The sequence below is a fragment of the Pagrus pagrus genome (assembly GCF_965226575.1).
Source record: "Pagrus pagrus genome assembly, chromosome: 10".
Taxonomy (NCBI): domain Eukaryota; kingdom Metazoa; phylum Chordata; class Actinopteri; order Spariformes; family Sparidae; genus Pagrus; species Pagrus pagrus.
In genome coordinates, this window is record NC_140194.1 from 12,036,025 (window position 1) to 12,106,787 (window position 70,763).

Sequence of the window (70,763 nt, forward strand, 5' to 3'; positions counted from 1 at the left end):
GATCATGTCCTCCTCACTTTTAATACTTTTTATTTAATGCTCCACCCTCGTTCCAAAGCCAAACACAAAAACTGAAATTATATTTGGTCTCGGATGAGATTCAATCCGGTTCTCAAAAATTGTCGTTAAAATTCTGGCTAATCTTGGATGGATCTTTTTGAATCTGGCCCTTGTGGCTCGGTGAGATGTCCTCTGGTCTCTCGAAGCATTAGATCTAATGGTGGACCATTTTGCCCACAATTAATAGAGCTCCCCAAGAGACCAGGAGCCTATAGACTTGTGGAAATACTGTAGCAGCCTTCAGGCAGCTGGCTCGATGTGACTTTCTTCCCCGTCACTCACATTTGTCGTAATGGCACGAGAGCCTCACTGGCTATTCCCCAATGCTGTGTGTATGCATGAGTGTGTGTGAGCCCACTGCCCCAAGCATGTCTCATTTCAAAGTGCTGTCACTCCCTGCTTCCTGGCATCTATTAACACCCACCATTATCATGCTAATCTACATTGTATGATTACATAAAGTAATTTATGCACACTTCTATTCCGCGGCTGCACAGGGATGCGTGCTCCTATTGTTGAATGCTTTAAAAAGAACATTTCATGATCATCAGACTCCTTTTTATGGTCTCTTCCTCTTTGAATCTGTTTTGCCTTCTCGCACTTTTTGCACACTTGTCTTCTTAAACTTTATCAACAAAATCTGTAAAAGCGCTCGCAAAGATTTGAAAGCCTCTGCCTACTGAGAAAATAATAGCTAAAAAACGCCAACTGAGCCATGCTGCTTTGTTCATGAGGAGACGATGAGTTGAGATCACTTTCCTCGCAGTCCTCGTTAGCTCCATATCGGAAATGGTAAGAATGTGTTTTGTGTTGAAAGCAGAGGGCAAGAGATGAGCTCTCTTCCTCATTTATTCACAGCTAGTGGAGTAATTAGGAATGCAGAGGGCTGTTAAATTAAAACTGAATTGCACTTATTAACATTTTAACTACCAACCCCACCCTCTTTAGACACTAAACAAGGACAGTTTCAGCTCTAATATGCCTGAAGAATCCCGCTGAGGGGACTCTTTATGTATCTCTAAAACAAAGACGTTCTTTAAAGTAAGATCTCCCTTTTGTTTAAACAACCAAGCATTTAACATTCAGTGTAATATGCCAAGGCTTCCTCCATGCTGTCAAGAGACGCACCACCAGAGCTTCTCAAACTCTTTGCTTAATGGAACACTATTTGTGGTCAGATTGGAAAGCTAATGGTGGTCCCTTTGAGGGTAACTCTCCAAATTAAATAGCATGGATTCACATCTGTCAGACAAAACCAGGAGGCTCTTTGTAATCAATGACCCAAACCAAGAGAGGCTCCACGGGGGGCGCCTCTGCTATGATGGCAGCGAGCGTAAGGAGCCACCAGGGACGGAGGCGGCTCACCTGCACTAACAGCCACTGTGCTGGGCTTGTGGAGCAGGCTCGAACCTGCACCAGCAGGGTTAATGTACATTTATAGAACAGGTCAAACTACTTAAGCCAGGCACTGATTTATAATGCAGGAGTGCAATGTGACTAAACTGTAAAGGGAATTCTTGTTTTTCTGTGCAAACATTGCCGTCGGTGTTGTGTTAAAATGTTGAACCCCATTAATTTTATCACTCCCCCTCTCTTGTTTCTCTACGTCTTTAAATTTTGTTTGGAGGAGAGACTAGCAAGGCCTCCCGCTGTTCTGGAGAATTTCCTCTCGTTGTTAATTTTCCCTGCTCCATATGGCGCCACAGACACTTCACCTGCAGGCTGTAGCAGGCCGCGCGGCAGCCAGCAGACATCCTCGGGCTCAGGCTGTCATTTACACAGGCCTGTGCATCTGTCTGAGCAGAACAGAACACAACAGAACAGAGACAGCTCTTCCCTTCACCTCACAGCCTGAGTCCGGCACCATCCACCTGACAAAAATCAGACACTATGTCTGAAATACAGTGAAATATAAAAGTGATGGCAGGTTAAGACAAGACTCCCGTCATGCAAGCGGCTCACGTCCTCGCTACCAGTTGGGAAAACTCAAGCTGGAAAATAGCCAGAGAGATTGTTGCCAAATGTGTACGTGTGCATGTGTCTGTCAGTCTGTCGTTGAGCGTGTGCATGCATGTGTGCACACAAGTCTATGTGTGTGTGTGTGTGTGTGTGTGTGTGTGTGTGTGTGTGTGTGTGTGTGTGCTTTCAGGGGGCTTGAAGTTTGCCTATGGCAGAGCCATGGAAGAGAGGGTTTCATCCTGGCTTGTCATTGATTAGAGAAGGGTCTTTAATTCCATCCCACCCCATGTTGTGATTCATTTGCATTCTGTGTCAGGAGGTAATGGAGTTTTGCTCTACGGTTTGCTCTGAAAATCTTGAAGATGTGGTCTAATGTGCATGCAGCCGCTAGCAAAGAGCTTTCTGATTTATTATGTCTCTTGTGTTAGCTCATTTTTCCCCTTCTTCCTTGTCTTCGGGTGGGACTGTGTGCTTTCAAATGGTTTGGGGAGACGAGAGGTGCAAACACTACGTAGACTCCCGAGATATTTGTCATGATTATTATTCCGCAGACGACATTTACATCCAGAACTGAGATATTTGTAATAGAACTGTAGTTCTCTGTTCACTTCTATGTGTTTAGCAAACGTGTCTGCATTATTCAGACAAGTGCAGTTTTTTGTCTTCCGATCATTTTAGAGGCATTTGTCTGTTGCAAGATTTAAGATATTGATACGTTTTAAGTTACCACTTTTACATTTTACTATAATTTCACCATTTTTCAAAACACGGTTACCAAGTTTTTGATAAAGGAGAGTTTGATTTGAACTGCTATTTAAATTATTTCAGAAAAATGTAGAAGTATTGTGTTACCGGGCATAATTTGATAATTACATCCTGAAAAATCGAAGAGACTTTACATTAATTTTCTGCAGCAAACGCTGTGAGCTCTCAATGTCCCTTGTCATTCCCGCACGTGCCCTTATTTTCCATGAATCTTAAGATTCCCGTTCACAGAGGTCTGATTTTCCCATTATGTCTGAGATGAGATATGAGGTTAGGGGAAGCTGCTGGTGGGGTTGGATTGGCTGTGGGTTGGTGAGTCCGGTTGGTTTTCTCAGCAAAGTTGGGAAAATGTGGTGATAAAATTTGTCAACCTCTGGGGGAGGCCGTGTTCAGGGTCACAGCTAAATCTGTGCGCCGCGAGCAAAAGGCTAGCCCATAATTCCAGCACAGACGAGCAGAGAGCTGACCTCAGTGCAGCTGAGGCCGAGCCACACTGATTTCTGCCCACCTGCCGGATCGTCAGTGGGATAACAATGAAGGCGGAGGGACTGACGAGGGTCCCTTTCACTTCTTCTTCACTCCCTCCCTTCTTATCCTGTCTGTGGAGACACCTGAATGTCCTTGCACTGTGGCGGTCTCCTTGCTTTTCTTCATACCTCCTGAAAAGAGTAGAGCTGTTCACATAACGATGTGCAGCTTTAGAAATAGCAAATGGAATTCCAAAACATTCTTACAAATACTTAGACCGCCAGAGAAATAACTCAATAAATATCTGAGACGACAGGAATTGCATTCTTACGGTTGCTATCCATTTTCATCCACGTATTGATTTTCTATTATATCAAAGTGTTGCATCAACATGCAATCATGTTAATACATCTTACCTATTGTGAGTCATGGCTCATTCAACTGATAAATATGTAAATTAAAATGTTTTATAGTTGATAGCCAACATTAATCTCATTTGGATGTCTTAAACCAAATTAAATGAGAAAGTGTAGCACGTAGCAGTTTGCAAAGTGTGCCGTGGATTCATCTCTGAATTAAAAAGGAAATGAGCAGGGGACAGAAGTTGCTTTTTTTATTACAAATGTTAATGAAAAATGTTATTGACTTGAACAAATGGAGAATACACCTGGAAATGTATATTAAAACCCCCTTTCCAATTTCTCTCTCTGTGTAGTTTGCAATTATAGTTATTTCAGCAATAGTGGGGGAATTAATTTTGCGTGCAGACTGATAATGTTACCAGTGTAAGAAGAATGGATATTGTGTTGGATAGGGGGTCTCTAGGTATTTACAAGGAGTGGAGAGAGCAAAGCTTTATTTAATTGAGAGAATGAATCAATAACAGCTGTAGTGCTTTGTCAGAGAAGGCCTCGCGAAATGAGCAAGTAATTTACTGTGGACAATCTGAGGCCCAGTGGAAAGCTGATTGAAGGAGTGTATTCTGGGTGTTAAGACCATCAAGTGTAGCAAGACGCAGGTGGGAATCTTAAAAACTTGTTAAATTAAAAAGATAAACCTTCAACAGTTGCTGCTGAGAAGTAACAGAAATAATTTGAGAATAAGACCTTTAAACATGTCCTACAGACTGTCATCTGATCCATTCTGATGACGCCATTACAACCCAGTCGCCAGAATACATGTACGTTTCTGCAAACCACAGATATGTTGAGACATCTTTAGGTTACAACTTTGTGTTTCTTTATGTTCAGTTTTCAATGATGTTGTACCGATGCTGGTCTGGTTAGGTTTAGGCAGGATAACCACTTGGTTAGAGTTAGGAAAAGATCATGCATTGCCTTACCTGACTGAAAATTGTCCTGGTGTCTCGTCAAACATTTGTAGTAATGATGACGGCAGCAAAGTGGGAAGTCAGGTGAAAGAGTATGGAGAGCAACAAAATCCGTGTAGGGAGGTCGCCCGGGTGGCTCGAACAAACACAGGACTTTCACCCAGCAGACCGCTCTTCGTATCCAGAGTGAAACCAAAAGTCAACTGTGAGTTATTTTAAAGCAGCACTATGTAGAAATTGTCTCTTCTTTGAGATGTTATAGATGGTACAAACACATTTGAACGTATATGTACATGACTGGGTTGGTTAGTAAACGCAAACCAACAATCCAACAATAATGTGTGGGTTTCAAAAGTTTATAACTTGTATTTGTAACTTTGCAGAAACTCTTTTTCCCTCTTAAGTGAAGCCCTCGACTGTGCATCAGTAGAGACAGAATTGGCTTTTCCTCACTAGTTACATCTTACAATCCAGTGTTTCATTGCTGCTGGATGTTGGTAAATGTTTTCTCAGATCTCACTTATGCATCATTGCTCTCACGCCATCACCGAGATCCCTTTCTTTAAAAAAAAAATAAAAAATCAATCTTTAAGGTAAATTAGTCTCCGTGCACACTGGCAGCCTTCCCAGTATGTAAATTCATGTGCTAATTCACAACATGATTTCATTTCAACTTCCAAGCAAATGAGATTTTAATTGAAAATGAGATCTTCCATAGAGTCTCTCACTGGAGATGTGCGGCGGGGGAATGATACTTTTCACAGATTGTTTTAAGAGACAAGGAGACTTTTTTTTTTTTCGTCTTCCAAGCCATTTACAAAAAGATTGTATGTTTTCTCAGCCCGCCGTTTCCCCCACAACCTGCAGGTTAGTGAAAATGCACTGTGAAATTAACATTGTGCTTCAGCTCCTCGTCCGTGTGCAGAGGCGGGCTATTAACATTTGTGTATTTTCATTATGTTAATGGTGTTAACACATGCCCACAGATTGCCACCAGTGGTGCAGTAATTTTGTCTTGCTGATCATAAAGTGTCCGAGTGGGTCATTTTGATTATGACACGCTAATTACATATTGCCGTTCCTCTCTGTGTATCCCCCCCCCCCCAAACTCAGAGAGACCTACAGTCTTTAATGGTAAGCTTTTATGAGTTGGAGGAAAGAGAATAGCAGAAAAAGATCTCTGCCTATGTTCCTGACGGCTATGTTGCACGCATGCTTCACTGCCTCCCTTTAAACTTCCTAAATTGTGTTTCACAATAAATAGATGCCCAAGCCTTTAACTGCCAGTATTAGATTAGATACCATTAGATGTAATAGAAAATTCTCTCCCTGTAATATTTTCATAAGAGTTTGAGGCATTTGATTAATCTGACCACATTTTATTGCATTAATGATTTTTTTTCCTTCCCACTCTGCTGTAAAGACATTGTATACAGGCTAATGCTGTTTTCTCTCTCCCCTCTCTGCTCGCTCTCATTCATCCTCAGCCGTTATTGCAATGCATTGTTGATGAGGTGAGTCGGCGTCTTATGTGCTTTCACTCCTAAAGTCATTCCTAATGGAGTGGAAACCTTATATTTTGTTTCCTAATGAAGCACAGGAGTGGCAGACAGCTCCGCTTGGGCTGTCCTGTGGCTGCCTGCAGGTTGAAGCCACCGGCCCGAGCCAAGCTGCTCTGAGGGAGCCAGCAGGGGATGCTGGGCTGGGACAGCAGACAGCATACACATGAACTTACGCACAGGCCACAGCAGAAATCTAAAAATATGAAGTGATGGGGGAAGTATTCAAATCTGCATATAATACAACAATTTAAAAATACTCAATTACAAGTAAAAGTCCTGCATTTAAGATTTTACTGAAGTAAGAAGAATGAAAGTATCATCAAAATGGTTGTAAAGCATCAAAAGGAAAAACGGTGGTTCCTTGTAAGTGGCATATTATTTTTTAAATGTTGTAGGTGGTTGAAAGGGAGCTCATTTTAGCTACATACGAAGTGTAAAAATGTCAAGTTGCTGTTTTACAGTTGGTTATGAACACTATCAGCCTATTTCTTGGCAGTCTGGCTCTTGCCTTTGGAGACATTTTTCAGTCTTCATGCTATGCTAAGCTAACTGGCTGCCGGATGTAGCTTCTGTTTACATAATGGACCACTATGAGTGGTCTCAATCCTCTCATTTAAGGGTTAGGGTTAGTGTATTTTAGGTAAGTGTATTTTCCAAAATGTCAAATCAAGCCTCTCATCTACAAAGTAGCCGAACTAGCAGATAAATTCAGTCGAGTTGAAAAACATAATATCTTCATCATAAATAAAGTGGATTCAAGTAGAAGTAGCATACGGTGGCAGCTCCTCAAGTAGGCTAATAAGTACAATTATCTCAAAATGTACCCTCTAAAATAACGTTTGTTTAAGCCTACAGTGTATTTTGTGTACTCACATTATTTCAGATGTTTCCTACAATGATCAAACCAGTCATTTTAATCATGGTAACGATGCGTTTCATTTGATTGCCTGTCGCTAAAACTTCCAGGGAGACATCAGATGATGCGTCAGAGAGTGAGGACGGAAGTGGACGAACGTGACTAAACATCATGTGACTGTAACTTTGACACAGTGTCTCATCTGTGAAGTCACATCACATTTTAATCAGCAGTGATGATTGCTAAACATTAAGACAGCAGTTCCAGTGATCCCACGCTACTTCATTATGCCATCAAACTGTCTTTTGTTTCTATTATTTTGACCCCCAGCGGCCACAATTACAGACATACCGTACTTGAGTAAAAGTCCTTAGTTACATTTCACCCCTAAAAAAAGGCCGGCATCTGTACTGTTTTGTTCTACATCGAGCATTAGCTTTCACAGCACATCAAACTGTAAAAAAGTGGCACTGCAGCTGTAACCACAGCGGCTGCATCACGGTATTACAGTGCCATTTCCTGACTAAGATTAAACACTTTTAATTAGCAAAAAGTGTGAGGATTTGATGGCCCCTTTTACCGCTTAAAGCTCCGTTTAAGCAGAACCTGAAGTGATAGGTCTGTGCACTGCGAGTCCATGGAAAACTATCTGAGCTATTCTGAGCTGAGGTTTCACAGCAAGGTCACTTTTAAAACAAAATGTCTCCTCCGCTATCTAGGTCACAGCACATTCTGTTACTTTCTCCGAAAACTTCCTTCTTTCCTTCCTTCCTTGCTGCCTGCCACGGCTTATAATTAAACACACACAATTATCCCAAATTTAATGGGATTTTAGAACCAGGCTTTTATTTAAGAGGTAATGAATAATATTTTAATTGCATATGTAACTGTGAGATCGAAATGTGCTTCTCTCATCACGTGTAATTACTACGCCACATTTTTCTGCTGCGATATTCAGAGAATGTGATCAATAGCTGACGAGTGTCCTTTTTTTTTCTCCGGGATTTTTAAGGTCACTGTGTAACGGTTACTGATTGTGAAATGAGCCAGTTGGGGAAAAGTGGAGGCATAAGCACACTTAAAACATATGGACGGAGTCCTATTGTTTATTGATGTCTGTAATTAATGATATAATGCATGCCACTGAAGTAGTTTGACCTCTGAACCGATCATTATTCAGAGTGTAGCAGCATCAATCAAACCGTGCTTTTCTAAGATCTATTTCTGTACACCCCCTCAGGGACAGACGGGGCACCCACTGTATCCTCATTTGTATTCAGCTGACCAAGGCCTTAGTATGAATGATTCAGAACTCTGAATCAGACATAGACTAGATGAGAGGCAGTAATGTGAGATTTTACAAGCTGCTGCCGAAGTTCATAAAGTCTGCCGCGTTTGCATCGCTGCCTCGAACTCCAAAAAACTAATTTCCTTTATGGGACTTTGGTGTATTTACTGATTCTTTTTCTTTGGGTTCCACCACAGAAACAACATGTATTTACTCATCTTTGGAGAGATGCGTTTTTCGGGGTCCAGTAGCGACGGGCTCTGTGGTGTTATTCACCCTCTCCACATCATAATGAGCATATGAACGTCTGCCTTTTGGATGGAGCGCTGGCCAGATTGTTTGGGCTATCTGGAAGGAGCGACATGCATCGCCGCCCAGCCCGAGGTTTATAGAGGTGCTGGGCGGTGTGGTGTTGATGTCCCACTCCACCAAGCGTCCCAGGCTCTCCTCAGGACGAGCGCATTAGAATAAGTCATTCCATTGTTAATTTAAATGGCTTAATACATCACTCTAAGGTAACAGAGTGATGTGAGCAGCGGAGGGAGAGAGTATGGGAAAGAGAGGGAGAGAGATGCCAAGGGGTGTTTCTTTAATATCAAATGAAATTGAATCCTGCATTACCTCACTTGTGCCGTTTCTCAAGCAGCTCCCAGGCTATTAATGGAAAGCTGTAACAGGATTGGTTCAGTCTTTCGGTTCTTTAATTTCACCGCAGCTCCCAGATGTTAGGTCTTTGTCTCATTGCCGATCCCTGGCTGATCTATGGTGTTGTCTTTATCCTGCCCCCAGTCCATTGTGGCTGTGTGTTGTGTTATTGGGTCAGGTGAATCTATCAAGGACGGAGAGTTGGGCAGTTCACACACCAGGGGGATAATTACAGGGTGATTGGTGTCCTCACGCTCTCTGCTCTCACTATCTTTGTCTCCTCTCTGTTAGCCTCACCCTTACATAAACGCACACAGCAGGTCTGGAGCTGGAAGTCGACCAGAAAAGCTGCTCAGTCCCGAGATCCCGGCCCTCTTACCTGTTCGATCTCCGGGGCCCTGTTTTGAGCAGCTGTGTTTGTTTGATAGAAAACATGTGCACCATTGTTTACAGATGTTTGTGGACTTATTTACACCAGCGGATTGACTGGAACTCAGGAGACGGCAGACTTTAATTCTCCGCCACCACATGTGCGGCTATTATTAACCCAGCCTCCTCCCATAGATAATTCATCACAGTTACCTTCCAATCTCACACTTTCTCTGTCTCACTCAGCCCTGAATCCTCACTTCTACAGTACGTGTCCTTTCTGGGTCATAATGACACACTCTAGCAAGCTGCTCTTCAAGTTCACATGTTCACAGGGAACACTGGTTGAATTAAAGTTGCAGCAGGAATTTGAACATGCACAACGCAAAACCTTCCTCTTCCCTCTGCAGCCTTGTATCACTCCACTGAACTCTTTCCAAGAAACGATGCTCCAAACATGCATTTTAAAGCAGAACTTCAAGAGCACTGCTGAGTAACGTGTGCCTGCTGCCAGCCTATTAGGCTAACCTCCTTTGTGAGCTGGAGAGACACTGGAGGACCCATGGCCCTTGTGTGTACAGCGTCACTGTGAATAGATAGTTTCATGCCCGCTAACTCTGACTGGTTTGTTGATTGAGATCGATTTCAGTGTTTTAAAAAACTAAAGAAAGGAGCCGGGCGCTCACAGAGGCAGAGTTTGGCTTTTTGTTCAGAATCGACAAACAAGGTGCTGCTAGACATTTTGTAGCCTTGTACAGAGCCGAGCTAGCTGTTATCCACTGCTTCCAGTGAGGAGACTCTCAACAGGCCACTGTGACCTACAAGGCCAGGTGACCAACAAAGATTTTATTTAATTAGTGTTAAAACACAGAATAAAACCACCTCTACAAAAGGAAAAATGTTGAAACGCTTCTCAGTGTTCATTCACCTCTAACTATTTTCTAAAAAAAGCAATCTTGTCTCAGCATGTTTTCAATGCAATCTATGCAAAAACGTTCAAATGTAAAGGTGTCGACTCCTCTAGAACACATAACGTTCCAGTTTATCAGATTTCAAGAGCTTTTCTATACGTATTTCATCAAAGTCTTAAATGTGTTTGTCACCCACTTCAACAAAACTTATTCAGAAACAGACAATAATGAAGGAAAACCTCTGTGCCATTGAACAACTTAATTGTTGAATATAAATATATTCATTGTCATTATGCAAAGCTGAGTTAACTGGCTGTTGGCTGTAGATCTGCATTTTCCATACAGACACTAGAGTGGTATCAGTCCTCTTATCCAACCCTCAGCAAGAAAGCAGATAAACTTATTTCCCAAAGTGCTGAATTTCAAACTAAACCTTTAACACCAGTACGTCTTGACTCACGTAGATTTCGGCTACACTTAGCATTTCATATGAAAGTTTGCAACCTTGAAAGAGGGGGGTCTTTTATGTGGTTGTTAGGCAGAGTTTCCCCTCCAATCCCATGTGTTGACAAGTATGTTGCACGCCCTCTCACCTGCATGTGATCTTGATGGAAATCTCTGGTCTTCTCTTCACACACCCAGGCACACACACACACACACACACACACACACACACACACAGAGCCCTAGCTATTTGCACTTCCTGACTTTGAAAGCTGTCAGCAGGGCGACATCGGGCTGTTTCAGTACTCTGGACAGTTCCTCCGCTGAGACCTGCAGAGTGTTCAAACCGGAGGCTCTCACCTCACCCCGAAGTCTGGCTGGGGACACCAAGACCTAGTCCAACGTGCAGACTGTGGTGTGTGCGTGTGTGTGAGACGAGTCCACTGAGTCACCCGGCCCTTCCCCCACACACACGCATCTCATCCACCCAGAGCCATTCTATCTGTATGGAAATTTGGGCTCCACAGCTGGAATCCCACAAAGCACTGTCATCTACTAATAGTTATTATCTCTTTGGCCTGCTCCCTCACAAAAAAGCCTGCAATACAAACACATCACATCTTTATGGTAATGCCCTACAATACAGCCCCAAGCTATGGTGCATAGACCTTTGTTATCATTACGATAATTCCCATTCTCACTTGACTCCTCATTACACCAGTGAAACTGCTCGGGGTTGGATATAGACAAATTCCTGCATCTTTCTTTATTACACTGTAGAATACAGTGTTGATGCACAAAACTTAAACTCCCTAAATACTATGTCAACATAGTTGGTGTAATGACGATTAAGCATTAGCGTTGTCATTGTGAATTAGCAGTAAAGAGGCCTGCGCGCTGTTATATTTGTGCTGGTTTGAGGTAGATAGGGCGCAATAATAATTCGGTATCATGATATATTAACTTTGGTGTAACTGTATCGTGACAATGTCCCTTAACCGTGTTATTTTTACGAAACTCTTTTGTCCTAAATAATATTTACAAGCAAATTTTAATAAAAAAACTAACAAAATGAATTGACAATGGACCATGTGGTGGTGATTTTTATCAACTTTTGTTTCTAAGATCAAAAATGAACTTAAAATCTTGACGAATTGAGATTTTTGTTTTACATGTGTGAAGAGTTTTGTCAGATCCAACGCAGAAATTTGCAATTTTGTACACATTTGCCATATTGTGAAATATTTATATCAAAATCATACAAAAATAATATTGTTGTGATATTGATTTCAGCCACATCACGAGGCCTAGTGGAAAATATAGCTTGATATATGAGACCTCGGATTAAACTTCAGTGTTTTTACAGCACTTTTTTTGTTTCTGTTTTGTTTTTTGTCACCTCTGCCCAGGAGGATATGTCTCCGCCCGTGTCTGTTGGTTGGTTTGATGGCAGTATTACACAGAAACTACTGAACAGATTTCCATGAAACTCAGATGGAGGATGGCTCTCGGCCCAGAACAGAGCACGTCTTCTATATTTTTGTTAATTTCTCAGAGAATAATGTAGGAATCTTGATTGAAAGAAATTATACAACACATTGGATATTTGCATTTGTGACATACTGTATGTACATTTACTTTTTAAAGCATGTATTCATATTTTTCTACCCTGACTTTTGTATATTTGACACCAGCCTTTTAGCACAGCTTCAGGAGTATGCCACGCTGTATTTTTACTGCACATATTACTTGTGTATGTGCAAAATAAACCTTTGAATCCTTGTAAAATCTCATCATCATTTTCTTCTATGATGGGTCCACAGTGGCAAAAAAATTGCCAGAGGTTTTCTTGTCACAGCCAAATCAACACAAGAGCAGGTGATTTACTATATATTTATGCCAGGAGGAGCTTAGGGGTCAGCTCAGAAGCTCGCCGAGGCTGCTCGCGTCCTTGCATCTCTCCATGAATGCCCACACAAGGCCTCCGGATTGCACAAAAAAGTAATTGCGGAGTGATTGGCACAGCTTGTCCCGTGCAGCCTGTGTCCCACACTTGAAGGCTCTCCTCGGAGCACCCTCATTGTCGCACAGCCTTTTAGCACCTTTGTTCCTCCCTTCCCTTAGGACCTCACAGCTCACCATTGGCAGATGAGTCCCTGTCTGTGACAAAAGGGTCCCTGCGCTCAGCCTCATTTGATGCAGTGATGAACTCCCCCATCTCCCCCCTTCCTTCCTCACTCACTCACCCACACACACACACATATTGCACACCACCTCCTGCGAGAAGAAATGTTCCGTTTAGTGGTGGAGGATGTGGGGGTCAGGACCCAGGGGTGGGCTTTTAGGAGACAAATAAACATCAGAGCAGGAGTGGAGTGATGTCTTGTTTACACATTAGCAACCATTTAGCAAGTCTCACTGTTTTCACTGCCTCTCTCCGGTGGCCTCACAAACAGCTGATCTTTCTCTTTTGTTGTCTCTCCAGCTCAGGATCAACACCGTGGTCAACGGGGAACGATTTGACCAATCTGAGCTGATCCTGAAGGGGATGTTTTCTATAAAAAAAACAAGTCACGTATCATATCCGGTTTCTAATAAATGACCGTGACTCATCCAGAGCATTTTAAAATGATCCAGATTAATTAGCCAGCATCAGGTTTTTTTCCTGCGACTGTCTCTCCACATTTTGCTCTTCCAGTGTTAATTTTTGTGACGCCACACACACACACACTCTCTTTCTCTCTCATACACACACACTCACAAACTGCATCTTTTCTAATACCATCTAATGAGGTGATGACCAACCACTTGTTATAATTGCTTCAGTCTCCTTTTAATTTTCAAGCTTATTAATCATATGTAGAGTTATTTAAGAATGCATAAATTAATCTTAGATTAAAAAGCCTATCAAAGCCTCAAAACAATTAAAGAGTAAGGTAAGATTTCCCCTGGGCTGGCACTTTTATTTTAATAGAGTGTTCAGGTGATTATCATACTTTGATGCAGCACTGTGATTAATGCAGACACACTTTTAAATGAGCTGTTCTCTCGTGCACAAAAAAGGTAGAATAAGCAGGAGCCGGATAATGACCTCGCTGACTTTTTGGGTCCTGTTCTCATTTCCTGGGTTTGAAACTGTCTCACACACGTTATTATCTCAGCGAATGAGTCTGTGAACGATGCGCTTAATGTGAAAATGGTGGATTTCACACGAAGCTGGTGAATTTTAAGGGTTTATTTGCATTTTGGAGTTTTGATTTCATCCCACAGCAACAGTGACTTTTAATTACGATGTTTGCGTTGATGACAAGTGAGGTGTTACAGGCCATATCCGTTCAGTGATCGATAGATAAGCAGATGGAGGAGGGAGAGACACTTGATTTGGTCGCTCTTTTGACGCGTGGAGTTGGACCTTCTGTTCACTTTTCTATTATTTGGACTTTTTTCTCGAAGTGAAACGCATTTTGATTTTTTTCCCTTTTTTTGTTGAATCCAGAGTGAAGACAGAAAATTACAATTTTGGATATTTTCTCAGTTTCCAATTTAATTTTTCAACACGACGTCACAAAAAACAATAACAAAAAATAACAGATATTGTTTATTAGCATTTAAATTTTATTTGAGTGTTGTACGATCAAATTATTGTTTTAAGAGACCGGAAGTAGGCCATTTATTATACTGTTATTTAAAAACTACTCTCCAAATAGGCTGTGCATGCTTCCTGTATTGAAATTAATTAAAAGCAGTGAATAATTATGCACAAATTGTCATTATTGCTGCTCAGCTCTGCCTGGCTGGAGCCACCAGGACCAACAGCGACGCGTCCTGTTACCTTCATCAATATTACATCAGTGCTCGGCCGGATGAGAATGATTAACCCAAAGCTTTACTGACTGTAAAAAAAAAAAAAAAGAAAGAAAGAAAAAAGTTAAACGCACGTCGCTTATGGCACAAAAAAGCCCGTCCGCATTGTGGCTCGGTCTGATCTGAGAGTGACCTTTAGAGCAGCTGGTTATTGTCAAAACGCATGTAGGCGACGTGTCGCTTGTAAACGATGAATCCGTGGGAACGCAGCACGTGTTGAGGGCCTGCACGCAGCATTCATCAGCGGGCCTCAGTGTGTCGATGTGTCGGAGGGTCCCTGCTGCTGCTTTTTGTTGGGCTTTTTTTCAGCGGAATGCCAAAATCCCACCGCAGCCCTCCTCCATGCATTTTTTTTTTTCCCCCAACAGGAAATTGCAAAAGAATTAATTAAATGCATTATGTCGGCCACAATGAGCAATGGAAGATTAATGATGTTTCTTTTTCTCTTTTCTTTTTTAAATCTAGGATTTATTTAAACCTACAGATTGATTTTTATCTCATAATTTCACCTCTTTTTTTTTCCCTGCACCCTTTATCCATAATTGTGGACCTGCAGGCTGCTCCGACACCAAACACTCCAACCGTCTCCATTGCTCATGAATTTATAGTTAATGCAGACTGCCTGTGTGAGTGGGAGTGCCTTGCCATAAGTTTTGCCGTCACTTGATTGCTGTCGGTGTCGTAGAGGGGGCTGTACCACAGTCTGCCTGCCATGTGGACGCTGCTGCTGCTGCTGCCGCTGCTGAAGCAACACACACCATCCACACACACATAGAGGGAGAGAGGGAGAGAGAGTCGAGAGAGAGGAGCACAGTGAGCAGTTGGGAGGAGGTGCTGCACGGACAACTGCGTCCCACTCCTAACGCAAACATCTTTACATCCTCCGGCGCAGAGCAGACTTCTCACCGCTCCGACTTGTCACTTGATCACAGCTTTCTCATTCACGACGGAGGGGAGCTGCGCGGACATTAAAGGTGAGTTGTGGATTTCGGATGCAATGATTCAGTGTGTGTGCGCTTGACCTCAATTTGTCCATTTCAGTGTGTTTTTTACGCACGGTATGAAATCAGAATCGAAACCTGCGGGCAGTCGTGTGTTAGTAAAAGTAAAGAAAAGGCTCGATGTTGAATTCGTTTATGCGTAAAGAGTTTGCAGGTCAACATCTCTACTTTCTTGAGGTTTGATCTCTGGACATAAAGAATCTCGTTCATTCAACTTTATCAAAAAAAAATACAGGCCTGTAATTATCTGTCCTCTCTCTGTCTATATTTAGCACTTAGTCCTACTTCTTCTACACTAAAAGGCTAATTATAAAGCTCTACTTGAGGCTGCTATTTCAAATATTAACGCCAAACGTCGTCTCCACAGCTTCCAGGCCTCCAAGGATGGACTCCATACCTGCGGGGCGAGACTCCAGCTCCTCGCCAAGCTCCAAGCAAGAACTTTCCTACGTGAGCACCAAGAACCTGAAGCCCAACCAGGTCGGAGAGACAGTGCTGTACGGAATACCGATCGTGTCTTTGGTGATAGATGGCCAGGAGAGACTTTGCCTTGCGCAGATATCTAACACCCTGTTGAAGAATTACAGCTATAACGAGATCCACAACCGGCGTGTGGCGCTGGGGATCACCTGCGTCCAGTGCACTCCTGTCCAGCTGGAGATCCTGCGGAGAGCCGGGGCGATGCCCATCTCCTCCAGGCGCTGCGGGATGATCACCAAACGCGAGGCCGAGAGACTTTGTAAGTCGTTCCTGGGAGCTCACTCGCCTCCTAAACTTCCAGAAAATTTTGCCTTCGACGTGTCTCACGAGTGCGCCTGGGGGAGTCGAGGCAGCTTCATCCCGGCCAGGTACAACAGCTCCAGGGCCAAGTGCATCAAGTGCTCCTACTGCAACATGTATTTCTCCCCAAATAAATTCATATTTCACTCGCATCGCACGCCAGAGTCCAAGTACACGCAGCCAGATGCGGCTAATTTTAATTCCTGGCGGCGGCATCTCAAATTAACAGATAAAAGCAGCCAGACAGATGTATTACACGCCTGGGAAGACGTGAAGGCCATGTTCAATGGGGGCAGTCGTAAGAGGACGCTGCCATGCGGGGATTCGGGGTCCAGCTCTTCGTTAAAATCGCACGGATCCAACCGTCCCCGAGAATCACCCGAGGTACCCGCAAAAATCCTCAGCTGCGAGGACAACCGGGGCGGCATGGCGAGCACACGCAGCTACCCGGTCATCCCCGTGCCCAGCAAAGGCTTCGGGATGCTGCAGAAGATCCCGCCGCCGCTCTTCCCTCATCCGTACGGGTTCCCAGCTTTCGGCCTGTGCCCGAAGAAAGACGACAGCATGATGGGAGAGCAGAGCAAAGCGGGCCTCCCGGGTGTCCTGTGGCCTGGTACCAAGGACAGCGCCTACCACTCCTTCCCCATGTTCTGGCCCGCGGCGGGCGCGCTGCCCATGCCTCCGTACCCCCAGACTCCGCACAAACCCCCGCCAGAGCTGCTGTGTCCTCCCAGACAGACCGACATGGACATATCTGAGCACAGCGACCGGAGCACCAACACGTCGAAAGACAGCATGGTGGAGAACGAGCGGTGCTCCAGCACTCAGTCCACGCGTAACGACGACGACAAGTCCGGGGACGAGGCGAGGCCGCTGGAGGGGATGACCCTGGCGCCCCGGAAGATCAGCTACGTCTCCGCGTTCAGACCCGTCATTAAAGACGCGGACTGTATCGCCAAGCTGTACGGCAACAGGGGCGCGTACAACGGCTGTCGCACCGGCTATTTATCGCCTGATTTTTTAAGCGAGAGCTCGAGTTACCGGTCCATGTCCCCCTGCGTGGACAGCGAGGGAGAGCCGGACGTGGACGTGGGGACGAATAAAACATCAGAGGAGGAGGAGGAGGAGGAGGAGGACTCCCGGCCTCTGTCCTCCGTGTGTCCTCGGACTCCTCCCGCCTTGGCTCACAGTGTTTCCCCAAACGGTTCAGACTCCAAGGCCATGCAGGAGAGCAGCCTGGTCGATTCCCAGAAAATGAGCCTCCATGCGGCCCAGTCCTCTGACAGAGAGCTGCAGAGCAAGCAGCTGTCAGAGACCCACATAGCTGCGTCTTATACCGAAGTGAGTGACTTCTGAGAAACACTGGCGATAACTCGAGCTGTAATGTTTCACTCTGCAGATGTGTTGTGAGATAAATCTGTGTGCTTGTTGGGGGGGAAACTGTCTTTTTATGTTTAAACAGTGTAACAGCAGCAGCAAACATGTTCAAAACATTTAGAGGAAAGAAGAAGAAAAAAAAACACAAATCATTCCTTTAAATAAAAATATATACACTTCAACTCAAAGCATATTTTTAATTATTAATTTTATTTGAATTCATCATGATTGTTTTTCTTTTGCACGACACCTCTTGTGATTTGAAGAGCTCAAAGAAGTGGTGATTGTTTCTTCTGTAGGTGTACACACCGGAGAGAGCTGAGCTGCAACAAAGGAGCAGTCCGTATCAGTTCAGACCTGCGAATTACCAACCTGGAGTACTTACAACGAATGGTTAGACTTTTTCTTTTTTTCTTTTTTTTTTTTTTGCTTTTGTTAAAACATTCAGTTAACACACACACACAAAAAAAGAAAGAAAAGGAACAGAGGAGATAAATTACATCGGTTTATTTTCTCTTAAGATGAGAGTTCAAGTAAAGAAGAGCCGTCATCCACAGTGGAGGAGATCGAAACCAAATCTTTTAATGAACAAAGCAGCGAGGAGACGCAGCGAGAGCCGGATGAGGGTGAGTTACACTGAGGTCAGCCAGTAGCTTTCTTTTAGTGTTTAAAAGCTCTGCTTTAACAGACACGGGTCCATTTTTTTCTTCTTCTTTTATTTTTTTTTCTTTGTAGAGAGAGGAATATAATTTATTTTCTGTGTATTCAGGCGAGGACGCGCCAACCAGAGCTCTGCCAGCAGGAAGAGCCATGGAAGGTCTGGCAAAAGGTAAGAGGGTGACTGACAGATAATTAGATTATTATTATTATTATCATTATTATTATTATTATTATTATTATTATCATTATCAAATCAAATTAGACAAATTATTTCTATTTTCCCTGGATTTGTCCCAAAAAACATAAGGATGAGCATATAACATCTTTTTTTTTTTTTTTTTTTTAAGGCCTGCTCTCACTTGTCCTCATCACTGTCATTAAAAATAGAAAACTGCCCTACACTGAAGCTGATACAAAAGCCTGCACCTTTCCTCCTCCTCCTCCTCCTCCTCCTCCTCCTCCTCCTCCTCACCCATCTTCCATTTTTTGTCTGCTTTTTTAGAAGACCTGCAGAAGCAGCTGTTAGAGCAAGTTGAGCTGAGGAAAAAGCTGGAACGTGAATTTCAAAATTTAAAAGGTAAGCTCAGTCGTTGCCACGGTGCCTTTCTCTTCTTATTTTTGGCTGTTTTTCCACTGAGACTCAAAAGTCTTTCCTGGTGAATGTTAAAGTGTTCCTCTCCTGTCATGTTTGTGAGTCTGGCCACAACATGACCCCTGTAGCCATGCCATGACCCAGCACATCTCAACAGTGGCATGCATGTCCTCTCCCTGCGAAACAAAAACTCTGTTAAAGGGCACCATTCTCCCAGAAATGCTAAGTGGTTCAGGGACACGCTCTCCAGGGAAGAGATGTTTCAGAACCTCTTCTAACGCTGATGTGAGAGGATTATTATTTTAACCTTCTGTCCAAAAAACGTCCATGTGTCTTTAGAAAATAGCTCTCTGCAGGAAATGAAGTGGAACAGCAGATATTTAAGGGCTCAAATTAATTAGAAAAACACAAATAAAGTGAATGCAAATCATTTGTTTTAAATTTAAATGTGGGCATACAGAAATATAGAAAAGGTTCATGTGGAAAAAATATGTTTTTAACACACTCATGTAATAGATAAGTAGAAGTCAGTTTTATACAATTTAAATATCACACCGGAATTGTTATTAAGCAGAAAATATTGCAAAAAAAACCCCAAAACATCTGCATTACATTCAGAACATCTGTATTTATATACAAAGCCTGCCCCTACATTAACACTCCAGACTTGTTCTAACTGGTAAAAGATCATAATTCCCAACACGTCCAGCAGAAGTGACCTGAATCTCAGGTGAATTGCAGGACAAAACATCATTCACATCCTGACTGCTGCAGTATTTTTTTTTTTTTGACTGACAATAAATCCTAAACACTCTCCGCTTCCCTTCTCCAAAAATGCTTTAAAACGTCTCACCCACTCAACTCTTTTCACACTTTGCTGGAAAGCTATTTGAGAAGTGAGTGTGGATGCGCTGCACAGAACTGCTCGAGAGCAGCACTCAGTGAAAACAACTTTGCACTGTATCCCAAAGATTTCTAGTTTTTAAACTTTGATTTATTTGTGCAATGTGAGATCTCCAGAAAGGGTAAAACAAGGGTCTCAGGTTACATCAGAGCGCGTGTGGTCCAGATCAGTCTTCATCGGTTTTGGGTGTAAATAAACATCATACCGCTAAAGTAATGTGGGTGGGTAACAGACTGTGGATACTGATTTTATTGACACATTATACCTGCAAGAATATCCTAAATTTGAGGAGTTATTAACTAAAAGAAATATATTTATTCTGTCTAACCTTTGCACAATGTCACATAATGTCAGAGTTAGAAGGCGTCTTAGAAATGCATAAATAACTTTAAATTAAACATTAGCAGAACATTATTCAACACTTCAGACTCTAAGATTATTCTGGATATTATTGTCTCATCACTTTCTAACAAATCTGCACTTCCCAGTTATTCATCTAACTTAAAGCGGTGTGATGGACTGAACATGAATCCACAAATTCATGTTTTTCCCTTCATTCATTGGTGGTATCAGGAATACAGCTGCTGGAAATTAGATGAACACAAAGGATTGACAAAACAGCACAACTGGATCATTTGAATCGTTTGATATTTGGTACAAATGCCCTCCATCTACATTTAATCTAGATTTTTATTCTGTTTGATGCACTTTTAATTATCAATAAAGTGGCTTTTTAAAGGATCAGGTCCAATCTTAGTCTGCACATAAAACACAATTAAAATACCGGTGAAAGCTTGGATTACAATTTTTAAAAAATGCCCAGTCTTGACGGGCAAATTATGAAGGTTTTTCTTGCAAATATTTTTTGCATTACATTTTTTTTTTTCACTTACACTTAATAATTTAAACTCTAACCTCTAAATGCTCCATGCACCCAGTTATCTGCAAACAAGTAATGGGATCAAGTTTTATTTTTAAAAAGTAGGCTATAGATCATTTACATTTACAGAATATTTTTTTATGCTTATAATCTCCATTATAAAACATAAATTAAAAGTATTTTTTCATCATAGCATGACACCGTTTTTGCTGCAGGTATGAGCCTTGGTATCTGTGCATGAAGTCGGTCCCTGGTTTGTGGCTTTATCTTGAGAGCAGCGCCCTCTAGAGGCCTGTGACTCTTCGGACCGGACCTGTTTAATGCGTTTAAGTGTTACCACTATTATCAATCTTCCTAAAAGCAATAATTCAAAAGAAAGACTTCATACAGCTAAACTCGCCTTATCCATTTTTTTTTTTTTAAATTTCGCTCGAATATTTACCATAAATATCAGAAAAACAAACCGAGACTATATAAATAGAAAGTATTTAGGTGGTGAAACAGGTTAAAGTGTGAGATAGTTGTTGTGTTTTGTTGACAGAGGCTCGCACAACACTTCACTGACTCACAGATGTTTGTGTTCCCTCAGATAATTTTCAGGATCAGATGAAAAGGGAACTTTCCTACAGGGAGGAGATGGTCCAGCAGCTTCACATCGTCAGAGGTGAGACAAATAACAGCAGCGCTGCCACGTGAGGGCTTAAACACACTCACTGTCGCGTATTTGCAGGAGTGATTGATGATGTGTCTGGATATCGAGGGTTTGTCTGCATCATTTACAGTTTTAGATTCAGGCACGTGGAAAACACTTCAGATCGGACATGATTTCTCTCACCACTTGCATGTAATCAATTTATTAATTTATACATATTAATGAAATACTTAATTAAAATGATTTCTTTCAACGATATTGATTACCATGGCTTTTTCACACTTGATGCAGCGAGTTGGACCAAGACAGAAACTAAACTAAAAACGTATAGCAGCCAGGATGATGTGCAGATTATAGCTATTTACGCACCCATGTGTTCATAATCTGAATTTTGAAACATGGCCTTGAATCAACTGATCCTGTTGTTTAACTCCAACACGCCTGATGCAAATAGCTCCACTGTATGCAACTTGTATTTAATTTTTTCCAAAAGCTTGATTTGCACCCACGTCCACGTACACTATTGATTGTTTCATCTCCTTCTTCATAGAAGCTCACGACGCTTTACACCATTTCTCGTGTAAGATGCTGACTCCTCGCCACTGCACCGGATCCTGCTCCTTCAAATCTCCTCTGCTGCCCCCCTGAACCACATCCCTGCACATTTGTGTGGCAGAGAAAACAAAGGACACATCTACAGCTTCTGTCAGAGCCTCCTGGGACACTGTTGAAATCAAAGCTGAAAGAAGACTAAGTTGTAATTACTTGTAATATTTTAAAAACGTGTATCCCCACCCTCAGCATTTATGTAACCATCTTGCATTATACGGTGAAAGTCGTTTTACTGAAATGATACCATTGATGATATTTATTATTTGTGGCAAAGTGCAATGACAATGTATGTATCTTGTAATAGTTATAGGTTGTTATTTCGGTTTTCTGTTGTCAATAATAGCAGCTTTGACTAGCCAATCCATTGCTCCTTATCCTCTCAGTATTGTGAATTAGCCTACTACTTTCCCTGTGTTTGTCTTTGCAGGCCAGTAGCTTACTTTGGATGTAATATGCACTTTAAACAAGTGATGGGAGTTCAACCATAAACAGCTTGTGCATTGAAAATAGGCCTACAATATAATTATTTGTAGCGGTCAAACCATGCCTATTTGTTTTCTGAAGACTTGAGAGAAACAACACAGAAGTTAGTAGGCTAAATTAGTACACCTGCGACCTTGTAAGCATAGCGACATATTCTATTAAGAGTAGCCTATTTGTTCATGCAATATTTGTTTTCATCGCTAATGAATAAATCATTTTATGAAAATAAATGTGCTGTCAGCATGTATATTTCCCTTCTTATGGATTATATTCACAGAACTCCTAATTTCGCCCGGAGATTTGTGCGAGTGCAACTTTCAACTGTGTGCGCAAGTCACAGCCCCAAAACAAGAAGATATGCACGATAAAGCACCTTCATTTAAGTTGCAAATGAAACTAAAGATTATTTTCCATGGAGAGTATTTCTTTGATTAATTGGTTTTATTGACTGATTGATTGGATTATCGTTTGTCAGTTCCTAAAGTCCAAGGTGTCATCTTCAAATTGAAGTTTTAAGTCGGGGTTCAAAGCCTTTTTTGTAAGTGATATAAAACAGAAAATCAGCAAATCCTTACATTTCACGAACTACCAAATGTTAATCATTTGTTTTCAGTAAATGAATTAAAGAAATTAGTTAACTGATTATCATAGCTGGCTATTAATTTTCTGCAAAGCCACTAATTAATCAAACAGTTAATAGTTGCAGCTCTAGTATGAAATATAAATAAAGAGAAGAAACAACAGGCGCATGTTTAGACCAGTCTAGGTTATTTTTGCGGGCCTGTAAGAGCAGAACAAAATCCCACCAACAGTTTAGACGAGAGGCACAGTTAAGTACCCAGTCACATGAATTTCCACGTTGCAGCAGCGCCCCCTGCTGTCTGCCGAGAGGGAGCGACGGACAATTTTTTGAATCGGCTCTGTCCCTTGAGGACGGCTGTTGCGCATGCGCAGCTAATGTAACAAGATGGCGGAGAGTGCGGAACTGAAGGTAAAGCGAGCCCCTACATTAGCTTGACAAATAGACGTTTCACACAGTGAGATTTAAATTTCGAACCATATCACCATTCTTACTTGACAGCAGAGACCCTCAGGAGTGTTGATATCAAAGCATATAATACAAAAAAAGCATAGCAGCGGAGGCCAGACAAACTGTTAGCTGGCTGGCTAGCTCGCTAGCATTAGCTTTGTTATTGTTGCCGACGTTCCGTTAGGCTGCCTCTGCTGTGCGGCTTACCTGCAGTTAAGGCCAGATATCGCTTTTTGTAGTATATGAAAACCATATTCGTGTCCACGTTTCGAACCGAATGATACTGTGGCGAGAGACACCTGACATTATCAATAGTTCACCAGGAAAAGCGGAATATCTGTTTAAAAAATGGGCTCTGTCTATTCCCTGGAAGGCAAGCGCAGTTTAGCTTCCATGAGTGTTATTTCTGTTTAGATCCGAGGATGATCTGCGTTATATAGTCAATATTCACAGCCTGGTTAGCTGCAATGTAACTCACGTTGGTGATAATTGTTCAAACACACGAGTTAAAGTAAAAACTATAACGTGAAGTTTTGTTTCAGTCAGATTACTCCAGCAGAATACATTCGCTATTAGCTAGCTTATGCTAAATCTACGCTGTGTCCTTCTACTCTCTCAATGTAAACTACTTTTTGTTTGACTGGAAATACCCGATGTAATTGTGACACATTTTCGTTTTGATCTGCTCTCTTCCCAAACGAATCTCAGCACTGTTGGCTTCCCTCTTTTGCCTCATCATAAGAGTCGTATTATTACTTGACAGTGAACACATCTGAGTGTTGTGTAGTATAAAGGGCATTTAGCACATACTCCTCAAAGTTTACCTCCATGTACCAATTACAGCTGGTGGTCCGCGCCACCGCATTGATTTCTCAACCCGATTTCAAGTGTCATCACGATGTTTACATTTTTCAGAGAGATTCATCTTTAGCAGCTCCTCACTGAGTGCTAGTTGGGCTCCATCAATTAACACGCAGATGACCTTGATTGATTATCAAAGTGGATTACCAATTACGTTTTCACATGCGTTTCACAATTGCATGTTGTGTTTTTAATGCTAGGTAAGTGCTTCATTTGTATGTGATGCCACATTGCATCTTTATACTCAGTTATTCACAAGATATGACTATACAGAGGGGGAACATAAAAGCATGCGTATCTTTACAGTATAACTTAACATAATGAAATGGCCTTACAAAAGACTCTACCTTTGTGGACAGGAGTAAATGTTATTTTGCATTGCTTCTGTCTCACAATAGTGTTGATTCAATTCTATGGAAATGTATGAGGTTTGCGGTGTTACTTTATTTGACTGACTGATTTGAATTTACACAGCCCTGACATTATATTGGCTTTCATTGTTTTGTACAGATACTTATAGAGCTGCAGCCAACTATTAATTTCATTATTGATTAAACTGCCAATTATTTTCACAATTTCCCTTCATCAAATGTCAAAAAATTGGGGAAAATCACAATTTCCAGAGCCTAAAGATGCGTCTGTTCTTTTACTATCATTAATGATGAAAAACAAGCTGCAAATCCATACATTTAAGAATCTGGAACCAGCAAATGTTTGACATTTTTGTTTGAAAAATTATAGATTAATCCATCATCAAAATCATTGGTGATACTGTTTTTTTTTTTAATAGACTAATTGACTAATCATTGTGGCTCTAGATGCATAGATGTTGTTATGTTCACGTCTTCTATTATAACTTGCAGCCTGTGGTCACTCTTTGTAGATCAAAGCTTTGAAAACCTAGTCTGAGTATAAGAAATGTGCGGTCTGCTTCCAGCCAAAGGGCTGTCTCTGCCGAAGTCATCTCAGAGTGGCTGTGTTTGTTAAATATACTGTTTGTTGAAGCTCATAATGTTTGGCTTTTATTGAGACACTAGCTGGAACAAAGGCCAAAGAATTGATGTCTTTAATCTTCCAGCTTCAAGCATATCTCAGAAATGAAAATAATATGGGTGTGGACAGGTTGCATGCTCGTGAAGGAGTTAAATGATTTAAAGAAATTGTCAGACATGTTTTTTCAAGGATAAAGCCTAAAGTCAAAGTGAGAAAAGAATATTTTTCTTACATCAGAAAAAAATGTGTTTTACAGGGTGTAATAGTCTCCAACTCTCATTTTTTCACCAGCAAATGGTAATGAGCCTTCGAGTTTCGGAGCTCCAAGTGTTGTTGGGGTATGCAGGACGGAATAAGCACGGGCGCAAACACGAACTTTTGACCAAAGCTCTCCATCTACTCAAGGCTGGTTGCAGTCCTGCAGTGCAAATGAAGATCAAAGAGCTCTACAGACGGCGCTTCCCAATCAAAATGGTTTCGCCGGTGGACCTGGCCCTGCCCGGTGTTCATTCTGCCTCCAGTCTGCCCGCCGGCCTTGCCCAGCTGGGATTTGACAGCCACGGTTCCCCGTCGCCTCTGCTGCCTGTTTCTTTACTTGGCCCTAAGCATGAGCTGAGTTTGCCTCACCTGCCCTCCTCCCTGCATCCTGTACACCCTGATGTCAAGCTCCAGAGATTGCCATTCTATGACGTGCTGGATGAGCTCATTAAGCCAACCAGTCTTGGTAAGTCTACTACTTCCTGCTCAGCCATGTGTGAGTGATAACACTTCTCTCTGGTGCTCACACTGATGGAGCATTGTGTGACTACAGATATCTGAACCATGACTAGTCAAAACCATGCTCTGTTGAAGTGCAACATGAGTCGACACTAGTGCTGAATGATTTCTGTAGGTTGCCCTCTGACTGTCATGTTCTGTTCCTGGTTTCTTTTTCGTAGCCTCAGACAACAGTCAACGGTTCCAGGAAGCATGTTATGCCTTCGCATTAACACCACAGCAAGTTCAACAGATCAGCAGCTCCATGTAAGTGAGAAACTCTCCTCTGCTCACAGTTTCAAGCTGTCAAAGAGATGAGAGGGAAGAAGAAATAATACTGTGAAAGCATTTTAACTACCAGTTCACTGTTGATACAATTAAGAAAGTAGGTGTCATCTGACACAGCCAGCAATTAGAGTAAACTGAGTTTTAATTAAATTATGTGTTGAAATATTTTGATCTGACCAGATTTCACTTTTAATTCTGTAGGGACATATCTGGGACCAAATGTGACTTTGCTGTTCAAGTTCAGTTAAGGTATGTCTAACTTACTTATGTTCAAAGCATTTGAGCAAGTACTCTCTCTTTTAATCAAGAAGTGTTTGCATTGTGTGACTAGTGGGTCTGTGTTTAGTTTCTCTCAGTTCTGAAAGAACCAGAAATAGTCTTTTCATTTCAGTCTTTCTTACAGTAAATCTTAAAACATATCTGCACTTTGTAGAATCTTCTCAGTGGTCTTGTCTGTGTTTCAGATTCAAACTTAAGAAGTTTAAACCATCACCTACGTTTTAACTTTAACTCAAGTTATAAATGATCACAAATGCAGAGATAGGAATTAAGGTAAATTAACATGAAAACAGCTTGAAACACATGCTGCAAGTTTTTATTCATAATGAACCTTAGCAACTTTATGGAAATAGACAATACAAAAACATGGACACATTTTATTGGAAAAATGGACAGTATTCAGCAAAACCTTGATTCAAAGCAATGGTGGAATCTTAACCAATATGATTGTAGTTCAACTCCAGCAGGGGTTTAGGTTTTTATTGCTTATGGGCAAGGACGTTCAAGTGCATCCATTATCCCATGTAAAAAAACCTAATGAAGATCAATCGAAACAAAAAGGCAACCTTTGTTGGCATTTTTTCTTTACTTGCGCAAGAATACTTTAGGGCTTCTGTAATTTATTTTCTTCATTTTCAGATTTTGTCTATCCGAGACAAGCTGTCCCCAGGAGGATCATTTCCCCCCTAATCTGTGTGTGAAGGTCAATGGCAAACCCTGTAATCTCCCAGTGAGTCTAGACTGTTTGTTATTAGTCTGTCCTGCCAGATTTTCTGTGTTTAACATATGCAGTTACTGAGAATTAAAATCACTAATGTTTGATATTCTGTCTGCAGGGGTATCTTCCTCCAACCAAAAATGGAGTTGAACCAAAAAGGCCCAGCCGCCCGATCAACATAACCTCTCTTGTCCGTCTGTCCACCACAGTCCCCAACACAATTGTGGTGTCATGGACTTCAGAAATTGGGAGGGTAAGAAGATTCAGGCGAAGCGTTATGAATAAAGCGTCACAGACCATTCGAAAAGCAGTGGGACTTGTTTTGCTCATTATTTTAATCTTCCTTTTTGGCAGAGTTTTTCCATGGCTGTTTACTTGGTAAGACAGCAGTCGTCTGCAGTGTTGTTGCAAAGACTACGCTCCAAAGGAATTAGGAACCCTGACCACTCAAGAGCTCTGAGTAAGTTGTCACTTGATTTTGTAGTAAAAACATAGAACGTGTATTGCTATTACATCTGTAAGGGAGCATGAAATGTAAAGTATTATCGCTCCTGTGCAATTTTTGAATGCCAGAAACTAAACTTGGGACCCTAAAAAAGGAACTATGTTGTGCACACTTCTGCACAAGGACAGTTTTGTTTGACTGCATTTTGGCAGCGCTTATGTTTTCCTGTATTGGTTGTACATGTGCATATACACCGATCAGGCACAACATTATGACCACCTGCCTAATATTGTGAAGGTTCCCCTTGTGCAGCCAAAACAGCTCTGACCTGTGAAGACATGGACTTAAGACCTTTGAGGGTGTCCTGTGGTGTCTGGCACCAGGGCGTTTTATAGTGGATCGTCTGGGTCCTGTATGTAGGGGGGTGGGGCCTCCATGGATCAGACCTGCTCCAGCACGTCTTACAGATGCTCGATCAGATTGGGATCTGGGGAATTTAGAGGCCCGGTCAACACCTTGGGCCCTTTATTGTGTTCCCCGAGCTGTTCCTGAGCAGTGTTTGCGGTGTGTCAGGGCGCATTGTCCTGCTGGGGAGCCACTGCCATCGGGTTGTGTTGTTGTGATGAGGGGGTGTACTTGGTCCACGACAGTGTTTGGATGGGTGGTGCATGTCTAGCACCCAAGGTTTCCCAGCAGAACATCGCAAGGTGATGAGATAATCAATGTTATTCACGTCACCTGTCAGTGGTTTTAATGTTGTGACTGATCGGTGTATATGCATATATGTGCAGCTGTGCAGTAATCCTGGTGTGATGTTTCTCTTAACATCTCTTTACATCTTGTTGTTTTCTATTTGTATGAATTAAGGATTCATTCTGAGGGGGTTTGTGGTCTCGTTCAACAAATTGTATGAATTGCACAATTGGATTTCACAGATGTAATTCTCATATTTAATTTTTGTGTTTTGCCTTTTCTTTCTTCCAGTCAAGGAGAAATTAACAGCTGATCCAGAGAGTGAGATCGCCACCACCAGTCTACGAGTCTCTCTCCTGTGCCCTGTAAATACTCCACTATACTGCTTAATTAAAAAGAAAAAGCTTCTGTTATTGTAATTAGTCTTGTCAATCAACAAGTGCTTACTTGGCAAGTCTGATTACATAGTGAGTTTTTAAGTTGCCAGGGGCTGCATTTTATTGCGTAGAGAGATAAAAATCTACTGTGTACTTAATTGCACACAGTTTCTTTGTCTACCAATATTTCATCATCGTAAAATTAAGTAGTGCAGTGACATTTATTTTGTGTTACAGCTTGGCAAAATGAGGCTGACGATCCCATGCAGAGCAATGACATGCTCTCACCTGCAGTGCTTTGATGCAACACTTTATATCCAAATGAATGAGAAGAAGCCAACCTGGGTGTGTCCAGTCTGTGACAAGAAGGCGCCGTATGAGCACCTCATTATTGACGGGTAAGAACAACACTGCTTCATGTAGTGGGTAGTTTATCATGATTCTTCTATGATGGTGTGTTTTCAGCATGAGATGTATGAAACTAACTGGATATTTGTAAACTTTCCCTGAACTGTGTGCTGATGAGATTGCGCCAACAATGTGACACAAAAATGTTGAACCTCTGTCAAGGTGTGATGTCACACATTCCTGATAGCTTACTTAAGGATAATTATGCAATGTCCCTGGGGATTTTCAGAGGAGGAGGATAAAATAATTGATTCAGTGAAAACATTAGAGAGAGAATGATCTTCTTGCTCTCTTTGTGTGTTTTGGCATCCCGTAAACCTTCAAACTCATGCACCTATTGCGTAAATCAACCTTCCTGCATCATAATTAATCAGTTCATATGTACCTGAAGCCCCCACCAAAACAGCAGCTGTATAGTCTGAATGCCCAGATAGGACCTGTACATATACTGTAAATGCTGTATTTCCAAAATAAAAGTTTTAAGGGGTGATGAAGTACTAAAAATAATTTAATTCTAGTTGCAAAGTTGCAAAACTGTATTGAAACGTCATGCTGTTTTCACAGGTTGTTCATGGAAATCTTGAATAGCTGTTCTGACTGTGATGAAATCCAGTTCAAAGAAGATGGGAACTGGTCCCCCATGAGGTCAAAGAGAGAGGTGCAGGAGTTGTCTTCTTCTTTCAATGGTGTGGACAGCGGTATGTAACTCATTTCAAATTCTTTAAAAGTACTCTTCATTGTTATCCACGAGCAAAGTGTGAGTAAGCTGTTTCTTTGTAGATTCGTCTCGGACAGAAACGCATGAGCAGAAACGGGGATCGTCTCATGACAACGGCAAGAAAGTTGATGTGATTGACCTGACACTGGATAGCTCCTCAGAGGATGAGCTAGACGACGAGCCGCCTCCTAAAAGGGCCTGTCCCTCACTGTCACCGGTCTCTCCACCTCCAAACAAAGGGTGAGTCTCCAAACCACAACCGGGAATTAAATAAATGTATTTTGGGGATCTTTGTACTCAGCTCTGTCATGTTACTTCCTTTGTCACTAACGTGATGTGGCGTTGTTTCCCCTCAGAGTACTGAACCTACACAGCCAGGCCTCACCTGTGACCAGAGCTCCCAGCATGCCCCCTGTGGAGACAAGCTACATTCCTCCCCCTCCACCTCTTATCCAGGACTATCGCCACTATTATCACACAACTAATGACCTGCCAGGTAGACTTACCACTTGCCTTAAAGAATAGGATTACATTTTTTTAAGTTTGAAGTTCACAGTAATCGTTCTTTCTGTCCATACTGGCCGTGAATAATGTCTGTAGTCCAGCAATAGGAAGAGAAACCAGAGACAAAATCTGCAGTGCTTTTTATTCAGAACCACATTCTAAAGTTTATCAGGCTGTGTTGGCTGAACCATCTGGTATCTTTTTCAAAGTTCTGTTTTTGTTTCCTCAAAAAGTGTTTACCCGCTGAGATTTTGTGAGTGATTATTTTGGGATAGTTATGTGTAGATGTGTTGCAGGGACAAAAACACAAGCAGCAGGCACATCATCTCTTGATTTGTGTAAATCAGTGTGACGAAGCTTCATATTAGCTTAAGCTAAGTTTTAGCATGAAAATAAGACTGCAGATAATGTCCCCAATCTTCAAAGTCATTGTGCCCCCAACACCTTGTAACTCCTATTATTATTGTCTTACTTTGATGTCGGGGATATTTGTGTTTTAAATCCTGGAACTACAGTTCCTTTAATTTGGGGGCTTTTGGGGATATAAACAGGAAGTATGATGTTGCCATAAAGGTAGCTGTGGGCTGCAACTTGAGCCCCCTTATTTGCATATATTTCTTCACGTTGTGGCAAAAATGTGTGCTGAATTAGCCATTAGCTGTTCCTGTTTGGATTGTTCCTATGGATGTACTGACAATCATAACTGGATTACTTTGATACTGAGGAAAACTTAAAAATGTGATGATTGTCAGGCAGGTTGTGGAGATATTAGGAGCGTCTTTTTTTCTCTATTATTTCAAAGCAGATTTATGTAAATTGATTTGCAATTGACATCAACAATGATAATGTTGGGGGCCAAATTACAATAACTCGCCTGCTCATTGTTTTTTGAACTCAAGATTGTGCTTGTTCCTCCTCGTCTCACAGTTTGAAAATTTCCATGTCACCTCAGAATTTGTATTAACAGACATAAACATATCTCTTAGCACAGATGTTTGTTGTTTGTTAAATCAGTTGGTAGCTGATTATATAACAGTGATCCATATCCAGAATGAAGTAAATGGACAGTCTTTTTCTTTTCTTACAGATCTAAGTTTCTTCTCCTTCCTCCAAGGCGACAATCAGGTATACTTAGTGAAACACCTGGACTTTGGCAGCACAATACAGCAGTGTGTTCATGTTTTTTGTGTTAATGTTCGTTCTTCTCTGTTCTGTTAGCATTACAACATGGTGATGGCTGCAGCAGCAGCTGCTTCAGCCTCAGCCTCAGAGGACCACGACCTGCTGCTCAACCGTTTCCTGCCCTACGGCTCCTCTCAGATGTTACGGGAGCAGCCAGGCACCCCCGGGAGCAGCACGCTGGCAGCCACCAACGGAGGCAGTAACAGTGGCAGCACCAGTAGTTTGGTGTCTTCCAGCAGTCTGCGAGACCGGGACAAAGACAGAGAGCGAGACAGAGACAGGGACAGCCACACCATCTCAGGATTGTCGAGGTCCTCAGTGGAAGCTGCAGCGGCGGCAGCCATTTATGGCTCCATATCTGACGTTATCTCTCTTGACTAGATCCACAGAGAACTGAAAGACAAGGGAGACCTCGAGAACGGGCGTTCGTTGTAAATAAGGAAGAGGAAGATGAAAGAATACAGTGCTATGTACAGAGAGGAAAATCTATTTTCAATTTTACTTATCATATGTATATAAACTTAGGACGCTTCTTGTCCGGTGAGTTACTTCAGTTGATATTTTTCTGTGAATACTGAAGACTTTTTCACACCTCTTCATGTGGTCCTTTGATTATATTGTACCTTTTGTACCTGGTTTTTACAGTTTTGTTTCGATATTCCATGTCAATGGCATTATTTCAGTATAATGTTATGTGCACAGAACCCAATGAGGTGACACCTTATGGAACATGATATTTAGAATATAAAGAAAATGGGCATTGTTATAGATGTACAAAAGGCAAGTCACATCAAAACAGGAAAATGTATAACACTTTCTTTATTTTCTAAATGGCATAATTTCTGTCAAAAATGTTTTGACAGCAGAAAGATCTGGCCATTATTGCCATCACTGTAGATTTTTCTGTAAGACATTCATGCTGTGGTCATATTATTTTTAAAGAATTATTTATGATGTAAGTTATGTTGGATGTATGCTGTTTTTTTTAAAGAAGCATTCCCTATGCCTCTAGGAACTGTTGCCACTAGAATTGCAAAAGCAAACGCTAGATCCTTCTGTTGTCATAACTGCACCCTTCGCTTGTTTCAGTCAAATCAAATATGAACAATATTGTATAGTTCAGACTGTACCTAAAACACATACGAATTGGGAGTAAGTCAGTATTGTAAGACCAGGCTTGTTCAGTGTGTGAATGAATGGCAATAGTCCAGCAAGCAGGCTTCTGTTGTTACATGACACAATTGGACCTTTAAGATTTGCAATGTTGTGTATTTGTCTTTTATCTGTTTTATTTTGCATATTACACGTCAAAATATACACAGAAAACTACAGTGAAGTGGCCAGTCGACATTGACACATTTCTGCTCCGCTTTCAAGACTAGGCTAGTTTCTGGTCCACTTGAGGGGATTCTTTAATTGAAAGGCTAACAAACTGTTAAATGAAATGGATGCAGGTGGATTAATAACATTTCACAACGTCTTTTTGTTTGATTTTAGCACTTGCTTGTTTTACATAAAGGCTGTGTGGAGCAGTGAAGAGTTCACAGTTGCAGTAAACACTTCAAGAGTAGTTTTCAGCTCTGCATGTCTTTGCGAATTACCTAAAAGCTCATATGTTTGAGTACTACGTTGTCCCTTAGTGAGGCCACAGGATGCATCTTCTTTTGTTAAGTGTACTATTTGCAGCAGCCTCTAAGTTAACTGTGATAGCTTATTATTTGAGTGTATCACAGAATGCATTTTGGCCCAGAAGTTAAAACCATTGAAATTGTTATGGATGACTCCCCTCCCTTTATTTTTCTTGACTTGTGCTTACAATTAGGATTATTTATTATCATATATATTTTCAGCATTTGTTTGATTTGTGGATATGCATTGCTGTCATTGTATGTGATATTTCTTTTGTAATTATATAATTAATGCTATTTAAAGATGTCATTGTTGCTTGACATGCATTGTAGCATTTTCTGTTTCTCTGTCCGTTTTACTATCAGATGATGTCAATAACTCAATAGAGGCTTTGATCATTTTGAACCGCTACAAGGTCTACTGTGCTGTTTGATATTTGTAAGAATTAAACAGATATAAGAAAGTGTATATTTGTAGTTGCTCTAAGGACAGTCCTGATTTACCTGAATGATTTTTTCTGTTACAGTACGAAGTCAGATGTATTTAAATCAATTTTGTTTGGTAATCCTCATTTTAATCGCACATTTAAATGCTTTAATACAGCACATGTGTGTAACTGAGGCAGATATATTGCATAGTATTAGCTTTTTGCAACTATATTACCATCAGCCTATGTGGCCATTGAAGGGTAAATGTACCAAAGTCTGTTTACAGGTCTTAGGCAGCACAACTGCATAAGTGGAAAAAAGTTATATAAACTAATTTGTGGCTCCAGAAGAAGCTGCATGTAATCTGATAAATTGCATGCAGTGATGTCACTCAGTGGCTGCATTGCATTGTGGGTAATGCAGGCACAAGGTTTTGAAAAGGAAGATGAATATGTGGAATAAAAAAGGCAATATCTTTGGTTCTGCTGTACAGATTTTAATCATTTGTATTAAACAATAAGTCCAACTGTGGACCAATTAACTGCTTTTCAACACCTGGTGCCTACACTACCCACGATGCAATGCAACCACTGAGTGACATCAATGGAGGCAATAGAGTGCTGCAGGGATAACATGTTTTTGTAGGCTAACCTTGAAATTGGCAACGCTCTGGTTTCCTCAACAAAAAGACAATGGGATTTATGAATTGGTTTTTGGATAATTGCTGAAATTAATCTATGTGGTAAACACAATTATGATACACACGTTTTGTTCAGCAAGATAACACCACTTTTTCATGACTTTTGAAGCATAAGGGGGGACTGATATTGAAAACATGAAGAAAAAAGCACATGAAACTCAAAAATACCGATATTAAAGTAATTCTCCAGTGACACTTTTATTCCAGTGCCAGTACTCCAATACAAGTGTTTCAATGCCAGTGTTTCCTTTTCCAGTTTATCTTTTTTCAGTGCCAGATTTTAATATCACCTTGTTAGCCCAAGAAACTCAGGCGGTGGTTGCTAGGCAACGTTCGCGCCGCGGGTCGTTCCCGGTGTTTGCTGGGATGCCGCCGATTAAACATCCAGACTTTCAACACATGAGGTAAATAAGGATGATTTTCAAAACTAATGTTCTCGTTCAAGTTAAGTTTAAGCTGGGAAAAACCATCAACAGGAAGTTTTATAGCCGATTTAATGCTCTGGTGCTGCTGCAGCTGTTGGAAAGGTCCGAAATGTTAGCTAGCTAGCTTTAATAGTGAAACAACACTGTCACAGCAGCTAGCCTCTCAGCCTTAATAGTGTAACGTCAGTGGTAATGACAATTTACATGGTTTGAATTTTCGGCCATGTTGTCACCAGCTAACTTAATATAAAGCACTAGCTTCGTGCAGTTTTAGCTTCCTGTTGATTTAACCGCCACCTCTCTGGTCTTGCAGTTGACTAGGTGAGTCCCAGCTGCGTGGCTAACTGCTTTTGTGATATGTCAGGTTTTCCTGCAGCTCTCTCAAAGATGTGCCAAGTGCATTAGGTATTTAGAGCATTTTAGTGGTCTTTGTTGAAATGGCCTGACAACTTTTTCAAGTGAAAAAAAACTTTTTGAATTTTGAATAGCTAACAGCATTTCAGGAATTGGTTGGATTGTATATCATTTATATTTTGATTGATCACCAAGTTCAATAATTGTGACAAAAGAAAGTTAACAGCCATCAGTATCAAGTTTTTTTAAATCGGTACACAGAATCTCAGACTAAATAATTTAGTGATTATGACTTTGTCAATCGAAACTTATGTAAATAACTGAAATGCAATGTACTGCAAGATCTCAAACCCAAAAATGATCAGTCATGTAATTGAATGTGGATTGAGATCAAATGAATTGACAGTGATCTTGATTATCAGTATCTACGTAATTTAGCTGTCTTCTTAATGTGAGGATTTGCTCTGTTTTTACTCTGTTTTTACATAATTATAAAATTAATATCTTCGGGTTTTAAAGACTTAATGTTTAGATTTAGTAAAATATACAACAGATGAATTGATAATAAAGGTAGGTTCAGCCTTACCTTTGATAGGCAAAGTCAAGTCTGCTGCTAAATCTGACTTTGATGCAACTATTGTTCTCAGTGAGACATTCAAAATTAAAATTTTAGGTTCAATAGGCTAATTGTCAACTCTGTCATAAGTCTTAAGTCAGTTTATACTAACTTTAGTGTATACAAATGCCACTATAAAAACTTTTCCTATGACCAAGAGAGAGCTTTTCACATAGAGCAGTGCATTATGTCTGGATGCATTAACAGCTCTTTAATATGTGCAATGTTTTCTCAAGTAGTTGAACTCGTTTTCTTAATTCAGAGATAGTTATGTAGAAGAAAAATTAACGGTGCTGCACCAAATAACATACCTCCTGTACTGCAGAAAAATCTGAGTGCCAGTCGTTACTTATTCCACCTGTTATCTGCTGTGGTGTCTCCTGCCAAACTGTTTAAGAGGTGTTAAACCTGTTAGTTTCATTTTTAGCACCTGTTTTTTCTTTCTTATGTAGGAAAAACTAAAAGACCGTACAAATGAGTAAGTATTTTATGTTTTGTACTTACATAATTTGCAGTTTTATATGCATGAACCATCCAAATTATCATTCAACAGGTTTTAAGTAATTTTAACATGTGGGCAAATAATATATTTGTGCATGCCTCTTATGTGGAATATTTTGTACAATTGTAAACACAGAAAAGAGTTTTTAGTAGTTAATTCTGTTTGCTATCCTTAGACGAGCCCTCTGTAATAGACGGCCTGCTGCACAACCTCCCACCTCTACCCTCCAGTGAGCTAACTGACCCTCACGATGACGTCACCCTGCCCAGGTTGGTCGAAGCTCTGCAGCACAGACACAGGATCAGACAGATGATGATTGACGACTACAGCCAAGCAGGTGACTGCTCGCACTCCAGCTCAATCCTCGCCTCTCAGCTTTGACAGTTACTTGAAAAGTACGATTTCTTGTCTTATGTCACATGTTCTTGTCCTCCATTTTATTTCAGTCGACGTGATTAACTCCATGCTTCAGGAACTGGACAGCAACCTTATCTCAAAAGACAATCTGATTTATGAGCAAAATGGAAAACTGGTAGAGAAGGACAAAATCATCCAAAGCAACAAGTCGGAGATCAAACGCTTGAAGAATGGAACCAAAATGCAAGAATACAAAGTAAAGGACAAAATCATTTGCGTCCCCCCCATCATTTGCTGGTTTGTAGATGTTTATTTCAGCTTCTTAAATGTCCCACACTGTTCTATTCTAGATTGACATCCTGCAGAAAACGACTAAAATCTATGAGGATGATAAGCGTTCACTGGAACAGGAGCTGGAAACCAAAGAGCAGAGGCTACAGAGGGAAGTGTCTAACAATAGACGTATGGAGCAGCACATGCACAGTGTGGTCACAGACACCAAGCTCAAGTGTGAGAAAGAATGTGTGAGTTACACCCTTATAATAAAGATTTGGACTGAAGTCGCCTTCTTTGTACTACAGGATTATTTGTTTTTAATGCTTCAGCTTTCCCAATGATCAATTATAGTCAGTGGTGTTGCACTTAAACCTTGTGCCTCTTGCTCTGCAGGACAGGCGTGTTCATGCAATGCAGCTGGAGATGCAAAACAAGCTCTGGTTAAAAGATGAGAAACTGAAGCTGCTCAAGGCCATCGTGACAGAAGACAGGATTCCAGGTCATCCTGATCCTCCACCGCGTCAGATGCAGCCAAAGCAACGCCTCCCTGCAAAGAGATTGCCCTCGCCCACACCTGCTCCCTCACCCTCGCCTTCACCTTTGACCTCACCCTCCCCTTTCCCTGTATGTTGTGTTAACAATACACATTTAAAGCACCTGCCTAATTCCTGACAATGCGTCCGTGACTTAATATTGTTAAATTAATTTAATCATTTGATGTACCCATCACAATTTCCTTCTGCTCATAACATGTCCTGAGATGTATTGTGTCAAAATAACATTTAATTATTATTTAATTACTTTGTACTAACTGTATCTAATCACGCATGTATGTAATAGTGAGGTCTCTCCAATTTGCTCCCCAGTGCCCTGTTGATTCTCCCCATGTCACACCAGTACCAGTCAGTCCCACCAGAGCTGAGGAGGTTGAAATGAACCCAAGGCCCGCCTGCCCCACCCCCTGCACCAGTAGCCCTTTGTCTGTGACGGACTGCATCTCTGCATGGGAGCAGCGGTCAGCCCAGGACAGCAGGCAGGGTCACCACTCCCCTTGTACGCCAACGAGAACCCAGTCCCCAGCAGGCGCCTCAGCCAGCCAAGCCAGGAGGAGAGCCATGTGTTTGACTAGAGAGGAAGAGAAGTCCAACTCCCCTCCATTATATTTAAACCTAATTGAGAAAAGCTACAGGGTCAGTGAGTTAGCTCCAGGCAGCAGCACGATGTTTATATGAGAACTGGTACCTCTGATTATGTATTAATGATTATTGTTATTATTTGGTTAGGCTCCACTAATCAGGTTAATATTGGACATTTTTTCCCCAAATTGGGGTTCCTACAATTTAAGAGATCTGCAGCCAATTTCATGACAGATATCCTTGTCAGAATTTGATGTAATCCTTTGCCCCAGTTTTATGTGCGTATGGTTTTTTTCCTTCTTTTGTAATTGCCTCCCTGCTCTGTAGACGATTACCCCAGTGCGGCCACTGCACCTCCACACCCGCTCTACTGCTGGGGAGAAGTGGGTGGACCATACGCCCTTGACCAGTATAGACTTGGGTACTGTTTTGCAGCCCATCATCCCACGTGCCATCAAGGTGTCTGAACCCAGTGAGAAGGCCTTGTCAAAGTGTGACAGATATGTGTTAACACACCAGGAAGTTGCCTCTGATGGCGAGATACAGACCAAACTTATCAAGGTAACCAATCTGCAACAGGATATTTGATATCTATCTAAAAGCAAATGCTTGTCTGATTATCAGAATGATTTGAAAGGTCACCACCAGTTTGTTCATGTGGACCAGTGACGCATTGGCACACTTACATTTATCATTAATTTGGGATATATTTCAGAACATATCTCTTCAGAGAATGTGGGCTCTGTAGGCTATTTTAATTTCACGTGTAACGAGCACACATATACAAAAAGTGCACCTTCTGGAGAATGGTACCCCATATGAGAAGGAGTAGAGCTTCTTCTAAGCTGCTTTGGCACTTTTCAGGCTTGATATCAAGTCATAGAAGACTGATACTGATCCTTCGGTCAATGGATTAAAGGGAAGCACGAGATCAATAGAGATGTGTCTTGAGAAAACAGGATATTTGAGACTGTAAATATCTACCTCCCAGGCAGGTGATCAAATTAGGTAATGTTGTCATCTCTGAAAAGGTATTTCAAGCATTTAATGACTTTTCTGTGTCTGTCCTGGTATGTTACATCTTGCAGGAATGTTTTTTTTTTTGTTTTTTTTTAAAGGTGATTAGAGACATTGGGATTTGTAAAAGAAGAAAGTTGGAGCTTTAATAATGAAAAATCGACAGGCAACAAAAGTCTCAGGTAGCAGGCTTCAGCTAACCCGAGAACTAAGGAAATTCAAAATACAAAAACTGAACTAAGTATATGCAGGAGACCGGCAAAAGGGCTGCAGGACTGCAGGACTGGAGGCTGGTGATGGGACTTTTCAACAAAAGACAGTCCAACTGCGTTTTATTTGTAAAAAAGAAACAAAAAAAACTTCAACTGTATTTTAACTGAGTAACACCTAATGATTACAGAAATTTGCCTTTGGATGAGCTGCTAGTTAAAGACGGCTATTCACTCATACTTGCTCTTAATCTTTCAGGGTGACGTGATTAAGACCAGAGGAGGAGGACAGGCTGTCCAGTTCACCGACATTGAGACACTAAAACAGGAGTTCACAGTCCCAAGGTAGCAGCTACAGCCAGCTATTACATATATATATATATATATATATATATATGTGTGTGTATATATATATATGTAGATAGATAGATAGATAGATAGATAGATAGATAGATGGATAGATGGTTGTTCATAATGATGTTATAATATGTTTTTTGTCACTTTACTTTTGTGTCTGAAGCCGCAAAAGAAAATCTTCAGAAGGCAAACCTGCTAATGGAGATCGAGCAGAAGAAGACTGCACTGATGTGGAGTCGAGGGTAGGATGACATTATCTGATAAGTCTCCAATAAACTGCATGTGCATATGTCTCTCTGTTAGACTCTGACTTTACACCTAAATGGAAGTTAGGTGGTTCTTGTAGTTAGAACATTTTTAAATGGCATCATCATTCAGATTAATGTAAAATGACCAACAGTTCAGTATAGATTTGGGTCCCAATTTGTCTTATGTTCGCAGTGCTCTGTGGCTGTAGAGATGAGGGCTGGATCAGCCATGGGTCCTGGCTATGAGCATCAAAGGATCACTAAGTAAGCCATCATCTTTTATATACCAACAGTATAAACTGCACATTTAGACGCCCAACACTTCCTCCCCTGCCTCACCTCAGCACACATTAAGGGAAAATAAAAATAAATTCAATGTACTACAAAGAGCATTTAACTGGGTATGAAATGACTCACTTTAAAACTGATGCCTCTATAGTATATGACCTATATAAGCAAACAAGACCATCAGAGAGAAGATTAGCTATTTCTGTGTAGTTATTCTTAACGCCGGGTCAGATTCCCCGAAAAATAACAACATTACGGGGGAAGGTTGATAATTTTGACTTCCTCAGCAAAATTATTGTTAGCAAGCACCTGAATCTGTTCGCTATAGGCTTGCATGTAACCTAGTATAAAGTGGAGTATAAACATAACTTAAACAAAGTTTTTTGGTTTCACAATCATCATACTACAGTTATTGATCTTACATAGCCACAAATAGATACATGACCTCATTGCTATGCATCCTGAAAACAGCTGTCTTTAAAAAAGACTAATCGTATTTTGGTACTGTATGTTGCATTTTTCAGCAGGGCTCGTACCAGAGAGAAAAATGTAATGATACAATTCAAAAGGAGTCATTCAACTGACTTGTCAGTATCTATCTGTGTCTGTGAGAGATAAAAACGTCTCCATCTACAATAAATGTCTTTAAACCTCAGTTTTTTTAGCTTCACATTGTGCAGAGCCTCCTTGATCTAGCACACAGTAATTTTTTTTTTTATCTCTCTTCCCTTTTTACAGACGCAGGAAACGCTAAAAGCAGCCGCCAGCTCCACCAGTGATCACTTCCCTCTTTCCTCACTTTGCTGTTGTGCAATAGTTTGAACTTTTTTTTTGTTAGCTCTAGTGCTAATATTTCAACATGTTTATATGTGCAAGAGTGTTTATACATAGGTCAGCAAAGCTACTTTGTAAACAATGTTCTGTTGTATTTGAACCAATATAAAACAAGTGTTGTTTGATTCAGTCAAAGATGTTGACAAATATTTAGTTCCTGTGGCTCTGCTGCTGAAAAGAGTCTGAGTGCACATTTGTTACTTGGCGCACGAGCAGACATTGTGAATTGCTGCCACAATGTTATTGTTTTTGTTCAATGATTACTGTTTCTGTCTGTTTATTAATGAATGATATTGCACTTCCAATAGCATTTGAACTTCTTCCACTAATAATCTCTGTTGTGCTTTCCTGCCTTCACTATTCACTCAGGAGTAAAATTCCTTTGCAGCATCAGTTTGTTGTGTTTATATACACTGAGGAATACAATGCAAACATGTTAGTACGCTACATAACGCTACAAGCAACTGGCACCAGGATGTATTGTGAACAGTAGATGGCAGCACAGGACCGCAGTTCATTATAAATCTTAAACACGGATTGAGTTGCACTGCAGGAGTACTTGAGGTATTAATACAGCTATGAAGTCATCCCTCAGGCTGCGCTGTTCTGTAAGCATGTCAATGACAAGAAATACTGACTTTATGAATGTCAATGAAGACAAGCACAGATTTTAAGTGTCATCTGATAAATTTGGACAGCTTTGCTGCCGCAAGGACCAATTAAGCTTGAAAACTGCAGCAAATCTTTATCAAATGTCAGTGTCCAGTTTCGACCTCTCTTGTCAGCTGAGCATCACCAGTCTAATGACCAGCTGAAGCCATTGGTACAGTCATCCAGGCTTCGAGTGGACAGTTGAAATCTCATCTACCAGCGGTCTGGCTGGGTTTCAATTGGCAAGCACTGGAGAGTGACTAACATGGAGTCTCTTGGAGAGGGTCAAGAGCCAAGAGCAACCAGTGGCCATTAAATTCACTCCTATGAGATATCGAGTGCTTTGCTTTTTGACCAGGCTCTGTTTGATCTGCTGCACCACACTATTATCCCCAGCTCCTCACTGCAAGCCCTCCACATCCAAGTGGCGTGAGCATTATAAAGAAGTTATTATGAAACTCCTGTTGCACTCCTGATCAACGTTACAAGGTTCAAAGAGACACTTGAGGAAAATAAATGAAAACTGCACTCAAAGGTCCGCAATAAGCATAAAACCAGGTCAGGGAATTCTGATGTTCTACATCCATCGGACATCTCAGATTTTAAAAGAGCCAGCTAATCAGCTCATTGGGTTTTGCTCAACATCAGCAAAACCAATGAGCTGATTGTTGATTTTAGGAGGGAAAAAAGGAGGCAAAGACACACACCTCTACATCAGTGGAACTGACATGGAGAAGGTGAACAGCTACTGGTTCCTTGGCATTACCATCACTGAGACCTATCTTGGTCATCACACATCCCAACCTTGGTTAAAAAAATATAGAAAAGGCTCTACTTCCTTGGCTAAATTCCAGAGCAAAATGCTTTTGCAGAGGATTAATATGAAGTATCCTGACTGGAAACATCACAAACGGGAATATTTTGTGCACGATCCAGGACAGGAAGGCTCTTAAATTGATTAAAACCACCCAGAACATCAGGGTGACCCATCTATCAGTGACATTGGGGAAGACTTCAGAGCAACTTCATTCCCCAGGCCGTGAGACTCCTCAATTCATCATCAACACTTTACTATTTCCAAAACAGATGGAGCAGGACTCACAGGACTCAAACATTTATTTTTTTTAAACCTTTGCGATTTAAAAAATGACAAAAAAAATGTACCTTGTAGCCTAATTGTAATGTTTTATTGACATTTTGCTTGAATGGCTCTGGTAAAGAAGACTTAAGCTGCCTTTTGGCACAGGCAGGATGAAATAATTCTCACCAATCCATGATGCTGACGAAGACCATTCATAATTTAGTGGTTAAAATAGCACTGTCCTCAATCATACCTGGCAATTAACCGTATGCAATTGAAAGTACATCTTACTTTAATAACGTGTTATTTTACCCACTGACAGCTCATCAGCTAGCCTTTTTTATCATCTGGGTGACAAAGTACAAGTATGTGAAATAATAATGCAAAATAAATTACTAAATTTCCGATTTTACAGATACACAAGTGGAAAGGTATAAAGTTATTGTGGAATTACGTTTTCACTTTTGAACTTACACAATCATTTTAATAAAGTGCCCTATCGGCTTCCATATTTTTGTTTTTGGGAATTAAATATTTCTAGCATTGAGTGGACGTTTTGAAACAACATTTAGATCATTATGTAGGAAAATTCATTACATTTTACCCATTTTCTGCTTGCTGGTAACCTTCTAGACGTATGTTGCTTGGGAAATCAGGACCTTCGTATTTCTAAACTAAGTTTGTGCACCACCGCGCACAGGGGTTCATTTTAATTCATTCAGAAACGGGCGCTGTCTTTGGTCGCGCTATTAATGCGTCATCCCGTCGATTATGACGTTTTTAGAGAGCGGCGCCGTTTCAGACTGGAATGGGAGCTAGCGATTTTTCCCATATTTTGATAGTTTAATCCGTGAATGGCGCCGAAACAGGACCCGAAACCTAAATTTCAAGAAGGTAACAAGTTGTCTGTTTTCATTTCTGGTAGATCCGTGTTGTCAGGCAGTGCTGGAGTCGTCGGAGAGGTCCAAAATGTCAGCTAGCTTATGACCGAAACAACACTGCAGCCGCCGAACGGCTAGCATCGTTAGCTTTCATTGTTGTGGCACAAAACAGGTCTCGGTCATTTTTATGCGCTACGTTATTGAAATATCAAGCAGTTTTCTTTACGGCAGACTGTAGCGTCAGCAGTAGCATGTGGCGACGCAAATGCTTTGAATTTTCAGCCCTGTTGTTTTTGTCACAAGCTAACTGAAAGCATTAGCTTCATTCAGTGTTAGCTCCTTATTGATTTCACCGCCCATCTCTCTGTTCTCACAGTTAGCCGAGTCCTAGCTGTGTGGCTAACTGCTGTTGTCATCTATCAGGCATTTCTGCAGCTCTTTCAATGATTCACCAAGTGCATTATGCATTTTGACTACGTGAGTGGTCTTTGTTGGTGTGGCCTGTCAACTTTTCTCATAAAAAAAAAAAAATGTGTGTACAGTATTTCATGAATCAATTAGCATGCATATCATTAATTTATTTATTGGTTAATCATTGAGTTAATTCATTCCTTAAGAAAAAGACAAAAGTTGAAAGTCAGTATCAAGTTATTATCTATAGTCGTACACGGAATCTCAGACTAAATATTTAGTAATTCAAAGTCTCTTAAGTAAAATTTAAATTAACTTAATGCAATGCACTGCTAGCTCTCCAAACTAGATCATGAAGTACATTTCTTTATTATGACAGAAATTGTTAGTCGCTTAATTGATTGTGTATTGACCATTTAAAATAAAATGAATCAACAATGAGCTTGATTATCAGTATCCGTGTGATTTAGTGTATAAAATGTTCTTGTCAATGTGAGGACTTTCTGCTTTTTCTCTGTTTAACATAATTGTAATGTGAATATCTCTGAGTTTAAAATACTAAATTATTAGGTTTAGTAAAATATTCAACAGTTGAATTGATAGTTTGAGGTCTCCATGTGTGTCTAAAAGTAATTGATAAACTTAGAAAGAAAGAAGTTTGAGAAGTTAATTAGGTGTTAACTAAGGTGTAACCATTTTTAAGTCTATTATAAGCCCTGTCATGAACCCTTAGCATGTGTGTGTGCAAGTAGTTCAGTTGTCTTTACACTTTAATTTTGTTTTACTTGGACTGCCCTTTGCTGACTTTAATTGACCAACACTCTGTTCAGGTGAAAGAGTGCTGTGTTTTCATGGGCCATTGCTCTACGAAGCTAAGGTAGGCTGCATTAGTTAGCCCGTTCTCTGATCATGTGATCCTCCTCTGTGTCTCTAATATAAGAGGTTTTTGACAATGCTTTATGTCTCTGTTTGCAGTGTGTTAAGATAAACATCAAGGACAAACAAATCAAATATTTTATTCATTACAGCGGGTGGAATAAGAAGTAAGTTTTTGGTTCAGACAAATCAAATATTTAAGATTTGTTCAGTGAAGATTTTCCAAGTGCTTGATTTCTGTCTTGGTGTTTTATCTCCCAGCTGGGACGAATGGGTTCCTGAAAGCAGAGTGCTTAAGTATGTGGACAGTAATCTGCAGAAACAGAAAGAGCTTCAGAGGGCCAATCAGTAAGTTCACTCTCTCTTTTTCAATCATAGTTTTTATGAACTGTAGTGTTTTCAAATTACACAATAATGACTTCTGATGAGCAAGGTCCATAGCAAGAGCAATTCAGACAAATGATGTTCTAATGGTGTTCTGCTTATTGAATATGGTAGAGAATACAACAGAAATACGAAGAATTAAAAAAATGACACAGAGCAGTGTCTTATGTCTACATGCATTAACAACTCTACCGAAACATAACATATTTAGAGATGTAAACCAAGCAGAGTCTGTGTCCTGAAACCTCCTGAAAACTAAATGACTTTAAATATGAGTAATATATTCTTATGTAATTGATCGTGTTTTCTTTTCTTAATTCAGAGACCATTATGTAGAAGGAAGAATGAGGGGTGCTGCGCCGAATAAGAAGATACCTCCTGCACCGCAGAAAAATGATGTGTGAGTGCAAGTAATTTCTTATTTTGAAAGGTGTTACACCTGTTAATGACTTTCTTTTTTAAATTTTAATACCTGTATTTTTTTCTGTTGTAGGAAAACCAAAAAGAACAAACAAAAGAGTAAGTATATCATGTTTTTCATTTCCATAATTATCACTGTTTTCATGCATAAATTATCACTTAGCTGGTTTTTGCACAAGTGTGTTTCCATCGTCAGTTCCACAGAAGCTGTGAACGATCAAGAAAGTAACAGCATAATCAGTGTCACGAGACTAGAATGTTTATTGAATGTGTTTCTGTCTGTGCAGCTCCTGGTGCAGGAGAAGGGACGAGTTCAGGAGGAGATCCAACCCACCCTCCTCGAAAGAAGAGGGCACGTGTCGATCCAACAGTTGAAAGCGTAAGTTCATAAATCTACCTGCTGCTTTTAGTGACTGATATTTCTGGTTGGGGGTTTCTGATGTCAAATCATGCTGAGCTGCACTGAAAGTAAGCAAGTAAATACTTTAATTCTCTGTTGCTGCAGCTGTATAGTTACGATAAAAAGCTTCCTTTCTGTTCCTGTCTGCTCAGGAGGAAACCTTCATAAATCGAGTGGAGGTTAAAGTAAAAATCCCAGAGGAGCTGAAACCGTGGCTTGTGGATGACTGGGACCTAATTACAAGGCAAAAACAGGTCAGTAACCATTAAAAAATTTAAGATGAACCCTTTCGCTGCATTTAATCCATTGAGATTGTCACCTGTATTTAATGTATAACATTTCCAAAGTTAATTATTTGTGCGTCCTTTCATTTTGTGCCATCAGCTTTTCCACCTACCTGCCAAAAAGAACGTCGATGCAGTCCTTGAAGATTATGCAAACTACAAGAAATCGAGAGGAAACTCTGACAGCAAGTAAAGATGCACTTTGTTACTTGTCATTTTCTCTCTTCACATTTACTCAGCTGTCGTACATTATGCAGGTGATTCAATAACATGACTTGCTATAACTTGTTTTTCCTCTTCTGCTCAGAGAGTTTGCCGTGAACGAGGTGGTTGCTGGTGTCCGGGAATATTTCAACGTCATGCTTGGGACGCAACTTCTCTACAAATTCGAGAGGCCGCAGTACGCGGACATCCTGGCCAACCACCCAGATACATCTATGTCTCAGATCTACGGCGCCCCTCACCTACTCAGACTCTTTGGTAAAAACACACCTGCACAACGTTATATTAGAAAAAAACAGTGGGCGTTATAAACACAGATGTGGAGTACGGTCACGGTCATAAAGTAGAAGTAACAAAATTAGGTGTGAAATGTAGGTTTGTACAGAGAAAACTGCACAACAGTTCTGTATGAAAGGGTTGCAGGTTAAAAGTGTGGCATATTGAACCTGAGTGTAAAATCAGCTGGGCAGGATGCTGTTAGCTTACAGATTTATCAATACATGTTCACTCCTCTCTGTCCTGCTGTTATGTCTCAGCTAACTGTGGCTCCTTGAATCACCCATAAACTCAAAAAGCCCAAAAAGCTCTAGTGCTTTATGGTAAATTTGTTAAAGTCCTGGAAGAAAACAGAAATACTAAATAAAAAATATTTACAATTATCAGATTTTTTGAAACACAGACACTAAAATATCAGTATTTGCTACCCTCAATTGTTGTCACCATACATACTAGTCGGTTAAAAGATATTATTTTTATAAATGAACACATTTAAATTGCACGTTGAAATAATTTGCACATTGCACTGTTAAGATGTTAATATCTTTTCTGACAGTGTTTAACCTTGTAGACTAAATTGTGCTTACCTTTTAACTCTTTCCTGACTGTTTTCATCTAGAGAAAACCTGATGAAGGTCTAAGTACCGATACGTTGTTGTCATTAAACTTAACTGCAAGTGAAGTAGACGGTGTGCAGGAGTCTTTTTCCTGATTTTGTCGACCATGGTCTTCTCCTTTTGTACGGATAAATATCATCTGAACACTTGAATGACTTTTTTCTCTGGATCACTTAAGTGGAAATATTGAAGGAGTTTTCTCGTAATTATAAACAAAGACGAGGCTGGAGGTCATGTGGTGTGTAATATTCTGTCTTTGTTTGGTTTTCAAAGTGAGGATTGGAGCCATGCTTGCGTACACTCCCCTGGATGAGAAGAGCCTTGCACTGCTGCTCAGTTATTTACAAGACTTTCTCAAGTGAGTATTCACACAACTGTTAATAACAAGGCTCGTATTGATCCACCTGCAGCACAAATGACAACATTGTTTCTCCGTTCCAGGTATCTTGTAAAGAACTCTGCGTCGCTCTTCAATGCAAGTGACTATGAAGTTGCTCCTCCAGAATACCACCGCAAGGCAGTCTAAGGTTTTTTTTTTATTCAAGGATCTGAAGCCTTTGTAAAGTTTGGAGACGACATTCTTACCAGTCAAAAGGATGTGATTTCACAAAAAAGCCTTTTGGAGAACGGATTGTGCGAGATCTGTCGATTTATTAAGGAAGAATCAGAACAAGATGTCACACTAATCCCAGGACAAATTCATTTTCTTTCATGTGGAAAGCTGCTGAGTACGCTCTTCCTGTATTGGTATGTTTTTGAGTACCACTTTTTAGTTTCTATGATGCTCGTTTTTGTCCAGTGTTTACCAAGATCTTTTGAAAAGGAATTTCATCATGATTATTTTTGTTGTTTCCCGTTTTGGTTCAGATGCTGGCTAAATTTGTCTTGTAGGCTGTCATCATTTTCTAATAAAAGTCTTTTCATTCTCAAATTGTGGGTCAGTCTTTATTGTCCTTCTATTCATCTCCAGAGGAATGAAACTGCTTGTTACTGACAGCAGTCGGTTGTGCTAACACAGAATAAAAGAGTTTTAAATCTCCTGTTTTCTTTTAATAGATGTTTCAGAGAGCAGGAGGCTGCTCATTATATGCTAGCTTTTGATAAAAAAAAATGTTTTTATTTAAAAAAAAAAAAAAAATTCAATGAATAACAATTATTCAGTCTTTAAACCTTTTGAAAATTGGATAGAAAAAATCTCAAAACGCAAAATTAAATAAATACTAATTAGAATTTTAGAAGAGAGCTTGTAAAGGGCGAGAGGTTTAACAATAATGTTAAATATAAGTGAAAAAACTGAATCAAATAGTAGATTTTTTTTTTCATGGGAAAGTTGGCCAAAGGTGCTTAGAGATGGCTGTTAGTGACACATTCATTGGTTACATTTTAACACTTGTAGCACATGAAGACAACTGAGCCAAGTCCACCGACTGAAGACAAACCTTTAGCCAGAACCAGGCTTTGATGTTTTGTTCCCAGTTAAACACAAACTACAGAAGCCCCAGAGAAGAGTAAAACATGATGCAGTAAAAAGTAGTATTCCCATACAAAGTCAAAATTTGATTATCCTGTCATCATCGTGCAGTTGTTACACTCACAAAGGTATTTTATTAGACTTCTGTTCTGATTAAAATTGAGTTGTTGCTGTGAGTTACATGAGGTCATTACAATGAAGTGATGGAGAGTGAACGCAGAATGAATGAGTCAGACAGATCTTGACAAATTGTATCAGTGCAGTTACTTGTGATGGTTAAAGCAGCTGCCTTGCTCACTACATACTGAACATGGCCTTTGCTGTGTGATGTAACACCACTGTTCCTCTGTATGCCTCTGCATCTGTACATGCATACGTCCGTCCCATTCTTATGAACGCAATATCTCAAGAAGGCCTTGAGGGAATTTTAAAATTTAGTATGAACGTCCACTTGGATTAAAGGACAGACTGATTTGGCGGTCAAAGGTCAACGGTGACCTCACAAAACATTTTTGGCCATAACTCAACAAAAGATTTGACACAGATGTCTTACAGGATAAAACTGATGGAAGTTATGACGTTATATATCCAAAAAGAGAGAAACGCGGCTCATAATTTGTAGTTTGCCAACGCTGCTGCTGCTGTCATTTCTCCAAGGAAACTATCCTGAGTCTGACTGACGAGTTATCAGAAGTGCTGAGTCCTGCCACATTAAGAGCAGCGACACCTCAGCTCTGATACAGGTGTGCACTGCCGTGGGTTTTGTGCTACTCTTTACACTCTTTGCTTCATTTTCCTATTAAAATGTCCTTGTAAGTGTTGAATTCTTCCACAAGACAAAACCCTTCTGCAGGATTGAACAGAGATGAGAGGTTTGCGGCCATGCTTTTTAGGTCTAATTTGCTATACTGTTATCTTCTGTTGTAGCAAACTGTTAACGGAGGCAGGCTTACTCTCCTGCAAACTGCTGCAGGGAAACATTGCACACAGTACAAGAAGAGGTCTACACGACTTGAGTGAAAACAGCTGTGTAGGTGGATCGAGGCTTTAAGGCTTATGCATTTACATATAATTCCAAATCTCTGTTTCTTCTTACTGTCCTGCCTTTCTCCTGTTCATCGCCTCTATAAAAGCTCTGCTGGGATTAACAGGTACTCGATACGCCTCTCAAACTGTCTGCCCACGTCAGTCTGGTTTGTTTGGCTAACCTGGGATGTTTGAGTGGCGTCCACACACGGACTGCAGTCTGCTTTACTTCAGCAAATTGTGGTACAGTGACTGCGGCCAAGTTTCTATCCTTTCCCAGAAAAGTGACATATAACGTATGACTTGCTTACTTTGAGTTGAACATGTGGTCTTAATTTAAACACTTAAAAGAAACGTTCTCGGGCCTGTGCTGTCGTCCGGCCTCAAAGCTTTTATTACTCCATTTAAAAAATAATTTCAAGCAAAGTGGTGGATGTGATCAAGCTCTGGGGTTACACAGACACCTGTAAGCTCTTTCCTCTCATGTTGGCCGAGGTGATTTCCCTCCTCTGATGGTGTGGATTCACCGAGCCGAGTCCCCCGCTGCCAGCGGTGGAACAACATCCTGATGATGGAAAGCATGTGGTGCAGTCAGTGTATTATGTTGAGGAAAGAAATGTAATAGTCTATCGAAAGCAGGCCAGAGCCCCTTCCTCCTCTCACCTCTCTGAGTGAAAAATGTGTGGAGCAGAATCCCCTCCAGCCGGCTTCTTTTCCTCTGTTGTGACTTGCTTGACATGAAAAAGAGAAGCTGAATATTAGTTTCAGGCTGATTTGTGGTCTCATTGGTGTCAGCTGCTCGCAGTTGTTATGGCAAGAACAATTCAGAGCGTTTCAAGAAGAATTTCTTTAATCCAATTTCCCCCAGCCTTAACCGGGACCATATGGAGTGAGCTCTGAGATCACAGCACCCTGATGGCTTTTAACAGCCCATCAGAAAGACTGACACGCACGCAGGACTCCTCTGCAGATCCGTTCAGGGAGACACCTCAGCGCCTGCTCCTTTCTTGGCTCCATTCACTGCTGCGATTAACACTTTACGTTAGATGCAGGGCCACCAAGAGGCCTTGCTCTGGTGTGGGGGGACTTTCATGTGACCCTGGTGACACACGGCCTCAGCCCTGTCGTTACTCTGTAGATGAGAGAGACATATGCATGATACAGCTACTGCTAATGAGGCTGGTTCGAGTCTGAGTGATGGTTTCAGCAGGTTTTCCTCCACATGTGTCTGTCTGCCAACTGAAAGACACTTCAGACAGGTCTGCAGGAACAGCTTGGATCAGGGATCAGAAATGTCTTCAGTTCATTGCTCTTTGGGGATAATCACTGACAGGATTTAGCAGAATACTTCAACATCTATGAACAGTTCTGTTTTATATATTAGAGCAAATATGTTTTTACTCCTTTATATCTCAGTGTAAAAAAAGTCAGGTGGTGGGAAATATATTTAGTCAGGTACGATACTTGTGCTTCTTTAGATTTCAAATCCAATAGATTTCAGAGTGAAATATTTACTCAGCTACATTTTGTTGACAGCTTCAGTAACAGAATGAGATTTTACCTACAAAAGATGTGCTCAGTTTAAATCCAATGCTTTGTTACATCTAAGAATTAAAGTACACTTGGCTATATAATCCTATATAACCCTCTGCTTGCTATATTTTTTTACTATTTAAGTAAAATTTGAAATCAGAATCTTGAAACCTTTGGATTTGAGTAGTTTTATAGTGTATTGTCACTTATCCTTACAGGGTAAGTCCACCATGTGAAAAAAAGTGTTGAAAGCCTTTTGTAGCTCCAGAGGAAGCTGCATGTAATCTGACAAATTGCCTCCAGTGATGTCACTCAGTGGCTAAGTTGCATTGTGGGTAATGACAGCAGCAGGTTTTTAAAAGCAGTCCACTGGGCTATCATCTAATTCCTATAGTTTAGAAACAAATTAACAAATTTGATACAGCCAAACCAGAAATATCACCTTTTTATTCCACACATTCTTCTTCCTTTCTGACCTGTTGCCTACATTACCCATAATGCAACTTAGACACTGATTGACATCACCTGAGGCAATTTAACAGATTACATGATGCAATGAGCAAACCTGGCTGAAACAGTGAGCTGAAACTCACTTTAAAGCTCCATAAAGTCAAAGGAGTAAATACTCTGCTGGTTCACAATGAGCGAGCCCTTTCACATTGTCATGTGAAGCATTGATCTTGTGAAAATATAAAACACAGCAGTTTAACATCAAAGATATCAACACGCCTTCACACCACGAACAATGTTTGATTTGTTGTAATGCTGGGCGAGTGCCACCAGATGGCATTATTGCACAGAACAGCCACAAAGCCGCACTGTTTTGCATCTCTCGGTTACAAATTTGAGCACTGTGGTTTTCAGTACAGCGGTATTTCTGTGAGGTTTGTCAGTGTTTTGACTAACACTGCTGGCTCCTTTGATTTTTTTTTTTTTTTTAGATTTCTTGTAAGAGGATCACATAAGAGACAATCACTCCAGTATAAAGACTGTCATCCAATCCCTCTCGGCCTTCCAGCGTCTGAGGAGACTGTGGAGCAACCTCCTCCTATTAGACAACAAATGCTATCAGTCTAACTGACTGATGAAAGCCATTTGTGCTCTATATGATTCCTCCAAAGCGTATCCGTCTGCTTCGGGCTCTCTGAGGTGAAAAACCGTCAGTGTTTAATGTGGTTGTGAATGTTTCCCCAGACTAGGAGTTAGTGGTAGACTAATTACACAGCGGGCACGCAGCCTCAGTAGCACGCTGCTGCCAGAGCCTTGTGTGACTGTATGTCATTAGTATTGGAAAAGTGCATTTGCCACAAAGGGCTGCGGTCACTCCGAGCCATTAAAACATGAAAGAACATACCCCGCTCTTCTGGAGAAGGAATTTGCAAGACATAAACAGCCTGTAAAATGGAAAACTACATCTGTGTCCATTTGTTTTCCTGACAGGCGGCCAGATTTGGTAATTCTTACTGAAATTCCTTCCAATAACAGAACGCAGTCCAAGAAAAGGGGAAGGACTGTTTGATCCATCTGTTTGCAATGCGGCGTAGTAGTGGTTTTGTGCACATGATCTCCACTCGGTGGGAAACGAAGAAATTGAGGAGGCTTCAGAGACTTTTGGGGCCTTTACTGAATTTGCACTGTGGATTTATCATTTGTGTGATGAGTCCTCTCAGCTGGAGCAGGAACCACCACACATATTGTAATCTTCTTTGTAATCCCTCTACATTTCACGAGCAAATGTTACACTCCACGTCATTAATTTGACAGATGTAGTGTTTTTACACTGTGGTCTGACTGCTTGTAACTTCTGGTCATTTATCCTGATCGGAGCGTGATTGATTGAGGAGAGTCTGACCTGAACCGTACGAGGTTTCTTCTTCTCTCTCAGGCGCTGCTTGTGTTTGCCTCACCCGGTTTTGTGATCTGACAACGAAAACAGTCGACCGAGGTTAATGTGACACCGAGGGATATTTTTAAGGAGACCTGCAGACATTTAGAGCCACAGCGCTAAAACAGCTAATACCCACAAAAAGGTCAGAGGAGTGAGTGTGTTGCAGATTATTTTCTACACTCCGCCGTTGTTAATTACACCCCACACATCTATCTCATGGTCCCTTGTGGGGGTCCTGACCCACAGGTTGGAGACCACGATACCCACCACTCAGTGAGTCCTCGTCTCACCTCGCTAGCGCCCGAGTGAGCCTTAACAGTTAAATGTTAATTTGATCCAGGGGGACATCACTATTATTAGACATCACCTTGCCAGTAAATTGAGTTTTCTTTTGATGTCGAGCAGGGCTTTAAAGGCTGTGAACTGGCAGCTCTGAATATCTAATAAGATAACCCACTCTCCCTCATCAGGCTGAATACTGAGCTAAAACACCTTTTCATGTCACCTTAGTAAACAGCTTAATGTGTACCCCTTTCATCTGCTGTTCCCCCGTGTCTCCTCGCAGCTTTGATCCACGCCTGAGTGTCTGGGTGTGATTGCACCTCTGTGCTGCAGATTTGTCTCTATGTTAATTTAGATTTTCTGATAAGCCATTTCTGAAAACCCCCTCTTCACAGAATAAGTGCAGGGTGTCGTTTAACCTTTGACACCTCTCCACTTCTCACCCTCACGGTCACTAAAACAATCTTGTCATTTAGTGTCATGTGCACACACAGATTTCTCAGGAGTATTTATTTGCTTTATTTTTTTTTTAATCATAATTTTACAACTTTAAGTAACATAGAAATATAATATCACGTTATCTGTGATGCAGGTGGAGTTACTTAAAGGCGCAGTATGTGATTTCTCAGTCAAAAGAATAACAAAAGGCGTAAGTAGTGTGGGATCATGGGAGTTCATTGTTAAACAACCACCATTACTAATGAACATCTATCAGCGTGACTCAGGCAGAAATGTTGACGAGGTAATGCTTTGAACGTTATTATTGGTTTAGTCACGTTCACCAACTTCCTTCCTCACTCTGTGGAAAGTTGTAGCGACAGAAACGTAACGTTACCTTGAACAAAATTACAGATTTCTGTGGGTTTGAACATTGTTGGAAACATTTAGGACAATTAAGGTAAACAACTCAACAAAAGTCTAGATGTTTACCACATTTTAATGTGGTAATGTTACATATTATATCTAAAGGTAAACCATCTTGTAAAACAAAAGATAACTAGACAGAAATTGACAAGACCAAGCAAAACACTACACTATGTAATAACTAGCAGGACTGTGTATAAACAAGCAAAAAGGAAAGAAATAGAAAATTCTCACAATTTAAACAGTCTGTCTTTAGGTTTAACTAGTGAATCACAATTTTGTTCTGACTTGCCAGTTGTGTGACACAGTCTTCTGAGCTATGCTTAGTGAGATTAATAGGAAAAGTCTGAGGAGGAAATGTTTACACAAATATGTCTCAAAGCAGCGCAACAGAGGGACATTGTGTCATAGTGTGATCATGACCTGAGGGCGTGGAGCTAATCGTTTATGAATGGTCCGATGCGAACAGCTGTTGCTTCTGGTAAAAGATGTTCTTCTGTTTCTAAGTTCAGTAACATGAGCTGAAATAAGTGGACTTTGTTTTTACTCTCACCTCGGTTTTCTCTATAAGTACAGCTTTTTTGTTATTCAACCTTAGATGACAGTTCATTGAAAGGCCATAAAATGTCATGATACAAGTTAATCTGTTACCGTCACAGAGTCAAAACCAAGGCATACGGTTGTCTTGTTGATGAAGATTCTCAGTCATCCAGGTCACGGTAATCCTAACTGCTGTATCGTAGGCAACTGGGCTTGTTTCAGTTTCCTGAAGACGTGTCACCTCTCATCCAAGAGCCTTCTTCAGGTGTCTTGTTTTAACCTGCAGAGGGCAGACTTAGCTGTGAAATAAGTTGAGTTGAGAGCAGAGGAGCAGAAGCTGGACTCTGTTACCACACAGTTCATTATGTTCACGCAGGTTAAACTAATGCACTCTAATACAACAACCCCGCAATAAATCCTACTTTCATGAAAATGGTAATGTTTAGTTTACTGTTTACCCCATTTATATCCACGGGAAGACTAAATATTGGGAAACATCTCCAGATACTACATAACAACAAAAAACTTCTAAAGTTGAGTCAACACTTCTCCAGAACTGTTTCAACAAAAGTGTCACGATCTTCATGAAGGAAGATAATCGATACATCGGCTGATATATGCACATTTTTTTGTAATCGTCCCAACTCGAATGTAGTTATCAAACACTTGTGACAAAGATATGTCCCAGAGGCCGGGTCTTTAGTTGAAAAATAAACTTTATTGCCTAAAATGACAAATGTGCTCTGAAACAGTAAACTTATTGGGAATTTAATCACTACAACTTATCCCAAGCAAAATCGTTTTCATAGGCGCATATCTGGCAACAAATACGCTGATATCGGCAGATAATATCTGTCAACCAACATCAGTACCATATCATATCAGTCGGGCTGTGTATTAGCCTGCATTTGTTTGGCTTGGTGTACAGAATAAACTGGCATGTGAGCATATGATGCACTTGATGCACTCTAAAAGAAATACGGTAACTTATATTTTTGAAGTCAATAAATACAGCAAAGGCCACAGCATTAAAGCATTTTTATAGAAACATGCTTTATCGAAATGAATTTCTCAACAGGACAGGCAGCAGCACACTTAAGATGTGCTGGCCTGCCTCATTAGGAGGCCTGAGCCTTGACAGTTACATCTCCGACTGTGCTGTTGGTCAGTTCCTGGTTGAGTGATTCCTCCTGACCTCGGCGTGCCACAGCGTTGCCCTCAGTGTTCAAACTATCCATGTTGCTTGTTGACAGCACCTCCCTTCTGGGGCTGCCGAGGATTGGCCCGATGCTGACCTCCTGCCAGTCTGCTGGAGGAGAGGAGGAGAGCCGTTCGGACTGGGAGGAGAGGGTGAGGACGAGAGGAGTAATGAGGAGGGGAGGAGAGCTTCTTGACAGCTTTTTGCCTCGCCTGATATACACGTACACAAACATTTGGCAGAGTTAATGTGAGGTTTTTTTTCTCGGCTTTCCTCCCACACATCTCCACCGTGTGAGTCAAAGGGCAAAGTGTTCATTTATTAAATTACTACTTTCTCTTCACTTCCAGGTACTTTTTATACATTATAATTAGTTGTCAGGTGTATAATGACGAAAATATTTTGACGGTTGTTATTTAATTTGCAAGCTGATATAATGGAGCATGAGCTGGCTTCACGTCCAGCGGGGTGTGTTGACTACAGGAGCAGAGAGCAGTGTATTATTATAATTTTGAAGGAAAAATGATAGGTTCCCTCTCTGCTCATAAATAGTCTAGCTATCATCGCCGAGCGCAGCATAGTGGGTGCTAAATTAGCCCAGAATTTTGTGCTGTAGATCAAACAGAAATGGCAGAGAATCAATTAATGATTAATATGCCATCTGCTGGTGGTGGCGTTTTGAATATCAATACAACTCCCCTCGGATGTTTAATCACCTGATACCATTGTGCTGGAACACAACAACAGAGCTTTTTTGGAAAGCGCCGTAGTGTCAGCGAGCTCAAAATGTTTTGATCCACCTCCACGATGCTCATAAGATATTCACCGCTCCGGTGGAGAAACATGTCTACAGGGCCCCGACTGTGAGGCGTGCATGCAGATATCTGCTCTGTGTCTGGGGCTGCTGTTGGAGATCCCACCCAAGGCAAGGCTCCATTCATGCTGCAGCAAGGAGGATGTTATGGATATGGCCTTGACAGCGCGCTCTCACCCCGAGGCCTGAAGAGGGACAGGAAACAGTTGGCTCTTGGTCGACTGAAGTGGTGCCTGGGACTTTCCCACACGCCTCAGGATCCTCCTCATTCAGCCTGGTCTGTGGTTGGAGCGTGTGTCTGCACCACTTCACACCAGGGAGAGGAGGGGGGGGGGTGAGTGCGCAGGCTTACTGTAGAAGTTGGAGAAAACTTTTCAGAGGGGATTCATTGCCCCTTAACTGAGAGAACAGCATAAATTATTTGCACTGGCAGATGTTCACAGACCCAAATATGCATGAATTTGTAGAGCTGGCAGGCTTCCCTCAGCCAAACGTACTGGTTTTCACGATGCGTGCAGGAGCAGTTGTTATTCTGGCTGTTTTACAGAGAGCATTAATCTGAGCTGTCAGCACCACCAACCACTTTGGTGGAAATTATTTCACTCCTTAATAAGGGAACCCGGGTGCTGTATTACATATGGCGGTCAGGGCAACATTCTTGGTGGGTCTGTCATCATGTAGCTGTTCTCCAACAGTAGGCCCTCTGTTTGGCCTGCAGCACACTCTGTAACCCAGAGATGAAAAGAATACACTAACTACTAGACATTAAATAAAACCACCACCTCTCACATCCTCTGTGCTGCTGAAGATGAAGAGTACCTCCTGCCAGGAAGAAGGAGAAATCCAATATTATACTGACTTGTGCCTGAATTTCTGTTATTTTGACAACAGGCGGTTTGTCTTGTCTTTACTGTGTGAGACTTGAAAGCAGGTCAGGTCACAGGTGAGCGTCATGACGAGTTAAAACACAGTTGTGGACAAAATAACACGAACACCTGGTGATATAATGCTGTCAGAGCAAAAACATAAAACTGGAGCCTCAGAAACGACATCTGGGTAACTGAGCCCAAACAGAAGCTGTGAGTGAATGATTTTGCTTTCTTGCTAATTTTTCCAGCATATGAAATGTGCAGGGATTTTGTAGTATATTGCGTTAGACTGCTCGTGTCTTCATTGCTTTAAGTAGAGCTGCAGGATAAGGCCTTAAATAAAAGATCCGACTGGGTACCAAATCAATTATTATGATATCTTTTGACCAAATACCTCAATATAGATATTGTGACAATATTGTACTAATGACTACCTTCACAAAATATTAAAGGTGCAATATGTAAGAATTCTAGTTCAAAACATTCAAAAATTAACTAATATTATCAAGAGAATGTGAAAAGATAATATTTTTGTTGTTATGTCAAAGACATCTATGTAACGTGTTGAAGAGGTATCTACTAAAGTTAGCATGCTAAACAGCTAGCCCTGAGTCTAAAAACCTCTTTCTCCCCGTGGTCCAAAGCTCTTGTGCTAGTGGTGTAAACACCAACAATACACTGGTAGTCAGGCTAGCTGCACAGCTAACTGAGCTTAAAAGCTAACAGTAGCTAAAGTCATGGATGTATAAACAGAATACAGTCAGCAGCAGTTAGCAGGCACTCTGGTGATATGCTGCCTCTAAATCAAGGTGGTCAGTTCTTACGTTTTGCACCTTTGACACAATGAGATTTTTGAAGAAAGTAGTCGGAGCAGAACAATGTGGTAAGTTCAGAAAATCGCATCACATCACTTTACTGTAATGCAGCCTTTAAAACCAGGAAAAGACAACACTTATGTCTTATCAAGATATAACGATATCAAAAAATCTAACTAACTATATATCACGATAACAACATGTTAACGATACATTGCCCTAGCTTAAAGGGCCTAGTGACATCTAGCGGTGAAGTTGCAGATTGCAACCAACTGAATACTTCAGTATCTTCAGTGAAAGACGATCCCTTGAGGGTTAGGGTTAGTGTCTCGGCCAAAAAGCAAAAAGCTACACACTGCAAAGACTTCAGCCGACGGCCTAATAATGTAATAATTGCGTTGTAATGATAAAGCAGCGGTTTTTTAACACCGCTCTCGCTAACATAGCCGCTTCAAATCAAAATATGTCTGATTAAAAAGTTGCAAATGGCACTGACGTAGAGGCGGAGGCAAGAAATAAGGAGAAACTGCACTAAATGGGTGAAATCATGGATATTACATCGACAGGCTTAAGGGGCTTTTTCTGTCTTTTCCTGTTTCTCTTCTTGTGCTCTGATTCACTTAGCTGAACGGGCAATCAGAGTAATTTCCGATTCAACGTGCTCAGTTGGCCGAAAAGCCACTGACACGGGCTGACTAGTGCCAACAGTGCAGGACAAAATTGCAACAACTAGAGACACAGGCGCCCCCAAAACTGGTGTGTCAAGGCCCTCAGTAAACGAAAACAACAATTCTTACTTTCAGGTGATGATACACCTACTGTACGAACAAATAATTGTGAATACTGTATTCCATTTCCTCCAGCAGATCCCCCTAAATCCTAAACACTGGACTTTAAAGTCTATATATGAGCGTATTGGAAAATGGATTAGGAAAATACCTGTCTCAGTGTCCTCTGTGGTCAGTCTTGCTGTCTGTACTAACCAGGGGTCATTATTTCGGCTCTGGTGTACAATTAGTAGCAGTCTGTGACACATGTAAAACCAATGTTTGTGAAACATCATGCTTCTATTTTTCAGTGCCTTTTTATAGGTGTGCAATCATAATTGTGTCACACCTGCATGTGAAGCACATAACATTAGGCGTTGTATAATCAAGCTGTCATCGGCGCTCCTAGAAGCCAAAAACAATAATAAAGGTAAAGTGAGACAACCTGTAACTGTCGTGCTATCGTGTATCTCACTGCTGAGGGAGAAGTGACTTAGAGCCTTTCCTACAGGAGGGCTTTGGCAGACTGCCACTTACTGTGGTCCCCCTGAGGGCTCTTACTCATGAATCAGAGAAAATGGGAATTACACATATTAAAGAGGGTAAACGTCAGTAATCACAGCACTGGGAGGATGCTTGAGGACTCATCAGGCCCCGCTGCTGCTTTTTTAGAGACACTTGTTTCAAGGAGCCACCTTGTTTAGCAGCTGACAGCGACAGTGCGACGGGCAAAATGACACGTTTGTGAAAGGCATCCACCTATGAGGTGTCGGCACACCTGTATTTACTCTCCAGCCGTCTCATATCCACGCGCTGCCGGTGTGTACTGCAGTGATAACAGCATTTGACCTCCTGATCTGTGAGTCATCCAGCCGCCAGGTTGGGTTACAGCCCCATGTCCGTTATTGTCTTCTGTCCATTGATATTTCCAGCATGTTTGTCCTACATTGACTGCTTCCTGGTCCCTGACAGAGGCGGGCTTGGTAGTTTTGACACGGAAAAGTTTGTTTGTTTGTCTGTCTGGTCAGCAGAGGTCATCCGGCAGTGTGTTTGTTTGCCGGGTCAATTGAGTCCACTAACAGAGGAGACCAGTGAGGAGAAGTGACGGGGGGAGAAGCACTCATTAGTGGCCTTTCCTCCCTGTGAGTTCTTCTTCTGGTGGAGATGGCCAGACCACCAGGCCCTTTACCCTGACGCCCAGATAAGAAGTCTGGAGTCACTCCACATGACTTAGTGCTGTTGGTACTTTGACAGAAAACAACCCTCAAGGGAAACTCAGGCAACCATAAATATTTAGGCACCAAAGAGCTTTATGGAGTTTGTTGTAAAAGGATTTATAGCAGCCTGGGAGGCGATGCATCAGTGTCAGAGGGCTTGAGGCAGCCAGTGTTTACAGCAGTGCATGTGAATCCTCCCACAACTCTCAGCCAAGCCTGGAGAACTGAACCAAATAAGCACTTTGGCTCTAGGAATGCAAACACCACAAGTTTTCCAAACAAGTTTTTAGAAAACAGGTGTGAGCACGGCGTCGTCTTGGTTCAAAGATCGTGGTCGCCTGCAGAGATGATTCACAAACAAGACAAGTCAGCGGCCTTTTATGGACTGATGGTGGTTCACTGCCCCGTGACGTTTTGATGAAATTATTCGCTCTATAAAACTGAATCTTAACAGCTTGGAAGACGGTCAACAAGTTTGTAATAGATGGGGTGTGGAAAAGATTTGACTGATAGTTTCAAGGAATCTTTGGACATTTGGGGAAAATAAACATATTCACTTTCTTGCTGAAAGTTAGACGAGAAGGTTGATACTTTTTGTCTGTCTGCAAATTGTTAAGCCACAGCCAGCCGTCGGTTAGCTTAACTGAGCATAAATACTACAAACGAGACACAGGAGGGCTGTGGACAAAATAACACGAACACCTGGTAATATAATGCTAACAGAGCCCAAACAGAAGCTGTGAGTGAATGATTTTGCTTTCTTGTTAATTTTTCCAGCAAATGAAAGGGGCAGGGATTTTGTAGTATATTGCATTAGACTGCTCATGTCTATATTGCTTTATGTAGAACTGCGCAATAAGGCCTCAAAATAACATTGCAATATTTTCAGTATATAAATATATATCCATATAAATCGTGTCGTGATTGAAAAAATCCACCTTCGGGGGTGGTTTGTTTTTGTGTCATTTTAACCTTTGGACAGAGGTAGACTAGCTGTTTCCCCTGTTTCCTGTTTTTATGCTGACGCTAACTGACTGTAGGTCGCTTCATATTTCTCCTCTCTGCAAGACAGCCAATAAAACTTGCAGTTAAGAATGTTTTGACCACAAAGTCTGACACTAACTTTAAATTTGATTTGGTGCACTAAGCAAACTCTTGTGAATGTGTAGAAACACATCCAACCGACACAGATCAACATCAGCATTCAGCATTCACTCTCCTTTTTGCTCCGTTTTTGGTCTCCACCATCTCCTAAGGTAAATATATGTAAACCAAACATGGAAAGTCACCCATTGGTTTCTGGACTACTGTTTTGAAGCGTTGCGTTTGCCGTTTAGGACATTGCCATCTTGGTTTCTTGAAGCCAGAAATGACCAAACATGGACAAGATGGTGGTGGATATGCTGCTCTTCTATCCTGATTGGATCGCCATTTTTTCCCCCCAAGTGCCTCGATAATTCCTTAGAAAAACAAGTGTTAAGTATTCATTTTCAGCGATATTGTCATCATATTTGAACTTGAACGATATTACTTCATGTTGAAACCAGTGGAGTCGCCCCCTGCTGGCTATTAGAAAGAATGCGGGTTTAAGGCACTTCTGCATTGGCCTCTGCACCTGGAAGCTCCGTCCACTTTTTATACCGTCCATGGTTTCTAATTTTTGTAGCGCTCAGTGAGTCTTTAGCACTATTTGGCTCGCTGATGAGAGTCTTGGGCTGTAAAACAAAAAGGCTGAAAGATGCTGGACAGACGCTTTGAGCTGAGTGTAACTGCAGAGTCAGGTGATAACTCCCTGCGAGCTCATCATTATGAAAGACACACATTCAAGTCGAAATGTGATCCGTTGTTAATAAGTAAAAGTATAGATTATAGCTGTTTGAAGCCTTAGGGGGCTGTTTAGGCTAGTGTTTACATGTTGCTTCAGCCTGCGACATGTTAATCTGTTTTGCAAAATTAATCAATTTATGGACATCTGCTCCTATAATACCAGCTTACATAAACAGGTGTAAACAAACAATCTTCCTACAGTAGCTGAGTAGTTGTTATTTCCTCAGCGGCGTCTAATGTAGCACTGTAACATCTGCACTCTCTGTATTGCTGTTAAACAAATCACTTGTAGCGCCAGACTGCTTTGCAGCCTCCACCACTGCTCTTCCTTTACCTTCGCTCTCCTCATCAATGTTGCATGAAGTGTTATCTGCATCCCTCTCATCTCTGCCTTCCACCCCAGGTTTTATCCGCCCCGTCTCTTTCATCTCTATCCTCCAGGGCAGCCGGACATCTCGGTCCACCATCCACGCCACCACTGTCTCTGTTGTCCTCTCTGCTGTGTGTTCATCTTCTCCTGCTGCTGCCCTACTTCTTCCCAGAGGGGTCACAGGCCTGCTTTGTCCCAGATTGCCGGAGGATCAGGATTCCTCATCATCCTGTTAACCGTACATTTATCTGACAAGACAGAGGAGAGCGAGCGACCCCCGGCATCATTAAGCTTTAATGGACAGCCTAGAAATGAGGGAGAAGCCATAAAAGCAGGAGCCGAACGAGAGTCTCTCTTTAATGTCTCTGATCGCCCTGACAGGATTATTAATCAGGAACTAAAGGAATTTAAAACCTTTGCTCTTGGCTTCCTCACTTAGAGTCTTTAGCTTGCACCATTACATAGCAACCCAGGGTCAGGAGGTCTGCAGCTAATTGGTTCTACAGGGTTTTGAATAACAATGAGCTGAGCCCAATTACTGAACTACAGAGAGGCGGAGATGAGAGGAAAGGGAGGGGGACCCAGTGGAACAGGCACACGGAGGGTGGAGGGAGGAGGAGGAGGAGATGGGGGAGGCTGTTTCACGGCTGCTGTCTCTCTCCTCCTCAGAGTAGGGATATTAATGAGATCAGTAAATGAGTGCTGGCAGAGACGGGGATGTGCTTCTGTGGAAAAACAGCCGCCCTGCCCCTGCAGGACAGCAGCAGCTCCTCATTCGCTATTCCTTTTTACTCCCGGATTCAGACGAAATATGTGCGCCTCATTCTTTTTGTCCCACATTTTCCATTTTCTTTGTATCTCATGTTCATTTATTAGTGATGTATTTTCTTTTCTTTCCTCCGACACAGGGGATCTGTCTCTGTGGTCCTTTGATAGCTACACAGTATTCCAGTCTGTCTTGGTGAGCTTTTAATGCTGTCTTCAGGGGTTTGTACCCAGCGATGGCTAATATAGTTAGTCCCAGTAGTTTGGAGGCAGTTGGGCTGTAAATTTGTACTTACTCTAAGGCATAACGGCTTAGAGTGACCGACCCCTGCTGCTTTGTTGGACATCAAGGCTTGTTTTTATCATCCTCTTACTCATCCATCATTACATGCTGCTGCTGCATATACAGTGGGCAGATTAATCTGCACAGTATCTGCACAGTGTTTCTCAGCTCTAGTGTGTCATGTAGTGTCCCCCCATTGCCCCGGTACTGCTGATGAAACTGGTTTGGATGGAACCATTATCAGATTTAGAGAGCTAATTTGTTCCAGCAGCAAAAAGGCTTTTCAGGCTGTTAAAGGGATCTCTTTTTTTTCACTTGGCCGTGCCGAGTATTTTTTTGTGCCCTTGAAACATTGCATCAATGTTGAGCTGTAGGACTTTTCAAATTGATCTCGGCTTAAATAATCTCTCTCAAATTCATGAATTCACACTGAGCAATCCCCTCGTCTGAGCATTCATCACTTTCAATAAACCCCGGAGAAGCTGTCATTATGCCTCAACCTCCTCATCCCGCTCTAAACTGCTGTTCAAGGGCTGCAAATTGGAAATGTGATTTAAATATTGCTTGAAATGGATAGCTCATATTCACCTAAGCCCCCCCGTGCCAGGCTCTGTCATGCGATGAAAGCCGAGGATGTCGGCTGATGATCACTGTAACTTCCTGCGCCATGAGTCGGAGACATTAATTGCTGCTAGCAGAAGGTTTAGCCCTGACCTTTCCATATCACAAGGCAAACAAAATTCTCAGTAGGCCTGCGTACTCTGCACGCTTTTGTCACTTGTTCTTCATGGTTGGATTTCTCGGAGATGAGAAGGATTCTCTTTGCTTACACTTTTAATCGGCTATAGAGCAGTGAAATACTCCAGCTGGAATGAGAAGGAGATAAATGCCTTAACTCTAGACTGCAAATGAACTACAAATCCTTGAGCTGGATTGCTGTTCATTCTTCAATTATGTAAGCCCCCATCTGTTTTTTTTCCCCCTACTCAACGGTGTCAGTGTGTATATACAAATATATTCTAGCCGGAGAAGATTTATAATCTCTTTCAACTTTCAAATACAAGCATTAATAAGAGCTTGAGTCCATTTCACCGAGGGTTTTTAAGCAATACAAACATTTAGTAAGCAATACATTCTCTGCTGATGATCTCCTCTCTGAATATTCATCGCCACTGATTGATTGGCTTCATATAGATTTGTGCAAGGCTGTCTTGCAAATACACTTTAGAAATTCCTCCTCAGCAGTGTGCTTGGATGTGGATTATGTGTTGAATCTCATCATTTTAAAAATGCTCGCCAAATGCCATTCACTCCAAACAATCCTCCGAGCCTGTAATGTATTCTGAACTCTTGAATCTGCATATTTGCATACTGTAACAGAGTTGCAGCTGTGGTCTCAGAAGAGTTTATCATTATTTCACATTTATTTTGTCTCCCTAATTACCTAATTAATTCTGTTGTTTTGATTGTGGTGTTTACCGTTTGCTTTGTGGAGGCGTAATCCTGTTCTATTTGTCTGTTTGAAGAAGGAGCAGTCTCACTGAATTATTCATGCTGCGCTCCAGCGACAGCACAGCCGTTTAAATGATGAAGGCATTCGTGAAATCCTCTCTCTCTTTCACACACACATACACACTCTCTCGTTCCCTCTTTCTCTTTCTCACTCTCGCCTCCCTTTCTCTGCGAGTGCCTGAGGCGGTGGAAGTGGGATGTAAGGAGGGGAGAGGATTTCATGAGGCTCACAAGCGCGCCTCAAATGAGGCGATGGGAAAACATGTCCCTCTAATGTGTCTGACCGAGCTCTGAGAGGGCCGGACTCAAAGCCATGTCTAATCTGACACCATAATGTGACCTTTCATCTCCACTTCTCACAGGAAACATTGCTCCACCCTGCACATTGTACGTGTGTGTGTGTGTGTGTGTGTGTGTGTGTCCCCAGGCCGAGCGCCCACTGAGCAGGAATGTGGACACTTGAGTCGACACAGGCCCTCTGGAGTGTTGCTGATGTGTCAAAACGTTGTTCGCTGATTGGATATCGCTGTGTCATGTGGTGGCTGGGTGTCCACTTCACACCTTCAGCTGTGACTTTTTCCAGCGTTGAGGACACTTGATAGAGCACAAGTCAGCAGAAGCAGCGGATCTATTCGAGGGTTACTGGCATCTGGCTTGACTTTTTTTAAGAAATGCTGTGTGTTCACCCTCGGCGTGGTCTTAATGGTGTTCCCTCTCGACGAGCTCTTCCTCGGAGACGCAGGGAGGCAGAGGAGGAGGAGGAGGAGGAGGGAGGTGATGGGCCTCTCTGGAGATTGTCTATTTGTAGTGTTTACTGCCAAACCCTTAAGGACTTCAGGCACTTTCATCAGCACTAAGTAGTACATAGTACACTCTTCCCCGCCTGTGTTCCTCTGCTTTTAATGTCTTGTTTTCCTCTCACGCTTTTGTGCATTTTTTAAAAACTATTAATGACACCTTTGAGTCCCAGGCGTCACATATTCGTGCCTGTACGGGCTGATTGGCATCTCCTAGTGGCAACGTGCTCACATTATAAACTCATTTTCATGAAGAGCATCCTACACCAGCCGTCATTTGTTCACAGCCTCTTTCATGGTTTCCCCCTCAGGACGGCATTGTCCTTAAAATGCACAAATCACAACCAGTAGCTCCGGTTCTCCGGATGTCTGTTTCTTTTGATGATAGCAGGCTTGATGGACGTTATCAGCCGCCTCGACTGCAGGCTCAGACAAAGCCTGGAGCATACAGTATGTATGGTTTTATTTAAAATCTTTTTTAATGTGTTGTTTTCTCTCTGTAGGCCGTGTGGATTCTGCATTCTATTTGATCTGCCCTAAACATACATCTTTAATCTCTGCTGCAGGCTGTGTGAGAGGGAGTGTGTCACTGCCTCCCCACAGAGGCTTCAGGTCTGGCTTTTTTTAACAGCGCTGCAGCCCCTGTGGGAGGCCTGCAGAGGGCAGCATACGAAACACAGCACCACCTCCTACAGCTACAGCGGCTCGTTTTTACACCTGCACCAACACAACCATCTTTATTAACATACATCTTCATTAACTCACTAGAGGAAGTCAGGAGGAAGAAAAAAAAAAAAAAACACAACAGGCTGAGAATGAAACCATCATGGGCCCGCGGGGTGTTCTACTGTTTGTACTGACACAGAGGACGAGTTATGCTAATTGAGAGTTCTTTGCATAATTAGGGAGAAAAAACTTTATCATTATTATTAGTGGAGAATAGCCAGACAGAGAGTAATTTCAAGTTTCCCAGCAGGGTGCTGCCAGAGAACAGAAGAGAAAAGGACACACTCTCAATGTTATTCATGCTGTCTTTTGATGCAGGGAGCATAATTCATCTAAGATACTTAGCCTGAGTACGCTTTAATGATGATGACTTTTCCCAATGTGATTTTTCAAAGTGTTTTAATGTATTGTCTTCACAGCGGATGTGTTTGCCGTGCTAAATTCGAGGACTGCATATTAAGTTATTCACCTAAATGAGTTTTTTTTCTCTCACGTTTAATGAGCTTTCACTTTTTGCAGACGTCTTCATGCTGCTCCACGGCGGTGGCTCTACATGTCGTGCGTGTAGTGACGTCAGGTGTGATGCCGCCGAGACGTGGCCGGCCTCGCAAAGCTGTCAGTAAGTGGGCACGCAGTCGCAAGAAGAATCCATTAGTCCCTCAGCAGGGTTTCAGCAGGTCATTAAAGTTCAATAAGCCTCTGTGATATCCTGTTATACACTTTTCCTCTTCACCTAAATCTGACGAAGCCGCAGCCAGTGGATGCAGCTCGCAGGGAGCTCCACAGAGCCTCACATGCTTGCTTTAAGACTGTGAACGATAGTTTATGCCGCAGTAAGTATTCCTTTCAAAGGCTTTACAAGGCACTGGGGATTAAGAGACTGTACCACACTCATCTCATTTGTGTCAGGGCTGGGAAAAGGGAGCACTCTGAATACACGCTGCACCAGTATGGGGTGGAGTGGAGACGAGGGCTCTCAGATGCGAGGGAGAAACATTGCACCTGCCCCAGTTGTTCTCCACCAACATGGCCGTCTGTGCAGCGCCTGCTTCGCGAATGCAGGGAACATTCCCTCGCTTCAAAGGTTCCCCTGCCTTTTTTTTCATCTCTGTGCTCCAGCCCACGGCCAGAACCACGGATTAATATTTCAAAACATGTTTCTTGCTTGCACCCCTCCCCTCCCCCCCCTCTCCCTATACCTCCCCTCCCTCCTCCTTTGCCCCCACGATTCTCCTCCCCCTCCTCAACATCATCTCTCACACACAGCCCATTCCCTGTTCACCACTTATTCTCCCCCCACCACCACCATCCAGCCCCCCCCGCCCCCCCCCCCAAACCTGCCTGCCTGCTTGCTCGCCGAAATGTGTGATGTTTTTCCATATCTCATGTTTTGCTGCTCCAGTGCTCCCTTCAATCCAATCACCAGTGCGGTATGTTTTATGGATTAATAAGAAATGATCCTGGAAGGTCCAGTCAGGCAGTTGAGGAGCCAAAAGCAGAAGGATGAAGCAATGAAACGGAGGGGGGGTAGGGGCAGGGTGCCGTCTGCAGTCGAATTTTAATGAGTACCAAGGGGAATATCCTATTTTTTTTTCTTGGGGTATCCTTCTGGTGCATCGCTCTAAATCACTGTCACACAAACAAGGTATTTCCCATCATGCCTCTGGTTTGGCTTGGTAACTGTGTCATCCTGTGGCACAGGCGCCTTACCGGCACACCTGCTCTGCTATCCTAATTGAACAGATGATCTGCCAATTTGTCATGTTTATCTTCAGAGGCGTTCTGGCGTCAATGCCCTGCTCTGCTCAGCCCCCTCAGAACACCGTGCAGATGTTAGCAGAGCTTTTTTTTATGACAGATCTTGTAGTCATTACTGAATAATTCATCGCCGCATTCATGTCTTTAGATAGCATCTCCAGCATCTTGCTCCGCTTTTTTGGCTCCCTCTCTTTTTCTTCCTTCTGCAGCTCCTCACAGGGGAAAACTTTATTATTCTCTCCACTGACAGCAAAGTATACGGATAAAAGATAATTGCCTGGCTTGACTCAGCCATTGATATGAAAATAGGATTGAAATTATTCACTGTGGTTTAAAGGTTAGTTGAAGGTTATTATTCAGGGAGAGGCGTGGAGGAGAAGAGTCCCTGCGTACAGCCTGGTGGCAGGCCTGACAAGACGTCTCTGAAAGGCTAATATGCTGCGCATGCTGCAAAGACCATTCAATGAATAAGCTGAAAGAGTCTCCTGAGATCTTAACATCGGAGAAGTCAATTATTTAGCAGCAAATTATGGCTCACTCTGCGCATAAACACAATTCGCTTCCAATAAGATTGTGAGCTTGATTTCCAGCACACTCCAGTGTCTTTTATTCAGATTATTATTTGTCCCTTCATTCAGCCTGCCATGCATGGTGGAATGTAATATGAACGCCATAATGAAGAGGGAGAGGGCTTTCTCAACCAGTTTAATGTATTCGATCCATTGCATGCTTATAGGCTTGTTATGGTTCGGATGGACTTTGAACATGGGCTTAATAAATCACCTCCACCAGCAGCCGTCTGATGTTTCTGCTTAAGAGCCGCTCTGATGTCTGTGGTTGGCCCGTCACTACTTACGCCGGTCTCTATTACCATGGCAACTGGGGGGGATGTATGCAGGTAGCGTGCTGTAAGCCGGGAGAAGTCATGGTGTGCTGTTTGATAGCAGCCATACAGCAGCAGACGGCTCTCACCGTCTGTCTGTCTGTCTGTCTGTCTGTCTGCAGGCGGACGGGCAAATCTGCTTCTGCACCAATATGTTGAGGCAGCAGAGTAAATATTCACTCAGATTCATAATTTAAGTGTCTCTTTACAAAGATTCACAGGCTTATTTTGTTTTCATGCGCTTCCTTTTATACTCAGTTGAATAAAACACATTAGATTTTGGGGGATTTTTAGCTCAGGAATCATATTTTTTCCTCTAGTCGCCCTCCAAAATGTTCCTTTTCCTCTTTGTGAACAGATGTCTTGTTGGATATTAGCATATTAACAGTTAAGTAATGTAAAACAATAACTTCCTTAATCACTTATCAGAATTTAAACCTTCATTTGGAGATTCTGACTCTGCTTGGTGATACTTTCATGTGAACACATCAAAGAGAAGCGAGATGAGAGGCAGAAGTGATCACACTCCTCCGGGGAGAATGCTATAGTTCACACCTCCTCTTCACCTGTTTCCTCACTCTCTCACTCACACTCTCCTTTTTCTGTCCGTCGATGTTCAGCGTCTTCATCCAAAGATGCAGGTGTGATCACTCACCCGTTCGTTGTTAGTCAAAAACCACCTCTTCTTGCTCTCAAAATAGACAATTATTCAAATTTCCCTCATCAGAAAAAAGCCTGTCAATTTTTCCGTCACTTTCCACAGACATTCGCAGTTTGTTGAAGCCGCTCAGCTGCACTGATCATTTTTTAATAAAAACGCATGAGTGCACATTCAGACTGCATTCTCCCTCTCTCTCTCTTTGAAAACAGGAGACCCAGAATTTCAGGAATGTGGCGTCTCATTCCTCCGGTTGGTTTTGATTTATCAGTGATCTCCGTCCTCTTTGATGCTCCCTATGAAAATA

The 70,763-nt window shown here is 41.6% G+C and overlaps 4 protein-coding genes across 7 annotated transcripts; all 4 read left to right on the top strand.

Annotated features, from left to right (window-relative positions):
- Window positions 1-15,417: 15,417 nt before the first annotated feature.
- Window positions 15,418-22,657, top strand: skor1b (SKI family transcriptional corepressor 1b). Of its 2 annotated transcripts, none has more exons than XM_084364142.1 (8): window positions 15,418-15,495; window positions 15,890-17,643; window positions 17,979-18,072; window positions 18,201-18,305; window positions 18,449-18,508; window positions 18,842-18,916; window positions 21,305-21,379; window positions 21,918-22,657. In XM_084364142.1, exons 2-8 carry the CDS (start codon window positions 15,907-15,909, stop codon window positions 22,013-22,015), a joined length of 2,244 nt encoding a protein of 747 aa, XP_084220268.1. In that variant the 5' UTR covers window positions 15,418-15,495; window positions 15,890-15,906; the 3' UTR covers window positions 22,016-22,657. The 2 variants fall into 2 exon arrangements, with proteins under 2 accessions (XP_084220268.1, XP_084220269.1); XM_084364143.1 differs by having other exon boundaries at window positions 21,921-22,657.
- A 763-nt stretch (window positions 22,658-23,420) lies between these two features.
- pias1b (protein inhibitor of activated STAT, 1b) lies at window positions 23,421-33,811 on the top strand. 2 transcript variants are annotated; one of them, XM_084365179.1, is made up of 14 exons: window positions 23,421-23,453; window positions 25,638-26,070; window positions 26,285-26,369; window positions 26,592-26,639; window positions 27,309-27,399; window positions 27,506-27,640; window positions 27,742-27,847; window positions 28,817-28,890; window positions 29,140-29,300; window positions 29,875-30,008; window positions 30,091-30,268; window positions 30,385-30,524; window positions 31,620-31,657; window positions 31,751-33,811. In XM_084365179.1, exons 1-14 carry the CDS (start codon window positions 23,430-23,432, stop codon window positions 32,093-32,095), a joined length of 1,992 nt encoding a protein of 663 aa, XP_084221305.1. In that variant the 5' UTR covers window positions 23,421-23,429; the 3' UTR covers window positions 32,096-33,811. The 2 variants fall into 2 exon arrangements, with proteins under 2 accessions (XP_084221305.1, XP_084221306.1); XM_084365180.1 differs by lacking the exon at window positions 23,421-23,453 and adding an exon at window positions 24,476-24,553.
- A 972-nt stretch (window positions 33,812-34,783) lies between these two features.
- On the top strand, window positions 34,784-41,483 carry LOC311263682 (kinesin-like protein KIF23). 2 transcript variants are annotated; one of them, XM_084363933.1, is made up of 12 exons: window positions 34,784-34,875; window positions 36,319-36,344; window positions 36,544-36,705; window positions 36,815-36,981; window positions 37,076-37,249; window positions 37,395-37,625; window positions 37,868-38,191; window positions 38,465-38,698; window positions 39,623-39,708; window positions 39,884-39,962; window positions 40,162-40,232; window positions 40,995-41,483. In XM_084363933.1, the coding sequence occupies exons 2-12, from the start codon at window positions 36,341-36,343 to the stop codon at window positions 41,008-41,010; spliced, it is 1,548 nt and encodes a 515-aa protein (XP_084220059.1). In that variant the 5' UTR covers window positions 34,784-34,875; window positions 36,319-36,340; the 3' UTR covers window positions 41,011-41,483. The 2 variants fall into 2 exon arrangements, with proteins under 2 accessions (XP_084220059.1, XP_084220060.1); XM_084363934.1 differs by lacking the exon at window positions 36,319-36,344.
- Window positions 41,484-43,579: 2,096 nt separating this feature from the next.
- On the top strand, window positions 43,580-48,524 carry morf4l1 (mortality factor 4 like 1). The gene is made up of 12 exons (XM_084365372.1): window positions 43,580-43,716; window positions 44,945-44,991; window positions 45,090-45,157; window positions 45,252-45,338; window positions 45,697-45,774; window positions 45,868-45,893; window positions 46,082-46,173; window positions 46,347-46,448; window positions 46,579-46,667; window positions 46,786-46,958; window positions 47,867-47,951; window positions 48,035-48,524. The coding sequence occupies exons 1-12, from the start codon at window positions 43,677-43,679 to the stop codon at window positions 48,117-48,119; spliced, it is 972 nt and encodes a 323-aa protein (XP_084221498.1). The 5' UTR covers window positions 43,580-43,676; the 3' UTR covers window positions 48,120-48,524.
- Window positions 48,525-70,763: the final 22,239 nt, after the last annotated feature.

Excerpts from the sequence above, each read along its gene's own strand:
- skor1b (XM_084364142.1), top strand. The coding sequence starts at position 15,907 with ATGGACTCCATACCTGCGGGGCGAGACTCCAGCTCCTCGCCAAGCTCC. Across the intron at positions 18,306-18,448 it reads GCAGCGAGAGCCGGATGAGG|GCGAGGACGCGCCAACCAGA; the intron begins GTGAGTTACACT and ends CTGTGTATTCAG. Across the intron at positions 21,380-21,917 it reads GCAGCTTCACATCGTCAGAG|AAGCTCACGACGCTTTACAC; the intron begins GTGAGACAAATA and ends CCTTCTTCATAG.
- pias1b (XM_084365179.1), top strand. The coding sequence starts at position 23,430 with ATGGCGGAGAGTGCGGAACTGAAG. Across the intron at positions 26,370-26,591 it reads CAACAGATCAGCAGCTCCAT|GGACATATCTGGGACCAAAT; the intron begins GTAAGTGAGAAA and ends TTAATTCTGTAG. Across the intron at positions 31,658-31,750 it reads TCCTCCAAGGCGACAATCAG|CATTACAACATGGTGATGGC; the intron begins GTATACTTAGTG and ends CTGTTCTGTTAG.
- LOC311263682 (XM_084363933.1), top strand. Across the intron at positions 36,982-37,075 it reads CCAAAATGCAAGAATACAAA|ATTGACATCCTGCAGAAAAC; the intron begins GTAAAGGACAAA and ends GTTCTATTCTAG. Across the intron at positions 37,626-37,867 it reads CCTCACCCTCCCCTTTCCCT|TGCCCTGTTGATTCTCCCCA; the intron begins GTATGTTGTGTT and ends TTTGCTCCCCAG.
- morf4l1 (XM_084365372.1), top strand. The coding sequence starts at position 43,677 with ATGGCGCCGAAACAGGACCCGAAACCTAAATTTCAAGAAG. Across the intron at positions 45,775-45,867 it reads GCACCGCAGAAAAATGATGT|GAAAACCAAAAAGAACAAAC; the intron begins GTGAGTGCAAGT and ends TTTCTGTTGTAG. Across the intron at positions 46,449-46,578 it reads TAATTACAAGGCAAAAACAG|CTTTTCCACCTACCTGCCAA; the intron begins GTCAGTAACCAT and ends TTGTGCCATCAG.